This window comes from Lycium barbarum, chromosome 8 (genome assembly GCF_019175385.1).
Source record: "Lycium barbarum isolate Lr01 chromosome 8, ASM1917538v2, whole genome shotgun sequence".
Classification (NCBI taxonomy): domain Eukaryota; kingdom Viridiplantae; phylum Streptophyta; class Magnoliopsida; order Solanales; family Solanaceae; genus Lycium; species Lycium barbarum.
In genome coordinates this window covers 3,964,460-4,036,548 of record NC_083344.1, presented here as the reverse complement: position 1 = coordinate 4,036,548, position 72,089 = coordinate 3,964,460, and the positions used below count along the sequence as shown (strand labels likewise).

General features: G+C 33.7%; 3 protein-coding genes across 6 annotated transcripts; 1 reads left to right on the top strand and 2 right to left on the bottom strand.

The window, feature by feature from the left end:
* Positions 1-21,002: 21,002 nt before the first annotated feature.
* LOC132605752 (UDP-glycosyltransferase 74F2-like) lies at positions 21,003-22,974 on the top strand. The gene is made up of 2 exons (XM_060318979.1): positions 21,003-21,694; positions 22,120-22,974. Exons 1-2 carry the CDS (start codon positions 21,035-21,037, stop codon positions 22,846-22,848), a joined length of 1,389 nt encoding a protein of 462 aa, XP_060174962.1. The 5' UTR covers positions 21,003-21,034; the 3' UTR covers positions 22,849-22,974.
* Positions 22,975-47,038: 24,064 nt separating this feature from the next.
* On the bottom strand, positions 47,039-55,009 carry LOC132605750 (mediator of RNA polymerase II transcription subunit 19a-like). Of its 4 annotated transcripts, none has more exons than XM_060318975.1 (7): positions 54,796-55,009; positions 51,924-51,990; positions 49,847-50,136; positions 49,420-49,647; positions 48,520-48,579; positions 48,234-48,375; positions 47,039-47,652 (listed from the first exon to the last, which is right to left on the bottom strand). In XM_060318975.1, the coding sequence occupies exons 2-6, from the start codon at positions 51,952-51,954 to the stop codon at positions 48,325-48,327; spliced, it is 660 nt and encodes a 219-aa protein (XP_060174958.1). In that variant the 5' UTR covers positions 51,955-51,990; positions 54,796-55,009; the 3' UTR covers positions 47,039-47,652; positions 48,234-48,324. The 4 variants fall into 4 exon arrangements, with proteins under 4 accessions (XP_060174958.1, XP_060174960.1, XP_060174959.1 ...); XM_060318977.1 differs by having other exon boundaries at positions 47,039-47,647; XM_060318976.1 differs by having other exon boundaries at positions 54,810-55,009.
* Positions 55,010-57,796: 2,787 nt separating this feature from the next.
* LOC132605749 (large ribosomal subunit protein uL18-like) lies at positions 57,797-61,545 on the bottom strand. Its single transcript, XM_060318974.1, has 9 exons — positions 61,450-61,545; positions 60,370-60,439; positions 60,184-60,275; positions 59,877-60,003; positions 59,698-59,777; positions 59,498-59,614; positions 58,931-59,065; positions 58,669-58,838; positions 57,797-58,090 (listed from the first exon to the last, which is right to left on the bottom strand). Exons 1-9 carry the CDS (start codon positions 61,528-61,530, stop codon positions 57,982-57,984), a joined length of 981 nt encoding a protein of 326 aa, XP_060174957.1. The 5' UTR covers positions 61,531-61,545; the 3' UTR covers positions 57,797-57,981.
* Positions 61,546-72,089: the final 10,544 nt, after the last annotated feature.

The window sequence follows — 72,089 nt, the reverse complement described above, 5'->3', positions numbered from 1 at the left end:
GATTGAATTAAACTGTATATGCTAATAACGTAAATATTTTTACATTATCACTAAATTTTAACATGTGACTAAATTAATTATCATTTATATAAGATTATTAATTAATGCTCATTACAGAAATTTATATGTAAATGGTCTATAAGTGATATGATTGTATAGACATTTTTTACATTAACGATGTATAGTTTCTTGAATGAATGATGTAACTCACCCACCTAACTTTGACAGGACACCAAATTGAGTTTCATTCAACAAAATGCAATAGCAACAAGAGTTTCTTACCTTTTTCTTGTTTGGTTTCTAACTCGGTGTTTGATACTCATATTGAGATCCAGTTAAATATGGATGCGCGTCGAGAAATTTCATATTGAGGGTAAAACGCTACCCAACCAAGGCGATTTCATACCCAATATGACTCTAATTCAAGACCCTAATTAAGTATGAAGGAATATTTATCACTTCACAAGACCACCACAGCTCTTGTCGTTAGCAACACAAGTGTCATTACTCATTAGTAAGAATACCGTAAGTTGTTCTCTAGATTTTTATTGGTATATCATGGCGTAAAATATACACTTACGATAAACTAATGAAAGAATTAGACTTCCATTAACTACTATGAAAATTTACAAGAAGAATTTTTTTAGTTTAAAAGATATCATGTTCCACTAGGGACCAAAGTTCACTCAATTAAGCTGTTGGTTATAAGTTTAACAATTAAGAATTAAACATTTTCAAAAGAAATAATATTAGTTCCATTTGTAGAATTTACTAATTTCTTATAACTTAGAGCTTCTTATTTTTTCAATTTCTTTTTGTGATTTCAGTGGTTTTTCCAGTAGAGTAATCATATGTCCACTATGTCTTAGCCTAACTAAGCCTTTAATAATGATATGAGTTCTTACAGTATGTTTATAGCATGTTAAACTTATTTATAAATATTATAAATAACCATTGTACTGAGTTGTTATAACCATTGTACTTTTCACATTAAATTTTAATTTTGATACTTTTAGCACTTAAATACATACTGATGTAATAATGACCTTCATGAGCCAGTACTATTAAAATGTGAGGTGTAATTGCTAAGTAAAGCTATCAAAATGGGCTGGTTTACTCTAGCCCAACCAAATCTACTTGGGCTTATACACTTTAACAACTCAACTTATCATTTGAAGGTAAAAGTTGGGTGAACTCGCCACTTTTTGGACTGAGTAGTTATGTGAGGCCCGTGCTAAGCCCGGGCCCCAACTCAAGATATAAAAGTAGATATTTTAACTAAAGAAATATAATTTGTGTTAGTACAAGTGTACAACAACAACAACAACAATTATATACCAATTGTAGTCCCACAAGTGGGTAGTTATATGAAAGCAAAATTTTCATTCCACTCCTTTAATATTTTTAACTTCCATTTTGATGAAATTATTTATTTCAAATCAAATGTGGAGCCAGAATTTGACATTTATAACTTATGTATCCTAATTTTTTGAAGTTATTTAGTTCTAAATAAATAATCTATACATAGTTAATGAACTTTTAAGACAAATACATAATTTAACTTGTGCAGCGGATGGAGCTGCTCCTCTCTTAATGAGGGATTAGGGGTTCGAACATCGATATGGAAAAAATCTTTGGAGGAAGCGCTCCCCCCGAATAGGCGCGGTACAGTGCGAATTATCTGGATTAATTGGGCTCAAATGCGGATATCGAGCACCAACCAGAAAATCAAAGAACATGAAAAATGAGGTAGGAGGTTTGATAGCTTTTGAAAAGTAGACCTTAAAAACAAAAAACAAAAAATTGACTTAAATAAATAAGATTAGGACCTAAAAGTAATTAATTAAAAAGTTTTAAAAAAATTTGGAAATTATTGTGAGAACTACAAAAGTCTCCAGGTTCGATAACTTTTGAAAAGTAGACCTTAAAAACAAAAAGTAAAAAAATTGACTTAAATAAATAAGATTAGGACATAAAAGTAATTAATTAAAAAGTTTTTAAAAAATTGGGAAATTATTGTGAGAACTACAAAAGTCTCCAGGTTCGATAGCTTTTGAAAAGTAGACCTTAAAAGTAAAAAATAAAAAAATTGACTTAAATAAATAAGATTAGAACCTAAAAGTAATTAGTTAAAAAGTTTTTAAAAAATTGAAAAATTATTGTGAGGACTACAAAAGTCCCCACATTTGCTCTTATATAATATAGTAATATTCAAAGTTTAGCTGTGATTTGGAATTTATTTGAAAAAAATTATTTTTAATATAAAAATAAAATTTGGACAAAAGTATTGTAGCTAAAACACGGATAAACTTCAGATATTTTTATTGAAATTTGAACCGCACATTTCAAACTTTATAAAAACTTCTTTCACAGAGTTTTGAACTACCACAATTTAAACTTCATGAAATGGTGTTAAGTTTGACCCATGACAACTCAAAACTCCATGATGAAAAGATGTCGTAGTTTGACAGTGACAGTTCAAAACTCCATGAGAAATTTCTGGAGTTCTTTGGTGTTTTAGCTATGGGTATATTTGTTCAAATTTTATTGCATTTAGTAGGCAAATATTGACTGCAATTGAAATGTCTAATAGATATAAGTCTCAGTGAAGATGTCTAAGTAAAAATTGATTTCTGATTTAATATGTGTTCAACTCTTAAATTTATTGTTTCGCGGTATTATAAAAGGCGTAGCGCGCGCGCTCTCTCTCTATATATATAACCATTCTATAAACGTAAATGAGTTAATAGCATTTTAGATCCATCAATTATTGATAAATTCTTATTTTTAATCTTTGTGATATCTGACTACGCACATTGGACCTTCAATAAACTGAAACGTGCACTTTTGATCATTTTGCTTGTGAAATAATTTATCACAATTAGCAATTGTTCCACCACTTAATTAGCTGTGTCACTACAAAAAAAGAGTAATTTGCGGAGGTTGAAAGTTATAGTTCGCTGAGGTTTTTGCCACCACTAGTTGCTAGAAGAGGCTAAAACCTCTGCGAATTGCAACTTTCAACCTCCGCAAATTACCTTTTTTTTTGTAGTGTGTGTTATGTACGTTTGTATTGTTACTCCATAGTTTGCCGTAATATAGTTTTAAAAATAGTCCAAATATAACATATTTTCCATATAAAGGAACTAAAAACACACATTTTAATTAACTAAAAGTTAAATGTGTTTTGTTAAATATCACAAGGACTAAAAGCAGAAGTTGCCAATATTTAGGACCATGGGAAATGGACCTTGGAATACTAAAAAAACTAGCTCAAAGGAAGAAGCTTGCCCAAGTCATGTTAAAGATCATCCATCTCTTAAAGCACCAATGTGGGACTTTTCACATCTCAACCCTTTCACGCACAGGGATGAACGTGTGGAGAGTCATCAATTTAATATGGGACACAATATCGGAAAATAAGAACTGGGATGGATGGATCCTACTCTGATATCATCTTAACAAAATGAATCTTGAGCCTAACTCAATTACAAAAGCTAACTCAAGATGTGAGAATTGCTCAAGTCATGTTGAAGAGACCACCTACTTCTCAAAATACATTGATATGAGACTCTTCTGAATGAAATAAGAAAAAAAAATAGAAGATGAAGTCTGCTTGAGTACAATGGAGGATAGGTCTTTCTCAATTAGGTTTGGTTACTTATATAGTGGGACTTGTTCATTATTTGTCTTGATTGATTGCTTTTCGCAATTTGGTCTTGACTCATTGTTTTACTTTCTTTGTCTCTTCTGATTTATGTCTTGGATCTTCCAATTTCCTTATATAGTTGCTTCCTTCTAGATCTATTCCACTTTATTGTCGAGTTGATTCCTTCCAGACCTTCAAGCCAGATAATCTAGTTCCTTGATTTGTTTTATTTCATGCTAAAATAACAGTTCGTTAGTTTTGTCATCACTAAAATATAACTCTATTACTTCCTCCTTTTCAATTTATGTGAATGCATTTGACAGAGCACGAGTTAAGAGAAAATATATATATATAAATTTTTCAATAAGTTTAGTCCGATTCAAACGGTAGTAAATTTTTCAATAAGTTCTTTCAATAAGAAAAGTTTAAAGGACAAAGCAGGAAATTAATGTTGTTTTCAAATAAAATTTTAACAATCCTACTCGGTACTTCTTCACTCCTATATTTCTTCTTATTATGTAGTTATATTTCTAATTAATTTTCTATCTATCTCCCAAAATTTTCGTTTTTTTTAATCTGGATTCTGTCCAGTCACGAATCTTGTTATACTGTTCATCTCTTTCTCTTAACCTTTGTTTTTAATAACAGTCTTCTTTAACCACACCCCGGTAATCACGACCAACATTGTCCTTTATCATTTGGACATTAAAACGGCCTCTTTAAAATCTAGGAATTTACAGGTTAATCCATCGAGGTTATTAAGAAATTAAGAGAATAACCATATACTAAGAATAACAAATTCATGATGACAAGGAAATTACTTAAACAAAATATTTATATAATCACAAAATAATTTACATAATAGGGAGATTAGTACATAAAACATAGTAAATAAACTTATATGGTTTGCAGAAGGAGAGAGGTTTTCCTTTCGGGGAACCCCATAAACTATTTCACACTAGGGGGTAGGTATTAAAAACTTAATATTATTATACAATAGTAGTTTATATTACAAAGGTTTTTGACTGGGCAAAGGATTGGAGCATTTGATGAAAGAGAAGGGGAATGTGGAAGTTTTCTAGAGAGAGGTGGTTGGTGCTCTTGTTCGTGATGCCTTTGCTTCTCCACAAATGCTGCTATTTATAGGCGTCTGGCGGACTTTAACTTTGGATTTCAAAATGTTGAAGAATCTTTTGAGTTCAGTCGGGTGCTCTTTGGGCCCCATCGTCACATGAACTTTTTCAAAAGAAAACTTTATTTACTTGTCTGTTAGCTGATCTGTCCATTTACCGTGGTTGCTTTATTAAAGCTACTTTTAATAAAGTTTTCTTTTTCTGCAAATGTCTTCTAGCCGTTGCTTTTGTTCAACGAATCTTTCAGTCTTCTGTCTTATCATAACTATTTCCTCCACTACCTCTGTCTGATTATTTCCTTTACATATATATATATATATATATATATATATATATATATATATATATATATATATATATATATATATATATATATATATATATATATATATATATATATATATGTATTTTTTTTATGTGCCTAAATTATGTAGTGCAGTAGAATCAAAACTCATTCCCGAATCGTCGTCGTTTGGGTCTTGTGAATCTTGAAATGTACTATTCTGGAAATTTACCATATCTCCTTCTTCTGAACTATGGACTGGTGACATCTTTGGACTTGGAGATAATTCTGGACTAGGGTTCTTGATTATATGATTGTCTTGTTCTGCTTTTGTTTGGAAAAATCTTTCCAAAGTCTCTTTAACTATACTTTCTATGTTGTCATTTTTCTTTTTCTTTTTTGCAAGTATGCTTTTCTTGGTAGAAGTAGCTCCTTGCGTCAGTGTCTTTGGTAGTCTTCGTCTTGTCTGGAGAGATGAACATCCCTCGTTTTCACTTTTTGGCAAAGTGACAGCCATCAACGGATTTGATGAGTCTTTACCGGCTACCGTTTGAGCCGGACTAGGTGTATCTTTATCCGATACAGTGAATCTATTTGCATTCATTGGGGAATGCACACCCGTCTCATCCATTTTTGTCTGAGATGGAGAACTCTGGATTGTACTAATTCGAACTTAACTGCTTATAGTCTTTGTTCTAATAGTCTTGCTTGTTCCAAGAGTTTCATTTTTTCTTAGATGAGTGTCTCTTTCTGCTGGTTAAGTCTTCTGACGGTCTCAGTCATAGTAGAGCAGTGATCGCAAAAATCACCTTGTCTGTGTCTTTTTGTATATTGTACTGAGGGGTTCTATCTGGATTTTGTCTGAGAGCTGGAGAAATATAGTAGTTTAGACCCAACACTCCTCTAGCACAGTCTAATGCCTCAATGAAGTCATTAAAGCCTTTAAAAAGAGGTTTTCTTATATCTTTAATAGAATCCAAAACTTCTATCCAGGTCTGGAAAATACCATTAGTTCTACCATGGATTACAACATAAAATTTAATTTTTTTTATCTAGATTTTTGTCTGTAAAATACTGACAAAGTGCATTTAGAGTGGCTACAAAATGACTAGAGTCTTTTTTGTTATGTGATATCCATAAATTGTCTACTAAACATGTTTATTGTTTGTCTATTATATATTCTGGTAATACCTTAAAAGTTAAATTAGATGGCGGAAAAAATACTAAATTATTGGTTCCAAAATGTATTCTTTCTAAGGCGTTTTTGTCTAATGCAGATGTAGGTCTAAAATGAAAATTACCTAGTACCTTTTGTCTGTAAATGTCTTGGGTTGAGGCTATGCCTTTTCCCTTGTCTGCTGTCTGAGAACTTGATGGTCTCATGCTGTTCAAATAAAAAATCAGTTAGATGTGATTTTTAATCTACTTAATTGGTCTGCTAGGTTATTATCTTTTCCTTTTATACGTTCGAATGTTAAATTATAAATTGAAATAGTATCCATAAAGTTTAACCATCTTCGTCTACTGCTACTTTTATCATTAATTTTTTGATAGAATTTGACTATAGCTTCACAGTCTGTTCTTACCAATATCTCTGGTTTATTTAGTATACATAGTCTAAAACTATTTAAGCCATATATTACAGCTAAAATTTCAGCGTCTATACTACTCATATTTCTTTTTTCTCGATACTTACCACTTTGATAAGCATATATCTTTTCTTCACTTTTATTGCTATATTTATTTGATTTTGCCTTTAATATTGCTCCCCATCCTTCGAAGCTTCCATTTGTTTCTATAATTAAATAGTCTGTTTCTAGGGACATATTTAAGTCTGGAATATTTTTTATTTTTTCTTTAATTTTTTGTACTAATCTAATATCTTCTGTATTAAAGTGTTTTTGATCCCGTTTTTGAATACAATGGCCCTGCTATTTTTCCTAAGTCTTTTATAAAAATTCTAGCATAATTTACTATTCCTAAGAATTTTTGTAATTCTTTAACATTATCTAGTTTATCTAGCATTTCTAAAGCCTTTTTAGCTATATGAGGTTGCAATTTTATTCTGCCATCTCCTAGCACTACTCCTAAAAAGTTTATATGGTTTTTTACATAATTTCATCTTTTTCTTGCTAATTATTATTCCATTTTCTACGAATAATCTAAATACTGTTTGTAGGTGTCCTAAATGTTCTTTCATGTCTTTACTAAATACTAATATATCATCTACATGTAGAGAAAATACTCAAAAAACCCCCCAACGTTTGACCAAAATCTCAACAACACACCTAACCTTTGCGGGGGTCCTATTACCCCCCTGGACAAATTTTTTCAGTATCAAAATGTCCCTTTTTTGCTGATGTGGACAAGAGCGTGAATGCACCGCTCAGTGGCGCGTTATAGCCTTCAAAAAACTGCATCTGACGTGTTTTGGAGTGCCAACTAAGCTGCCACGTAGATGCCACATAGATAAACTTAAATTCCCTCCATTTTTAGGCTACTTTATCTTCTTCTTCACTCCATTTAATACCCATCTCCATTTTTTTTTGTCAAAATAATACCTATTATAAATTCATAAATTAAACTCCGTTGCTACTTGTTGCTTGGTTGGAGATTCTTTGAGTTGATTTGGTGAGAAAATTAAACTCCATTGTGGAGAAAGTGTCGCACCCCATTTTAACCGGGTCGATTTAGGGAGTATGACGTATTGGTGATTCCTATTTATTTTGTTTTAAGGAGTCGCCACCTAATTAGTTTAATGGTGAATTAGGACACCTAGAGGTTAACTAAGGCAAAGTTGAAATCTAAACCTCAATTAATAGTCTGCTCAACCAGTATGATTCTAGGTAAGGGCTCTATATTATCCTAAAGGGAAGGGGTTAGACATCCTTTAGAATCCGTTAACTTACGGTTATCCGACCAAACTTAGGTTAATTAATTAATGGTGAAAATTTGTATGAGAGAGGATTTTGAGTGCTTATTTTAAAATAAACTTTATAAATATTGCTAAGGCTTTAAACAAGATGCTATTTAAAAAATAAAATTTGTAAAGGACATTTTTTGCATAAAGGGGGGATTTTAAATAAAGTTCGCAAAATGTTACTAAGGTTCTGAAAGAAAATATAATAATGTTGTATAAAAATAGGCTTGTAAATACATATTAATTGATTCTTCTATGATTTAAGAGTATATTCAAAAGTAGCTAATAGGAATTTCTTTATCCTTTCATCATTTCTCATTAACTATGATAACTATGCTTAGATGAAAATATGCGTGATTGATTTGAATTTGAAAGGGTTATTTATAAAATATCCTTGAATTTATATTTGCGTATTTAGTGGTGTTTTGAAATTAAGATCGCAAGAAATAAAATATGATTCCTCTAATTAAATATAAAGTCATGCTATTTTGAAAATCAATTGTGCTAAATAAAATAAATATTAGACATTATAAATAGTTTTAACATGAAAAGAAAAATGGGACTAATGACGAATTTCCTTTCTTAAATCCTACCCATTATACTAAAGCTAACCCATTAAATTTCACTAAGGTTCATCTAAATTAACAAACAAAACGTTAGTCATACAAGGCGAAATTAAATACAGAAGAAGAAAACAGAGTGAAGGGAGGAATATCCGGAAGGATCAGCCCATGTTATATTTGGGCTGCTGCGCCTGTGCCTGGCTATTGGGCTTTGGCCCAGAACTTTTGTGCTTCTCATTTTAGCTGCGAACAGGGGTGGGACACGAGAGGAATCATGTTTCGTCGGGCCTTTAGTCCGACGCTAAATGCGGGGAGGGACGAGTCCGAGGGACTCGTACGCGATGGTCATGCAAAAAATAAAAGGGAAAAGGATTAGTATATAATCAACAAATGAGGTTAAACATATAAAATATAAACTCAAAACAGATGGGTAGATTACGTATATGCTGTGTACATTTAAGTATATCTCATGTATACACATTCGTAGGGATGTATAGAAGAGGTGAAAAACAGATTTTTAGTAATTCAGGCCGAACAAACTTACGTTTACTATCATACCAGAATGGAAATGAACCAACAAATTCATGCTTGGCATACATGTACAGTAATAGATAAAACCAAGACCTAAACTTATAAAAATGGAAGCTCGGTCGTGCTAAGAGAATAAATGTTAAACCTTCTACACCAATCAATCCAATGGCAGTTAACAGCATTGTTCTATATCTCACATTAAAGTTAAGAACTTTCTATTTGAAATGTTGCGGTTTAGCCATAAAAAAGAAGAAGCAAACTTACTCAAATGGAACATAAAAACATTACTATACTAAACTCAATATATGGATTAAAGGGAAAACGAGAGAATAACTCATACATGCCGAAAATTAGAAGAAAAAGTAAATATCTAAACTCGACCATGCTCAATTAATACCAGATTTTAATAAACAAACAGGACTAGAGATCAAACACAACATACGAACCGAACTAGAAGTAAGCAAATCATCCTACAGTTGGCGCAAAGAGAAACCAGATCATAATTTATGCAGAACCAAAATCAGAGAAAATATAGAGGAAAATTACCCTTTGAGACAGCAAACAACAAATCAGCCAACATAGGTTCCGCAAGGAATGCACTCAGTTTCCCTACTTCAACTAAACATATCTAGATCATTATGAACAACCTTTAATACTAGAGCCTTTTCAAACATATAGCAGGAGCAGATCTATCTTTTTGGTTCCGAAGTTAACCAACACATATAATTAATGAGCAAGTTATCCTATGCCTCAAACACATAGTTATTCTACTGATTTATACTTCTTTGATCAAGTCATATCCAACCATGTTCAAACAGGCTAACAAGCAGCCTAAGCAATCATGAACAAGCTTAAATTAAACCAGACCATGCCAAGAGTGAAATTATTTAAACACGTCAGTTTCATTTCATTTACTTTATTCACCCATTCAACTTCAATATTTCCTTATTCCATCGAAATATCCTAGATTCAAGGATCATAATTCACAATCATGAAGGCGACAGTAATGACTATTCTTTCGATACTTCTTCCAGTATCTCATTTTTCTTCAGCATTCAAAACTCAAATGATTACCCAAAACTAATACCAAAGTAGTAATCTTTTAGCTAATAACGTTTCAACACAAGACAAACATTTTAAACACGACAAGACAGCTTTATACTGATGCTTCAAAGTACTAAACAAGAACACGCACGGCCATAAACTTGTCTAATGGTAAGGGTATACATCAAGTAAAGTAACAGGGCGCTTCAATTTTCAGAGGAACCCTTTTTTAAAACAGAGGAAAACAACGTGGTCCTGGGCTTCAACGTACTCGAATAGCACACACGTATACATACATGCTTGCTTAATTATAAGGGTGTAAATATGATTAAGCAGTGATCATTTTTGGAACTTAAATCACCTAGTCTCTTGATTATGTTCATATAAACATAATGATCCAAAACTAGACATATGATATACTAATTGCTTTACTAAGCCAATACGTAAGCTTGAAACTATACTTTAATCTCTAATCTCGAATTACTTGACATTACACCACTTTAGACTAATCTAGTTCGAACTGAACAAAACAACAAGGAGACTTGACATATGAGAGTAGAATAAATTAATTACTTAACTGTAATAAGATTACAACTAAACATTCCGCACATATTGAGAAATACAGAATTAAAATGATAAACACAATGTTAAGACGAAGAAGAGAATCACACACTACAAATCAGCAACCCAACATTAAATCTAACTAAATTAATCTAGACAAGTAAAATTAAGACGAAAGGGAAGTTACCTTTTTCGAGTGCAGCGAAGTGGGTACGGGGCCTCGATATCCACTCGAACACTCTCGAATCCGAGCTTGCGATGCTCGGATTCAAAGCAATACCAATGCAAACGAAAGCAGAGAAAACTAATTTCGTGTTCTTAACTCGATATTCAGAACTATTATCACTACAGATTCAGAATCCCCTTTTTAGGGGGATTTTTGGCCACTAGAAACTTGTCTTTTTCAGAGAATAAACGGGGTTTTTTAGATCTGCTTCCCAGACTTTTCATTTTTTTCAACAGATTTTTGATCACTCGAAAACTTGTCCTATTCTAGGGATTTCGGGTTCAAGATTCGTCCTTTTGCAAGGGGATTTTTTAGGGGTTTCCAAAAACCTCTCTCTAAACGATTCAACGCGCCACCATTTATAGGGTTTTGGCTCTTTTGAGTTGAAGAAAAAGGAGAGTGGAACGGGGGGACAAGACGAAGGTGGGGAACAGAGGGAAGTGGGAGCGGGGCGAAGGCGGTGGTGGTGGGGAACAGGGACGAGTGGGGGGAGCGGAGAAGAGGGGAGAAGAGAGAGGGAAAGAAGGAGAGAGAAGGGAGCGGGAGAGGGAGGCGGCGGGGGTGTGAAAATGAAGGAAACCCTTATAGGGTTTCCTTTGTTTAATGAAAACGGGTCGGGTCAAATGAGTACTGGGTCGGGTATGGTTTAAACAATGGGCTGGTTATTTTAAAATGTTGGGCTGACTGTTTTAAAATGTTGGGCCGGGGTAAATTAAATTGGGCTGGTAAATTAAAATGATGCTAGGTGAATTAAAAATGTGGACTCGTTTTGTGCATTGGTCCGAAAATAGTATGAGTTGATTGGGCTACTACATTTAAATAAAAGACCTATTTAAATAACTTGTGTTAAAATATTACTTAATATAAAATATGCAATTATTAGTGCTCAGATAAAAAATGGCGTCGTAATAGCCATGCAATAGTATTTCGAAAATCCACAGTAAATAAACACTATTATTTAATTATGCAAAGATAAATGCGATGCGTTTGCGTAAGCTGGCAAAAATGCGCTGAAATGATAAAATGTGAGATATAATGATATTAATAATAAATAATAATAATAATAATAATAATAATAATAATAATAATAATAATAATAATAATAATAATCAGTATTGTAATAGGATAGTGAAACGCCGGCATTGATAAAAGGCTAATAATTATAGTAAAATATAATATATATTTTTTTAATTTTCCAAAAATGTTAGAAGCATAAATAGGTATTTCGGAGGAGAGGCGGGACAAAATTGGGTGTTAACAGAAAGCTATGAAGAACACCAAGTGGGTTTCTTTAAATTCTTGATTGTTTGATCAAATTAATGGATGAACTTTGTTCTATTTGGTGTTAGGAAGCTTCCTTTCACATTTGGGTTTGTTTGGATTATAATCACTGTTTTCCCAAATCAAATTAAAAAAAAAAATCTGAAGAAAAAAAATGAAAAATCTGGAAAAAAAAACAAGGTTGAAAAATCTAATCTTGTTAAAGAAAATCTGATTGGAAGTTGCTTGTTTGGAGTTGCTACTTGTTGCTTGGTTGGAGATTCTTTGAGTTGATTTGGGGAGAAAATTAAACTCCATTGTGGGGAAAGCTATGAAGAACACCAAGTGGGTTTCTTTAAATTCTTGATTGTTTGATCAAATTAATGGATGAACTTTGTTCTACTTGGTGTTGGGAAGCTTCCTTTCACATTTGGGTTTGTTTGGATTATAATCACTGTTTTCCTAAATCAAATTCAAAAAAAAAAACTGAAGAAAAAAAAACGAAAAATCTGGAAAAAAAAAACCAAGGTTGAAAAATCTAATATTGTTAAAGAAAATCTGATTGGAAGTTGCTTGTTTGGAGTTGCTACTTGTTGCTTGGTTGGAGATTCTTTGAGTTGATTTGGTGTGATTTTTTTTTCAACTCCTAATGAAGATGATGATGATGTTGATGAAGATGAAGGAGAACTAGGTATGAATTTTCGGATCCTCATATTGAAAATGGAGTGTGGAAAATTGAGAGATTTTTTTTTTTTGAAGAAGAGTAGATGGATGGAGGAAGGGGGGAAATTAATAAAAAATGGAGGGAAATTAAAGATGTGACACGTGGGCCAGACGCGTGTGGACAAGCGTCTGTTAATAATTGGGAGTTGTCATATTGGACTGCCACATCAGCAAAAAAGGGGCATTTTGATACTGAAAAAATTTGTCGAGGGGGTAATAGGACCCCCGCAAAGGTTAGGTGTGTAGTTGGGATTTTGATCAAACGTTGGGGGGTATTTTGAGTATTTTCTCTCTACATATACTAGGACAAATCTTTTATAGTCTCCAAATATACTATCCATTTTTCTTTGAAAAATTGGTGGAGCTGTCTTTAATCCAAATGGCAGTAATAACCATTCGAAATATCCTTCAGGACAGGTAAATGTGGTCCATTCTATACTTTCTTCATGCATTCGTACCTGCCAATATCCTGATTTACAATCAAATTTACTAAATATTTTCTTTCCTTGTATTCTATTTATTAATTCTGTTTTGTCAGGTAACTTATATCCATCTGTCCTAGTGTTATCACTAAGAGCCCGTTTGGATTGGCTTATAAGTTGCTTATAAGCTGTTTTCAGCTTTTTTGTGTATTTGGCTGACCAGCTTAAAGTCATTTTGTGCCTAAAATAAGCTCAAAAAAATAATTGGGCCCATTTGACTAGCTTATCTAAAGCAGCTTATAAGCTGAAAACAGCTTATAAGCCAAAAAAAATAAGTTAGACTACCCCGACTTATTTTTTTTAGCTTATAAGCTGTTTGCAGCTTATAGGCATAAGTCCATCCAAACAGGCTCTAAGTTTTTTATAGTTTATTACCATTCTCGCTTTTTCTCTTACTATTTCGCTATAATTTCTTACCATAAATGCTGCAGATCTATGTTTAGAAGTGGATCTTCTTACTACTACTAAATTTAATAATTATTTTATTTGTACTTTAAAGTCTTCCACATCTTGGTTAGTTGCTTCTATTGAGGCTGTTTTAATTATATATTCTGGATTTATTATGTCTAATTTACATACAATTTTGTTATTTTTTCAATGTTTTAAAGGTTTTTCTCCTATAATTTCTATCTCATCTAGTATTCTTATTATATTATCTAAATCTTTTTGGTTTTTTATTACTCCTATCCTTTCTATCCCTGTTTTAAAATTATATAATTCTGTTTCTATGTCTATTAAAGTATAATTTTTTCTATTGGATTATCGTCGTCTAGTATTTCTTCTTCTTCTAGAATTAAATTCTTTATTTATCTTTTGCTTTTACTGCATGTATTGTTGTCTTGACAATCCTTACAACAACTCTCTTCTTTCTTTTGCAGGTTTATTTGATCTGGAGTAGAGCTCTTCTTATGTCTGATTCTAATTTCAGTTTTATGAGCTTGTACTGGTGTATGAGTAATATTTTTTAGAAAAATTACTCCATCTCTTGTAATCATGCAACTTCCATTGTTATGTAACATAAAGTCTAATCCGATGACAAAGTCTATATTTATATTCAAGTCTATTACCTATATTTTATCCATTTTATAACTAGGTTTATAAAATTCTGAACAAGTGTTGATAAAGCTAATGTATGCCTTATGAACATAATGTTTATATATATATATATATTATGAGTTTCATCCATTTGCATGGCTGCAACTAGTTTGTCTAGAACTTTTATTAAATTTGATGGAACTATTCGTTTATTTATTATACATTTAGTACATCCCGAATCTACTAATGCTAATGTCTCTATTTCATAGTCATCTATTTTAATTCTTGCAAGTATTTTTATTGTTCCTAATTTTTTATCTTCATTACATACTAGGGCTCCATGGTCTCCTATACTCATTAGTTCAGCTGTTGAATCTTCTGGTATTGTTCTTAGCGGTTGTATATTAGATAAACCTATTTCTTCATTTTCGCTATCTGCTTCTTTTTGTTTTCCTTTTTTTAATTTATATAACCTGGTTTCTAATTCGTTCATTCTAGTTTCTAATGTCATTATGCTTATACTAATTGTAGGGTCTTCTATTTTTTTATGTCTTTCTTCTTTGTGTATATTTGTCTTAAATTCTTTTTCTATACACATGCTACATCCTTCTATAAAATACTTTTTACATTTTGCTCTTTTATCTCTACTAGGAAACCATTTACAAGAGAAACATGCATTACTATCTAAACCTTTATTTCTTTCGAAGTCGTGACTATAGTCTTCTGATATATTTGCTAAATTATCCATTTGAATTGGTTCTAGGTCTAGTTTTTCTAATCCTATCTCATTAATTAATTCTTCTGCTTCTGAGTCTGTTTTAATTTTTTCTTCAGTATCTACACTTACTATGGAGTATATACTTTCCGTATCTGACATATATTCATCTACATTTATTAAGGTTTCTTGAAAGTCTTCAATTAGCTCTGAATTTCGTGTCTTATTATTTCTTCTTTTTGGACATGTATTTGCTAAGTGTTCTATACTTCCGCAAGTAAAACATTCCAGTTTATTTTTATAATTTCTATCTGTTCTGTATTTTCTTATATGTCTATTTCTGTCTAAATAGGGTTTTCTGGCTGATGATTTTCTAAGATAGTATTTCTTTCTATTGTATTGAGGGTAGTTTCTATTATATTGGGTTATGTATTTCTTATACTTTTTCTTTTTATGATTGTCTTTATCGTAACTCTGAGTAGTGTATACCACGCTTTTACAAAAATTCATCTCATTTTGTTTTAATTGTTTTTGTATTTGTATATGCGTGCATTTTTCTTGTAGTATATTCATTATATGTTGTATTCTATGTCCTATTGACCATTTTAAATTAGAATTTTGTACTACTCCGTCTCTTTTATTTCATCTGTCTTCTATTTCTCTTCCTAGAGCTCCTGGTAATTTATTAAATAATTTCTTTCCTAGTTCTTGGTCAAACGCGTTTCCACTAATTGTACAATAATAAAAATAATCATTTAATTTTTTTTTAATATGAAACCAACCACTTATACTTAACTGCTCTAATTTAATTAAAGCATTTCTTTGTAGTATTACTAATCCACTATTTAGATCTTCTCCTGTAATTAAAGTATGTATTTTATTAGTAAAATTGTATGGATTTGCTCACATGGATACTAAGTATTGAAATTCCATCGGAAAATTTTCCTTATATGCTTCCCATAGAGCTTTAGCTGATTCTCCTAAAAATGTCTCTAAGTATTTATACATAGTTTCAGCATTTGTATCATTATAAATTTTTATATAGTCTGCTACTATTATTCCTTTCCAAAGGTCTATTACTGAATTCCATCTTTGTGGATCATAAGCTGCTATATTTAATATTTTTCCTTTATTACCTCATTCTTGGAGAATAATAGGTTCTTCTATAGGCATTCTTTTCCCTAATGATTTTACATTGTCTATAGGTTCTCCTGCTGTTCTAAAAACTCTTCTTCTAGGTACATTTCCTGTGCTCGTGTCTACTGTTGTATTGTTCTCCTGTTGTTCTTTGAAATGGACTAGAACTAGACGCACTAGATTTCATTAATTTTTTTGACTTATTATCGAGTCTATCTTTATTTCTTCATCACTATATTGCATATTTTCTAATATTTTATCGAATTCGTCTGATTTCTTTTGGTATATATGTTCTACTCTATATCCCCAATTATCAGTTCGAGCTTCACATAATTTAAAGTGACTTATGGTTTCTTCTATTGTTAATTCTCCTAACTTACATCCTTTACATCTAAAAAGTATATTTTTGTTATCTTTATGGAGTCTTTTTGCTTCTTCTATAGTTATGTCTACTTCAAACTCTTCTTGTATTAATTCTATGGCCATAAGGGTTGACTCAGTAGTTTCATTTCATCTAAAGTATTTTCTTCTTCTATGTCTCTTTGTGATGTGTATATATATATATATATATATATATATAAGTTGTGGTCTAAAATAGCTCATAAATTATGTGGCTATAAATCATTTTATTAAAGATAAAATCAGAAATTTGAAGTTAAATTATTATTAAATATAACAAATTATTATTTGGTTTTAGATTGATTAAAAATAAAAGTATTCACACAAATTAAAACGGAGAAAGGGGAGTAATATTTTTCAAAATGAAGATAGAGTTAGATTCTACTCCATCTGTCCAAATTTATGTGGCATAACTTAAATTTCAAAAGTCAAACAATTTAATTTTGATCGTGAATTCGGACATAATATCCTCAAGTTTTTGAAATAAAATTTATATATTTGAAAATTACGTAAAACGTATTATAACTCACCACAATTGATAATTCAAAATATTTAAAATATATGAAAATTTGTGATAAAAAAAGAATTATTTGAATATCGAAATTTAAAAGATAGACTGTTGAAGTATAAAAGTTGGATGAAATCATCAATTAAAGTTGGATTTGAGGAAGTGCGCTTTTCAAGAGAAAGATTTTTATAGAACATGTGGTGTATAAAAAAGTATAAAAAATCTTGTGGTGTATAGCAAGCAACTTTGCGTTAGCTGATTTTTCTGGAGATCAATAAATCAATGAAATAAATATGATGGGCCATTATTTATACTTTCTATGCTCGGAACTAATTCAGAATATAGACTTGATGTGCCATTATTTAGATTCTCATCATTAAAGGAGAAGAAAATAATTTCTTGCTCGGATTGCTCTTCACAGAGATTGGTGTTTAATTTTTGCGCCAGCTTCTCATTTAATAAAAATTTGTGAGCTAAAGTATCGTTATTTACTGGTTTATAAAATCAAAGTTTCTGGGTTCGATCCCTAGCAGAGTCGAAAAAAATCACAAGGCAAAATGACATAATAAGTTCAGTAGAAATGAAGTTATCCGACATAAGTTGTTAGTAACTAATTCGCTCGGCATAATTTTATAGATATTTTTTCTTGTCTAGCATAAGTTCTGTAAAAATGAAGTTATGTCGGGTAACTTAATTCCTACAGAAATTATGTCGGACAAGACAAAACTTCTATGTGACTTTGCCCGAAAATTGCGAAATTAGGTCATCGATAAGTGTATGTTAAATTCTTTTATTTTTTTTAATTTTTTGATGTCATGGATATTTTCGAGCACTTTTTGTTACTTTAAGTGCCGTAGGGCAAAAATTAAAGACTATCGATTTGAGGGGCAAAAATTAAAGACAACCCCAAGATAGGGGCATTCGTGTGAATTGCCCAGAAGAAATTGCACGGTTTGCTTATGTTTGGCCAAAAATGCATATGTTTATTCATTATTTGGAAATTGCACGGTTTGCTTATGTTTGGCCAAAAATGCATATGTTTATTCATTATTTGTCTCATATTTTATTATTTTTAATTATCTTTTGAGTATAAATTATAATGAGTACTGCTTAATATTATATTTATATAATGTAGAAATAAAGTGGTATGAAAAGGAAGAAATTTGAAGCAAAATTGAATGAAAAGTGAAAGAAAAAGAAAAGGGGACCACGTAAGATGTGTTTCTTCCCCCAAATTGAGGACAACCAAAAGATGAAAAACGACAATTGAAATTGAGTGATAACAAAGCGGCGGAAAAAGAGTTTTCTGGAAAAATGCTTGTAAGACGCGAGAAAGAACATTCGGAATTTACTAGATCTATTTTATTTTGAACTCAGTAAATTTATTTAATCTTTTTTTTTTTACAATTATAAATAGTTCACAAGATAGGGTTTTTACATAATCTTGAAAAAAATTAAAATTTGGAGTTCATAACTTTGAACTTAGAGAGAGCTTGGAGTAGAGGTCGTAGTTATAGGGTTTTACCTTCTCTCTTTGTGTTACTCGTTTTTACGTTTTTATTCGGATGATTTGTTATTTTTTCTCCATGTCTATGTGGAGATAAACTCTTTAGTTGTAGGGTTTTGGTCCAAACATGAAAGTTGACATTTGATTATCGTTTATATCTATTGATTTTCCATCTTTGGGTTATTTATTTTGATTATTTGATGAAATAGTTAGACGCTATATGTGGCGTGTGAATTGAACTAGGGATACAGAATATGCATGCGTAATAAGAATAAATAGAGCTTGTTCGATTAATCGTTTCGCTAATGAGCTTAGGAATATATCCTTTAGCCTTGTTTAGTTGAATACGAAGAAGTAAATGCGTTCTTATTAACTTTGGTAACAATAGAAATATAGGCGTTATAGTAACATCTACATGTCTGTGAGCAACTCGAAAGATACTCATAAAGTTAACATCAACCCATTAACTAGTAACATTTGAAGACTCAACTGGATTGCTAGTAGTCATAGTCCTAGATCTATCTCTTTTCTGATAAAAATCTGATCTTTCTTGGTTGAAGTTCATCATTTGCTTTCCTTTATTTTTATTTAGTTTATAAATATAAATTTGAATTTTATTTCTCATCTAGGTAATTAACATTAGTTTAATTTAGTTTACGGTTAATCATAAGTCTCTATGGGTACGATATCTGGAGTTTAAATAATATATTACTTGTACGACCGCATATACTTGCGTGTCGTTTTGGAGCAACAATATGGATTGGTCTTTAATTATTGTCCTTCAAAATCGAATTTATGCCTAACGGAACATAAATTCTTTAAGGACGTGGGCATAACTTATGAATTTTATAATGCAAAAATATAAACTTATTCCCACAAAAAAACACTTGAAGGACAGAATCTAAATTATTATATTTTGAGATTTTGGGTTGAAAACTTAGATGTAGTTATTGATATTTAATACTCCGTATATTTCACTTTGTACAAAAAGATTAGATATACTTATTCGTCCCAAAATAAATATCATCTTAGCAAAAATCACATTCATTGAGCAATTAATAAGTACGGTGCGAAGTTTATTAAACTAATTCTATTTATGTGATATTTTTTCAGAATTGAGTAATATTAAAGAGGAATATTTCTTTAATGTTAAGGGTATAATTGAAACTACTTATTACTTTTTGTTTTAAATCCCTAAGATGACACTTATTTTGAGATAATTTTATTTGCTAAGGTAATGGACAGAGGAGTATTAATCTTCCTACTCTAAATATAATCTTTATTATTCTTCACGAACTAGAGGAAATATTACGGTGTAACTATCATTCTTGAGTTATTATTTGTCAGCCATATGCGAGCATTGTCCAATCATTAGCTCATGGTCTTTCTAGCAGGGGAAGATTCAATGTATAAAGTTATGGGTTCATTAAAGTTATGGTTCATTTGAATTAAGTAACTTTTGCTCAAATTCAATATATGTGTTAGAACATATACAATTTTAAATTGAGTAAATTAAATAGATTGTGATTGAACTTAGAACTCGACTCACAAAGTTCAAATTCGTCTTTTACTTCTTAGCCGACGACTAAACATATCTCTAGTCACCTTCTATTGCTTCTGCAATCAAAGATTTAGCTTCAACATATGTATTATATGTGAAGTACAGTACTTTTAAATGCACTTTGTTCGTTCAAAAAATAAGTGTCTTTTTAGCAAAAATAAATTATTCAAAATAATTGTCGCTTTAAGTATTCGAGAAAAAAAATAGTGCGAAGTAATTTTTTCCAACTATACCCTTATATTTTAGAACCACTTCTTCTTAATAGTGCTAAATTCTTAAGAAACATCTAATAGATAGGGCTAACTTAGTTAATTACATATTGCATTTATTGTCTTTCTTGATGGGCGTAATATATAAATTGCTTAAATATTGGAACTTTGACTATTCTACTTTGATTTAAATGTCTTTTTTGTGTAATTGATTTATGAAGGGGATTGTTTGTACTTTCTTTTGAATATTTTTACATGTGTAAGGTGTTTAGTATATAATAATTGAGACGTTTCTTAAGTAGCCGAAGTCATAATTCTCCACGATGAGTATATGTAAATCGAAGTCGGACAAACTATGGTATCGATTTATCGTACCGTAAAATACCGAAACCGAACTTTAAAATACCGAACCATACTGAATTAATTTGATACGGTAATGGTGTAGTATTTTTGGAAATTAAAAATTAAAATTACCATATCGAAGTTTCAAATACCGTACCATGCCTACCGAGAACTACACTGCATCTGCCTTTTATCCTCTACATATAGAGAGAGGACTTTAACATTGACTTGTGCAAATCAAAGAAAATGGATAAGGAAGAGAGGATATTAGCTCACAAAATCCATTGCTTGGTAATACCATTTCCAACACAAGGCCACATCAATCCAATGCTTCAGTTCTCCAAAAGGTTACAAAACAAAGGCATAGAAATCACACTTGCTCCCACCCTTTTCGTCTTCAAGAAAAGCATGCAAGAATTGACAAGTTCCATCACAATTGAGCCAATTTCTGATGGATATGATGAGGAGAGTGGACTTTTTTCTGCTGAGTCTATTGAAACCTACTTGGAGAGTTACCAAAAAGTTGGATCACAAACTCTCTCTCAACTCATTGACAAGTTGAAAAACAAAGGAAACCCTGTAAATTGTGTCATTTATGACTCATTCATGCCTTGGATTATTGATGTGGCCAAAAAGTTTGGACTAGTGAGTGCAGTTTTCTTCACTATGTCATGTGCACTTGAAAACATTTTCTATCATATCCAACAAAAAGAGCTAAAGCTTCCTGTTAAAGGGCCTCAAGTTTTGCTCCCTGGATTGCCTCCCCTATTGCCCTCTGACTTGCCATCTTTTGTTAATGATTTGGGATCCTATCCACCATTCTTGAAGATGCTGGTAGATCAGTTCTCTAATATCCAAGAAGCTGATTGGATCCTTTGCAACACAATATATGAATTGGAGAAACATGTTTGTATTCACATTCTTCTTCTTCTTCTTCTTCTTTTTTTTCCCCTTAACTAATTCGCTACTTGAAAGGGAGCCTAGGCGCAACAGTAAGGAAATATGTAGCTCGGATCCTCCAGAAATGCCGTCGCACTTGTATCGGATCCTTCAAAATTTAACACTTTTGGAGGATCCAACATAACCTACGGCGTTTTCGAAGGATTCGAACAACATAGGTAAGGATTGCAAGATCAGGAGGTCACGGGTTCAAGCAACGGAAACATCCTCTTGCAGAAATGCAAGAGTGTGTACAAAATAGATCAAATGCTATCCGATCCTTTTCCTCACTAGCGCATAGCGGAAGCTTAGTGCACTGAGGTGCCCCTTTATTTTCCTATTTACTACACGAGGTTCATTTATATGTTTTTTTTTTTTTAAATTATGAACAGGAAGTAGATTGGATAGCAGAGAGATTGCCACTGAGGACTATTGGACCAACCATACCATCCATGTATGTGGACAAAAGACTTGAGAATGATAAATCATATGGTCTCACCATGTACAAGCCTAAAACTGATGTTTGCATGAAATGGCTAAGTGAATGTGTTGATGGGTCTGTTGTGTATGTCTCATTTGGAAGTATGGCTGAATTGAAAGAAGAGCAAATGAAGGAGATAGCTTGTGGATTGAAGAAAAGCAATTACAAGTTCTTGTGGGTAGTTAGAGAATCAGAAGAGCCTAAAATTCCAAAAGATTTTTTAGAGAACATCACAAGGGAAAAGGGGCTAGTGGTAACTTGGTGTCCACAACTAGATGTCTTATCACACAAAGCAATTGGTTGTTTTATGACTCATTGTGGGTGGAATTCTACCTTAGAGGCTTTGAGTTTGGGAGTTCCAATGGTGGCAATTCCAATATGGACTGATCAATGTACAAATGCTAAGTATGTGATGGATATTTGGGAGATTGGAATAAAGGCACAATCTAATGAAAAGGGTGTTGTTGCACAAGAAGTTGTGGAACATTGCATAAAAGAGGTTATGGAAGGAGAAAGGGGGAAAGAGATCAAAAGGAATGCAATCAAATTGAGAGAATTAACAAGAAAGGCCATGGATGAAGCTGGGAGTTCTGATAGAAACATTAATGAGTTTGTTGCTAAATTGGTTGGTATCTCTTAAGGCTTTAGTATGTATCCATTAACTAGATGTTCTTCAAGCTAGTATTTGCTATCTAATATGTATGTTGAGATAGTTGAGTGACAATTAGTCACAATTAATAACCGAATTCTCAGGAATTGGGTATAACTCGGTAGCTTACGTATAATTCTTTGCCTAAACATTATCAGTTTACTGTCACAACTTCGATTTGTTAGTTTGAGCTTGAAATTATATTGGTCTTAAGGCTTTGCCTCATATCCTAAATTGATATTTACTTTCTATTATTTTCAAAAGGTGTTCACGTATGTACATATACATATTTTTTGCTCATGGAAATGTAGGAACGATGTGAAAAATAAAGGACTTGTATTATTTGATGATGTATTCCGTGACTTCATTTTATTACCTCATCAATTATCATTTTCCTTTTGCTAATGCGTTCCACACCATTATGCAAAACACGCTTTTAACTGGGGCTGTTCATGAATCGGCTTGGGTCGGTTATTGATTAAAACCATAACCAAACCAATTTAGTCGGTTTTTAAATGTCTAAAACCATAACCAAACCAAAGAAAATAATAACCACGGTTTGGTTATTGTCGGTTTGGTTCGATTTTTCGGTTTATGACTAGCAGCCATGAGACTTATCAGTAAACATTAAAAAGTTGAAAAAGACGTGTCTTTTTTTTGTTCAAACGATAACTTTTATTTATAGTTTAAGGTGGAACATACATCATAGAAATATTTTCACTATTAGTGATACTGTAGTACTCAAGTTACCCAAAATTGCTAAAATATTACATACAGAGCTAAAAACTAACTTAATAGTAGCTGCACCATTTTGTCATCTTAATACACATAACTGGAAATAAAGTAGAGCATAAGAGCTTTTAGTTGTTGTTACAAACATACATATTAATTAAACATAAAGGCTATCTAAAATTAAAATGAAAATCTATGAAATGAAAAAACTTTGTGTAATGATCCCAAACTTTGGGGCTATACTTGCATTTTGCCCTATATTCTCCCATTTTATTAAAAAAACTTTGTGTAATGATCCCAAACTTCAGATGTTTTTCTATTATTATCCCCAAGGCTAGGGCCTCGATTACAAGGAGTTGTCTTTTCTGCTTTTTAGGAGAATTACCCATAAAAAAAAGTATTAGGGCGTTACCATATGCTTGAGTTGCAGCAAATACTGATGTTACTGAAGTATCTTCTATAGGAACCTCCAAATCTACAACATCTGTCCTTTTCATATGAAAAATATTAGAAGTTTAGGACCCATTCAGACAAGAAAAAAGAAAAGTATAAATTCGAAAAAAAAAAAAACCTAAAATCAAATGGCTGACAAAGAAAGGCTAACAATTTAAGTCAAAGACATTAGACTCTAACGTGAGCTTCTATTAGTAGGTTTATACTTAACACTTAAAGAGTTAAATGACTTAAAGACATGGCTTTGGACATATTCTTAAAAATATGGGCCTTAAAAAATCATGTGAAATAAGTAGACCAAAAATCAAATTAATGATTAAAAGGTATAACATATTTATAATTATTTATGAAAAACTAATATTATACATATAAATAATTATAAAATTTAGGTATATAATTTATCGGTTTGGTTCGGTTATTTATTCGGTTATTTTTTAATAGAACCATAACCAAACCAAATATTTTCGGTTTTTAAAATTTAAAACCAAATCAAACCAAACCAAATGTCGGTTTTTTTATTCAGTTTGGTTTTGGTTTTAACCAAAACCGTGAACAGCCCTACTTTTAACTATGTCAAAGATGATTTGCTATCTGAAAGGTACCCTTATGTCACTATCCAACTCTGACACTTAGGCTGCGACAGGACACCTGACGAGCTTCTACCTATGAGGCGAACCCTCTAAGCTAAGCATGTGAATAATGAAAATGTAAAGAAGAATAATACTCAAGGTCTCATAATATAAGTTAAGTGCGGAAGCGAAATACAAATACTGAATCTGCCCATAAACCCCATAAAATGTAAGTCATTAAACTACTACTCTGACTACAAAAATAGAGCCGCAGCTCGGAGTACTACTAAGTCAACTAAAGAAGAAGAGGCTGCCATGATCTAATGGTAGCTCACCTCGACTGAATTGGACTGAAGTAAGCTGAAATAATCAGGTATCGACTACCTGGTCGTCGTAAACCACACCTACACACATACAAACATCAACAAACGTGCGTCTAAAAGACCCAGCAAGATCATCGACACACTCTCAGCTTACCCCTGGGGCAAGTCTTAGAAATCCCTGATAATGAATAAAAGCAATTAAACAGTACAAGTATATTAAATGTATACAAACATTGAAGTTGAAGCTGAAATCATAAAGCATAAACAAGCAACACATGAAATACACTGAATGTGAATCTATGCTCAAGGGACATGGTACGTATTTGTCCATGTCTTACCCCGTCTTCCGGAGTGGGCATTATTTACCCACATCTTACCCGGGTCACTTATAATTCTGGCATCTCCCTCCAACCGAAGCCAATGGGGCCTGTCGGAGTATGGCCCTCTGAAGATATGATAAAGTGGAACAAACATCCAATCAATACTAATTCAAAACTTTACATATATAGCAAGTATTTATTTAAGCGAAATTATGCTAAAGGACTCATACGGTCATTACTTTAGACACTTGAAAATTATCCAATTTAGAACATGCTCGCCCACATACACGAACTAAATGGTTTAAATGCATACATACAATACAATACAAACCATATGTTTTTTATGAAAAACAAGTAAACTAAGAGTTTAAGTCTCATTTGCCGTATAACCGGAGCGCAACCTCCAATAGCCTCAGTCTATTCAAATACCATAAATAAATGGTCCGAGTTATTCTAGGAAAACTAATCCTATAACTTTAGGTTCAGAACTAAATCTCAACATTCTATACCTTGATTTCATAATTCTTTTAAAAAGTGAAAATTGCATCTCAATACCATTACTAAACAAGCATATATATATATATATATATATATATATATATATATATATTCTAATCCCAACATCCCAAAATAATAATATTTATGGAGTACACAGAAAGAAAGGACCAAAGAAAGAAAAGAAACAAAATGAGCGAAGGAACAAAAATGAGCAACTATACAGTTGCACGTTAATTGCAGAAAAAGAATGGCAATTTCACAATTCGAAACCAACTCTCTGCCAGTTCCACAATTCTTCATAATAGACCAAATCTCTTGCAACATGATTACTTAAATACTAAAGTCAACAACATACTCTGTACCTGAATATTCTCATTTTTTAAAAAGTTCACAGTATTAGCAGTTACACAACAAATGTCAACGCTCTCTGTGCGCCCCTCTATCCTTTGGAAATATAACGTGGCCAGCAATTAAATTAGTGGGCCTGGCCCACTTATTCACTTAACTAATTCACCATTTCATATATTATATCATACTCTCTTCGTTCCAAAAAAATTGTCTTAGTTTGACTTGACACAAAGTTTAAGAAACAAAAGAAGACTTTTGAAATGCATGGTCCAAAACAAGCCTTAGATATTTGTGTGACTGTAAATCATCTCATAAAGTTAAATTGTTTCTAAATGTAGAAAGGTGTGAATCTTTTTGGGACAGACTAAAAAGGAAAGGAAGACAATAATTTTGGGACGGAGGGAGTATAAATTATATACAATTAAATATATATGCATACATATTACATGAATATATTTCATAATTATCCGCTTCGATACAAGAGCAGCTAAAATTAAATAAACTATGAATAACGGAGTAATTCTAGACACTTGAAAAAATATAGAATTGTTACATTCTCCCTATAGAGCTTGAACCAAAAGAAATATGATCCGATATAAAGTACACAGAGTCAATGAACATATCAAAAGTCACTCAAGTACAAGTGACTCAATTTCCTCTTAAGTTACCCGATAACCATACCATAAAGTCATAACTGAAGATCTATAGAGCTTGAACCAAAAGAAATCATTCCACTATATTGCTTAACATCCTCAACTGTTGGAGACTAAATAGGACCTCATGAAATACCTCTCCTAGGCTCTTAAGATATTATGTCAAATTCTCGATTAGCCTTGATACAAAAATTTTAGAGTCGTCATATCATCTATGATAAAAGTGTATCATCCTGCACTTCACATGAATTAATTGCCTCGTTGTTGTCCCGACTATTATAGGCTACAAGCAAATCTCTGCTATTGCTAAAAAACTGCTAATTCCGAAACTATTACTCCTGTCACCACTCATAAGATGTTTACAGGACATGGGATATCTGATTCACATGTCTTACCCCGTTTTCAGAGCGTTATCGCATGGCTACCCACCTATCGTGGTCCATAGACTATTCGACTTACCTAACAACGCTCCTAAATATAATATACTACTGAAAAAGAACTACTTACAGGACATGGGATATCTGATCCACATGTCTTACCCTATCTTTCGTGCATTGACCCCTGCCTATCCCACCTTGCGCGCTGCATCGGTAACATGCCTTACTCGGATAATAATAATAAAATGTTGTCAATTAGCATACTAAGTCATCGACTGCTGAACATAAATCTCATATATCATAATTTTTCTGAAAATATTGTAAGGATAGTGTAAGAACATCGTGCATCAACCCGGATCTTTGTTGCTATATCTGAGATGGCCTTTTTTTTAAGGACCTATTGTAAACTATAGGGATCAATATAGAACCCGCAGGACTTCTTAATACAATTAAGTATGTCATAACTATATATACCAAATTGTCGTGATCAATTCCCAAAATCGGGTGTTTTAGTTCTTCACATGCATCTTCATCTATTTAGGCCCGAAGGCAAGAAATATACTGAGACTGTTTTGATTACAGTCTTAAACATCTAAAGTCCAAACTCATCTCCTCATCAAAACTGAACTGTTTTCTAAGTCAAGCAAGGAATAAGTGTTGTGATAGTCAAGTCTGCTACATGACAACTATCATGATCTTGTTAAATACATAAAATGATATACATCCACTACTTGACTTGTCTTAATATCTTTAGAATTCTTCTAGATGTCATATTTAGCTCGACTCGTACTAATCAAATATGGCATTCCGGTAGGATTTTGTTCTCTTAGTACTTGACACATATAGTACTCGCGGTATCTGTAGAAATTGTTATGATATGCTTCATGCTATAGCAGAAGAACCAATGCTGATTTGAACTTTTGGTTCCTTGAACCCAATAAAAACTAACCATAAGTCATCTACGTCAAATATTTTCCCGAAACCCTTAGGGCTCGTTTGGTATGATGGATAAGCAAAAATAGTCCTGGGATAAAAATTATGCCACCTTATCCCATGTTTGGTTGGAAAAAAAACCCGGGTTAACTAATCCCGGGATTATAGTTTGTTTTTATTCCACCTTGAGGGTCGAATAACTAATCCCGGGACAACTTATCCCGGGATAAGTTGTTTCCAACCAAACGAGCCCTTATTGTGATCTTAATACGTCTAGAAAAACTGCTTTGATATATCAAGTATGACTTCTATTACCTTCTTAGGTAAAACATCATATACGTCTCAAAGATATTGTTGGAACTTGAAAATCATGGGACTATCTCAAGAGTCAAAAACTCACTCCAGCGTCCAAGGAACCATCATATATGTTGAATGCACACTTGTTGATCTTTAATGAACTTTTGATAAAAGGAATAACATTGCCCGAATGCAACAACGCATTCACTTCTATATGAGGCTAAGCTCCAAGCTGATGAAAACAAACAATCAATGCTCAACTTGACCTTCGGGTCATCTCAACCACTGTTATTAGGTTCGTTGATCTTTCTCCGACTAGAATTGTAACCTCCCTCTTCCCATAGGCACGGTTTACCATAAGACAATACCCCGATTGGGTTGAAGCTATAACAACTTGTCTTACGACTCAATTTCCTTTTTCTTCCTCATAAAGTATCAACATTTAGGCTATCTTTCTTAAACTCATGCTAGGCGAAGAATAGCGCATATTAGTCAATGGTGGAAAAAAAACATGCTCGATGTCGATCACTTCACTACCTCCAAATGCAGCAAACTTCCTCTATAACTTGACTTATCTTGGTAATGCGGGAAAAAATCCTAAACCCCACATCTTACTAAAATTGAATCGGCAGTCATGCCCTGGTACACTGAGTCTCATGCTCAACGTCTTACTCTATAACCTAAGGTGCTTTCGGCTATAATAAGTCTCGCGCTATACACTCTACTAGTCTTAATAGATAACTAAATGTGGTGGCATAATCGCCCAGTTATACTGAGCCTGACGCCTACACAAATCTATCTGCAGTGGAAAAAAGTGCCTTGCTATGCTTAGTCATCCACTTAATGCAAATCTAATTGTGATGGCAAAAATGCCCTACCATGCTGAGTTAGGCGCTCAAAGCATTAGCGACTTATATGGGAAAGTATACTGATGCTCAGAATATAAGTCAAATCAAGGAACCTAATCAGGTATGATATCACCTAACTGTGGTGTATTCAATACATAAATTTAACAAGATGAAACTCCTCTCTAAGACATCCTTTCGAAGTGCAAACCCTTGAAGTTTTAGAATCTCTGGTGCTGAATAGTCTGAAACTCTCTAGAACCTAAACAATAATATATAGTAGTAGACCAATCTGAATTTCCCAATGTGGAAGTCATGAAGATTGAAATTTCATTGTTGATTCGCCATATATAACATACTTGAACGTAAATGATTTTCTACATTGAGTTGTAGTAGTCGATTTTCATGACAGTGACATAAGACCGTGGTCTTAATTTGTAACTGTGCTAAAATATCATTTTCTCTTATTTTTTACACCTAAGGAAATTCACTTAATTATGCCCATATTCTCTCAAGTGTAACCTGGATGAACCGTAGTTCTCGCTTTGCTCAAAGTCTTGCTGAATGTGCCACTGACTGTGTAGGAACAATTGTCGCTCAGCTTGCTGAACCACTGTTCCCACTTCAAGAAACATAAAGAGATGTTATCTTTAGAACCCAATTCAAATCTTATGAGTCTTTAGATCTGTTTGGTAACTCATGCATACTTCTCATAGCCTTGTAAGGTAATACTTAACTCAAGTCGTCTTCTATATTTTAGCCCATCTTTGACCTTTCCGAACTTCTTTGTAACTCCTAAAGAAACATTCTTAGTCGCTAGCACTTGAATAGTTCAGTGTATTCCCACCTCACATAGGTATGAACATGAAGTGTATCATTTTCCTTACTTTAAGCTTTATAGCACGAGGGAGGAATGAAAGAAGGGAAACTTTCCTGAAATGTCCATGCAGCCCCTCGAAGATAAGTACAGATATCTCCGTACCAATCCACAAGGCTCTACTAGACACCGTTCCATGAATCCAAGGAAGTTGACACCTAATGCTCTAATACTAAGTTTATCACAATCAAAGTCTGACACTTAGGGCACCTGACCAGGTTCTACCCATAAGGCGAACCCTCTAAGCAAAGCATTTGAATAATGACAATATAAAAAAGAAGAATACTCAAGGTCTCATACTATAAGTTAAGTGCGAAAGCGAAATACATATACTGAGTCTGCCCATAAACCCCATAAAATGTCTAAGTTATGAAACTACTACTCTGAATACAAAAGTACAAGACACAACTCGGAATACTACTTAGTCAACTAAAGAAGAAGAGGCTGACATGATCTAATGGTAGCTCACCTCAACTGAATTGGACTGAAGAAAGCTGAAATAATCAGGTATCAACTACCTGGTCGTCATAAACCACACCTGCACACATACAAATATCAACAAGCGTGAATCTAAAAGACCCATCAAGATCATCGACACACTCTCAGCTTACCCCTGGGGAAAGTCTTAGAAATCCCTGATAATGCATAAAAGCAATTAAATAGTACAAGTATATTAAATGTATACAAACACTGCAGTTGAAGCAGAAATCATGAAGCATAAACAAGCAACACATGAAATACACTGAATGTGAATCTATGCTCATGGGACATGGTACGTATTTGTCCATGTCTTACCCCATCTTCCGAAGTGAGCATTATTTACCCACATCTTACCCGGGTCACATATAATTTTGGCATCTACCTCTAACCGAACCCATGGGGCTTGTCGGAGGATGTCCCTCTGAAGATATGATAAAGTGGAACAAACATACAATCAATACCAATTCAAAACTTAACATATATAGCAAGTATCTATTTAAGCGAAATTACGCTAAAGGACTCATACGGACATTACTTTGGACACTTGAAAATTATCCAATTTAAATCATGCTTGCCTACTCACACAAACTAAATGTTTTAAATGCATACATACTGTTACGCCCTATTTTGAACGGGTCCAAGATAGTTTGCAACTTCCCGGTTCTTCTAACTGGTTTAAAAGGATTAGAGTCGACACCTTATTTTTTAGGAAAATCAGAAAACCTATATGTATCTGTGTGTCTACTCCATTTTAGTCCACGAAACCTATGAGATTCTATATAAGAGTTTTATTTACCCCAAGGGGAAGGTATTAAGCATCCCTCAGAGCCTGTCCGAAGACAGTCCTTAAACTAAGTTTAACTGAACACTAGAGGGGGTTATCTATCTGTTTATCATTATTATTACTTGTTTTCACAATGTTATGACTTCGTGAAAAGATACATTAGGTGATAATATACTAAGTATATACAGTGTACAAAAATGTATTTATACCAAGTATCAAGTATTCATAAAGAATGTATAGTAAAAAAGAATATATAAAATAGTATAAAGAGAATGTAACTCGTAAGTATAAAAGTATATCTGTTAGTACAAAGAGTGTATATATATATGTTAGTGTAAAGAATGTATAACTATATTAAGAATATATAAAAAACAATTAAGGCTATGTAAAAATAAATATATCAAGGATATAAAGAATGTGCGTCTATGTATATTAAAAGAATGTATGTATATTAAACATATAAAGAACATATTTCAAGTGTAAAAGAGTGTACGTCAAACCTAAAATGTATAAAGAATTGTATAACTAGGTATATTAGTGCATAAAGAATGTAAAAATAATTTACGAATATTCATTGGTGTAAAGATTTTATATAACGAAAGTGTTTGTTTAATGAATATCCTATAAAAATAATAAGGAACAAAATAATTGTAAAAAGTATTGGTAAAAAATAAGTATAAGGAATTGTGGATAAAAAATGAGTGAAAATGTGTAATGCCTCTAAAGAATAAAATATTTGTAAATAGACGACTTAATATTTGCCTAGCATCAAAATGTGGATTTAACTTAACTAAAATACATATTGGTGTATACGAGACAATATAAAATGTACGTTGTATCAATAATGTATAAAGAATATAAAATAAAGGTTGGACTAGTATGTTTTGCCTAAACGCCAAAAGTGTGTATTTAACAAAGTATTTATACCAAGTGAATTTAATCTATTTATGAAAGTATTGACGGCCTAAGTTTTGCCTAAAGCGAATGACAAATTTTAAGTTAAACAAGAAAGGTGACAAGTAAATGAATATATCAACTCGTCATTCCAAAAATAACATTTCCACTATACTACGAGTTTATGTTTTGTACAGTTATAAAGAATGCGTAAAGTAAATACAAATAGTGATTCGGGTTCCTTCCGAGTATCGTCTTCGAGATGTATTTCCCCGTACATAGGATTTCCCCATGTAAAAATGTTAGTAAGAAAATAAATAACTATCTAATGAATTAAAGAAATAATAAATAAACTTAAAATAAAAACCCGTCTTTTGTACATGGGAGGCCTTAGAAATCGACATAAATTTCTTCATCGGCCATTTGGGTGTAGTATTTACCCAAATCAGTTTAAAATAAAATGATACGAGGGCTGAAGGTGTCAACAATGGTCTCGAGCCTCGCGATGATAGCGAGTTGGATGAGAAAGGTTTAAAGACCGCACTATTAGCCGTCGGAGTAATATTTTCGGGCACAAAACCAACATGATATTAACAAAAACAATATAAAAATAATTCAAAAATGGCACAGTAGCAGCAAAAATAGTGGCCAACCAGCCAACCAAAATTATCAAGAAAAAATGGTGCGAGTCCAGCAACGACAGTAATGAAAGAGGGATAGTCCATGTCACCAGAAAATTTTGCCAAATCTTTGTAGCAACAGTAAATAACATAGGCAAAGCAACTCATAAATAGCAAGAAAAATTAATTTAAAATAGCAAAGAACCCAACGATACAGAGCAACAATTAAAAATGCAAGTTTGTAAGAATGGGTCATCGGAGTTGGGGTCATCTCCATTTCCCCGGATTCCGACTTAAGCCGCTAGCGTGGGGAGCGAGAGAGAGAGAGAGAGAGAGACGAAGGGCTGTAGTGGTGTCGTGGGGATTGTACTTGCGAAAAGTAAAAAATACAAATAAAAATAGAGGGCGAAAGGGGTTTGTGGTGTCGTTTGGCCAGAGTTCGCGGTGGTTCGTGGTGGCGGTTTGGTTGCTGGCTGCTCCGGTTCACCAGAGCATAAAGATCCTCGCCGGATCAGTGAAGAAGACAAAAGGAAGGGGGGCTGTTTGGGGTGTTTAGTTCATGGGGTTGGAGTTCGTGGTGATAGCTCGTCGATTTTTCCGGCGTCGTGGGTTCGCCGGAGCTGGGCAGTGGGGGTGGTGGTCAGCGTTAATGGAGAAAGAGAGGAAGACGAAGTGGGGAGAGCAGTGGCGGGAAAGAGCAAAAGGAAAATGGGGGAAGGGCGGCGTGGTGGTGTTTCTGTTCGTAGGGGTGTGGTGGGAGTTCACCGGAGCTCGGAGCTCCGGCGTGAAGGGGTGGCGGCGGTTTGAGAGAGAAGTGAGGAGAGGGAGAAAATGTTTAGGGTTTTTTTAGGAAGAAGGCAAAAAATCTGAAATTTTGTGTTTTGTGTGTGTATAAATGAAGACAAAAGATGAAAAAATAACATTAAACCCCCCAACTTCTTTTATAAAATAAGGTGACCCATTTTATTGTCCAGAAAATATAAAGCCATACCCCATTGTCCTCTCAATGCTCATTTAAATCTTTGGGTTATTGTCCAATGAAGATTTCACTCTTTTAACCAATGTATAAAAATCTATTAATCAATGGATCAAGAATCCAACTCATCACCTCAAATGTCAATTTTTTAAAAGGTGACGAGACCTTGACTTGATCGATTTTTTACTCTGCGTTTAAAAATTAATTGCTTCAATTTTCTCTGCACTGACAGACTATACTAAAATATCGTTAATTAATACATGTATAAATAATAATGTAAGTATAAAAATAAAAATATTAATGTATAAGATATAAGATATAAAAATGTACTGCTATAAAATAAAGAGACAATTATTAATTGCACAAAATGGTAGTATTATGTTGTACATGTGCAAAAATAATGATTCTTAAAAATGACAATAAATTGATAAAATTCCTAAAATAAGGATAATCGTCAATAAATTGTCAAAAAATGTAAAAATATGTAAAAAGCTATTTCGTGCTCTTTAACGAATCAGGAGCACCCGAAACGTTAATTTCAAGCACGGCGAGCCAAAATTAGGTGTCAACACATACAATACAAACCATATGTTTTTTTCAAAAAGCAAAAACTAAGAGTTTTAAGTCTCACTTGCCGTATAACCGGAACGCAACCTCCAATAGCCTCAATCTATTCAAATACCATAAATAAATGGTCCGACTTAGTCTAGGGAAACTAATCCTATAACTTTAGGTTAATAACTAAATCTCAAGATTCTATACCTTAATTCCATAATTCTTTTAAAAGTGGAAATTGTATCTCAATACCATTAATAAGTAAATATATATATATATATATATATATATATATATATATATATATATATATATATATATATATATATATATATATATATATATAAATAAAATCCCAAAATAATAATATTTATGGAGTACACAGAAAGAAAGGACGAAAGAAAGAAAAGAAACAAAATGAGCAATGGAACAAAAATGAGCAACTATACAGTTGCACGTTAATTGCAGAAAAAGAATGGCAATTTCACAATTTGAAACCAACTCTCTGCCAATCCCACAATTCTTCGAAATAGACCAAATCTCTTGCGACATGATTACTTAAATACTGTCAACAACATACTATGTACCTGAATATTCTCATTTTTAAAAAGGTTCACCGTATTAGCAGTTACACAACAATTGTGGCCAGCAATGCCCACTTATTCACTCAACCAATTTACCATTTCATATATGAGAAAATTACGTGGCTTGTTATCTTTCTAAGAGTTTGAACATAATTAGCACAACTCTTAAAGTTCCACAAAAATAGCAAGTTTTATTACTTTTTAAAAAATATTAGAAAAAAAAACGTACAGCCAATTGAAGATTTAAAAATTGCATCCCACTAAACTAGGGATGTGGTTATATTTTGTTTATCATATTTTCTCTCTCCTCTTTAACCGGTACACTAACTCTTAATCACTATGAAGATAATTCATCTTAATGAGTATATATATTCTATGCATACTAATGTTTTTATATACGTGGTATAATTCAATTATAAGATAATTTTATTGAGGTATAATATAATATACATGGTATAATCCATTTTAGAGGTATACTGATATATTTTATACATAGTATAATTCAACATATACTATAATGGTATTAAGGTATAATATTATACACCTGATATAAATATAATATACGTGGTATAATTCATTTTCTGATGTATATAGATGTATTTTATACATAATATAATTCAATAAATATAATATATAGCAAAATCAAATTACTAAAATGGAAAGGAAGTAGGAACACAATTGTTGGTGTGGAAGATAATTTTTTAGCAAAAAGTAGAAAGATAAACAAGGTTGTTAATGACTCGTCCAACTACATTCCTTTAATATAGAGGAATCCTTAGGATAGGTAACTCCTTTTTTTTTTCTTTTTTTTTTTTAAATAATCCACTCACCTAGGTTATCAACCTATGGTGACGGGGGGTTTGGCCAGACCCCTACCTGTCCATATATTTAACCAAAAGAAGACACTGAGGAGGACATAAACCTTAGCCTCTATGATACAGTGAAGAATGAGATTAGACATCCTGAAAAAGCTAGCAAACAAGTAGAAGATGATATCAAGAAAGGACTGCTTTCCTGAGTTACATATGAAAAAGAAAGTGTTGAAAGCAAAAACTAAGAACCACATATTACAGTAGCTAAGTTTAGTCATTGTCAAAAGTGTAGTGCCCTTTTTTGGTCCTAATTCTGAAATGAGCAAAGCCCCTTTGATCATTCTTCATTAAAGTTTTAACTTCATGTGGTAAAGAAATAGTTTGAGTGAAGAATTTATCCCTTCTGTCAGCAAGTCCCATATTAGCAAGATGATCAGCAACAAAATTGGCTTCTCTAAAGCAGTGTTGAGCAATAATCCTTCCTTGTGACATAATCTGCCTGATCTTCCGGATTTGATCTCTCAACACAATTGGAATATTATATGTCCCATTAATCATGTGAATGACCATTTGAGAATCTGATTCAATCACAAGGTCGTGAAAGCCATGATCATTACACCATTGCAGTCCTTTCAATATAGCCAAACATTCAGCAACATTGTTACTAGTAGTGCCAAAGTAAGAATGAAAGGCCATCACCAGCTGTCCATTGTAGTCTCTGAGGATGCCACCACCTGCTGCCTCTCCCGGGTTGCCTTTACAACAACCATCAGTGTTTAGTTTCATAGTGAGGTGATTAGGCTTGGCCCATCTAACAACCTTGATATCAATAGCTTGTTTAATAGTTTCAACCTGATCCCACAACTCTAGCCAAATTGGCTTGAGATTCAGAGATGGTATATGGCTGTTAATAATGAGATAAGCAAGCCAAGTAACTTGATTAATGATCCTGTTATAGGAGATTGGGATATTCTCATATCTGAAAGCACATCTTGCCTTCCAAATTTCCCAACAGATCAAAATAGGAGTACATTGTAAGAGAAGTTCATGAAGTTTGTTTTTTGGTTTAGTCAACCACCACTGGAGAATCAAGGATCTAGCATTAATCTTTTTGTACGGAATGCCGCAAGTGTTACAGAAATATTCCCAAACCTTGGCAGTCTCACTATGACAAAAAAGGTGTTCAATAGTTTCCAGTTTGAAAATTTTGCAACAACAACATCTAGAAGGTCCATTGACACCAAATTTCACAATTTTCTCATCTGTAGGTAGCCTGGAATGTAACAATCTGAGCATGAAGAAGGAAACTTTAAATGGAAGCTTACAGTGCCATATTTTCGCTGCTGAAAGTGTGTGGTTTCTGCTTGGTCTAAGTAGATCCCAAGCAGATTTACAAGTAAATCTACCACTGGGATCAGGTAGCCAAACTGGATAATCATCCTTGTCTGGTTCAATGCCAATCTTGGCAATATGTTGCCAAATATGATCAGGCAATAGACTGGAAAGAGTAAGAGTGTTCCATTTGCCATCATATATAAATTCAGAGACCCTCACTCTCTTTGCTCTGTATTCAGTAGGTAAAAGGTAAGCAATTGGTCCAAGTCCTGTCCAATTGTCCCACCAAAATGATAGGTTGCCTTGGCCAACTTTCCATAATATATGTTGTTCACATCTAGCCCTGATGTCAGTGAGCCTTTTCCAAACATGGGAATCCCCACTCGCAAATGTTTTGTCAACTGGATGAGATCTTATGCAGTATTTTGCTTCCATGAATTGGTTGAGCAAAGAAGATTTAGTTCTAAAACTCCACCAATTCTTGGCTGCAAAAGCATCACAAAAGGATTGGATGCCTCTAAAGCCAGCTCCTCCTTCACAAGTGGGATAACACAGCTTTTTCCAGGCCATCCAATGGTATTTTTTCTTGCCATCACTATCCCCCCAGAAGAAGTTAGCAATGCACATTTCGATCTGTTTAATACAGGTTTTAGGGGGTTGAATGACAGAAAGAGTGTGAAGAGGAATAGAAGCAAGAACTGATTTGATAAGTACTGCCTTGCCTCCAGTAGAAAGAGTCCTGTTATGCCAACGAGTAATTCTATTGGACACCTTAGCCACCAAATCATTGAAGTAGGTAATTTTCTTCCTACCAGTGTAAATAGGGCAGCCCAAATAATTAAAAGGGAGTTTTTGATGAGCAAAACCAGTGAGATTAATAATATCCTGGATAAAAGAGTCACTGGACTTGGAGTGAACCATGAAGCCAGATTTTCTCTTGTTAACAAGTTGACCAGAGATTTTCTCATATTCACTGAGTTTATCCATCATCATAGTGATGGAATTGCGATCCCCAGAGCTGAAAAGGATAGTGTCATCAGCATAGCACAAATGGGTAATAGAAGGTCCATTACTTTTGCAAGTAAAAGGAACAAAACTGTCATTGGTCAAATGATTCAGCATTCTAGATAACAATTCAGCTCCAATAACAAACAAAGAAGGAGAAAGGGGGTCACCCTGCTTGAGACCTCTAGTGGATTTGAAAAAACCATGCCTTGTACCATTTATATTAATGGAATACCAGTTATTAGAGATAATACGTTGAATCAGATCAACCCAACAGTCAGAGAAGCCCAATTGTTTAAGCACATGGCACATATAGGTCCAAGAGACCCTATCATATGCCTTAGCCATATCTAATTTCATAACTACATTGTCATTGGGCTCAGCTTTGTTCATGTTGTGCACCATCTCTTGAGTAAGAGTAATATTCTCACTAATAGACCTACATTTCATAAAGCCAGATTGATTTTGGGAGATAATCTTATCCATAATACTGGTAAGTCTACCATTAATCAGTTTAGAGAGAATTTTGCAAGAAAAATTACTTAAACTAATTGGTCTAAGATCAGAAAAAGCTTGAGGAGATTTGACTTTGGGGATTAAAATCAGGCAGGAGTGAGAAATAGCCCTATTTATAATCCCACCCTTAAAAATCTCAATAATCATGTTAAGAAGATCAATAGAAATAATATCCCAGCATTTATGATAAAAAATACCCGTCATGCCATCAGGGCCTGGTGCACTTCCAGGATCCATTGAGAAAACAGTGTCTTTGAGTTCTTGCATGGTGGGAATAGAGCATAGCATCTCATTATCCTCCCTTGAGACAATCTTAGAAAGACATGAGAGTTTAGAAAAATCATTGTTGTTGTTGTCTTCTGTGAAAATGTTCTCAAAGTATGAAATAGCTTCTTGAGCAATTCTGTCCCCCTCAATCCAGTTACCTTCCCCATTTTTTATCTTCTTGAGAGACAATCTTTGCCTCCTGGAAGTAATAACAGAATGGAAAAATTTTGTATTTAGATCCCCTTCAGCATGCCACTTAATACCAGCCTTTTGCCTCCAGAAGGCTTCCTCAGTCTTGTAATGCCTGATTAGTAAAGCATTGGCCTCATTAAGGTTAACCATATTAGTAGTAGAGTTGTCTTGAAGGCAAACATCCTCAAGATCAGCCACCCTTTTTTCCATTGTTTTTGTATGCTCGAAAATGTCTCCAATGATGTTCCTAGACCACCAAGATAGTTTCTTACTTGTATTTTTCAGTTTCATGTGGAACCTCCAGACCTGAGAACCCTGTACATCTATCTGCCAAGCTTGCTTCACAATATCCTGAAAATCAGGTTTATCCACCCAAAAGTTCAAGAATTTAAAGTATTTAATATGACTAATGTTACAAGCTTTAGCATGTATAAGCAAAGGGGCATGATCAGACCCAGATCTAACCAAATGTGTGACACTAGTCTCAGGAAAAGTAGTTAACCATTTCTGATTAGACATGGCTCTGTCTAATCTCTTCCATATTCTATTCTCTGGAGCTCTGTAGTTACACCAAGTAAAGGCAGAACCAATAAAGCCCAGGTCATAAAGATCACAGTCTCCAATACATTCAAGAAGAGGTAAACTCTTCTCCATTCTATGTGGATTTCCTCCTATCTTCTCAGTTTGATCAGTAATACAGTTGAAATCTCCTAAAACCATCCATTCAAGATTCTGACTGGAAGCAATAAGGCTGAGATCTTCCCATAGAGATTCCCTGAGAGAAGCTTTACACTTGGCATAAACAGTAGTGATGGAAATAGTATCATCTCCAATCTTGATAAAGCAAGAAAGTTGTTGTTCAGTGTCAGAATAGACTTGGCATTCAACATCTTCATCAGTAAATATCCATATCATGTTGTTGCAGTTAGCATAAGCAAAATTATAACCCAATCGTCTTCTGTATCTGTCAAGTTTTGTGGTTTTGCAGAATGGTTCCTGAATAGCAAGGAACTGAATTTTGTGTTGTCTATTGAGCTGGCATAGCCTTTCAATGGAGCTTTTTATGCCCCTGATATTCCAACTTAAAATGCTAATCATAGTAAACAAACTTGGTTTTTGTGTTGTGTTGTGTTGATGATGAGGGAGCATTTCTGCCGCCCCTACCTCTGTAGTTGCCTCTTCCCCTTCTTGACGCATTAGATCCTCTTGGTGATAGGTTTACCCTATCAGAGATATCCCCAAAAGCTTGGGAAATGGTAGGGTCACTGCTATGTTGTCCATTAAAAGTTTCAACAATCCTTTTTGCAACTTCATTACCATCAAAAGGGCCCTCTTCCAGGCTTTCATAGTCGTCCTCATCCAGTGTATCTGAAGCATCCTCTGATTCCTCTTCTTCGTCTGAGTCATCCCCTATTTCATAATCACTGTCAGGAACCCCAACTTCACTATCAGATGAGCTAGCTTCATGAATGTTGTTAGTAGCATTAATGATGTTTGGTTCTTTATGAATCTGCAAATCAGATTTTTCAATATGTTGTCCATCACTTCCTTTTGATTGCTGATTGGAGTTGGAAACTCTAGAACTTTTTCTAGCGGTATGTTCTGGGACATTTTGTTCATCATGAGTGTTTTGATCCTGTTGTGTTTCACTGCCTTTGAGTTGTTGACTTGTGTTTGTATCTTTTGCACATTCTATAGGTGTATGGTTTGGCCCTTTGTGTTCATCCTGAAGTATCTGATCAATAAGGACTTTTCCTTCTTCAATTTTTTCCTGACTTGGCGCTATCTGTTGTGATTCCTCCTGTTCCATCTTCTTGTTTTTTTTTAAAGTGTCTTGTTCCATTTGGATAGTCTTCTTCCTCTGCCTTTTTTCCCTTCGTTTGTCAATATATTTCCTGTTTGGTAACTGCTTCTCCTTGTCCTGTAAATAATCCTTAGCTTCATGTTGTTTGTTCTTGCCTGAGTTAATTTGAGCATCATGGTATCTGTTCTTGTTTGTGCTAGTCCAAGCTTCATGTCTTTGGGTTCTCTTCTGAGTTTCCATTTTTTTTTTGTTTTGAGAATCTGTATCATCACTGATTTGTGAAAGTGTTTGCTTATCAACAACTTGTTTGCCAGTATCACCTCTGATGTTGCTTCTTTCACCATTATTTATCTTATCCCTTTCACTGTTTTGTGTGAGATTATTGTTGGGTTGTGCCATATTGGTGTCATTTATTCCACTGCTATTACCTGTTTGTCTGCCCTTTCCTTTTACTGTAATGAAACCTTCTTCATCTTCATCACGATTGTTGTCACCAAAGTTGTTATTATGATCATGTGGTTGATTTTTCTTTTCTTGTTCCTGTTGTTCCCTCTGATTCTTTGCCCTTTCATAAGCAGCCTTAGTTCTACATTCAAAAACATTATGTCCCTGGAATTTACAATAGGTACAGTAACCAGGTACATTCTCATATTCAATGTCAAGCCAAACCCCATCTTCTGCACCATCTAGCCTATTGAAACCCAACCAAAGTTGATCAATTCTAGGCTTAAGAAGATCAATTTCAACCTTGACTTTAGCCACATTTCCCCTAGATTTGGAGAAAGTGGCTTGATCAGGAGCAATAGCTAGCCCAACATCCTCTACCAATCTGGAAAGGATGTGCCATCTAAAGAGATGCCAAGGTAATTTGTGAACAAGAATCCAAACAGGGACTATGGTAGTTTCTGCTTCTGGTTTAAAATCAGGAGTCCATTTAAGGACCTTCATGGGGCAATCACCAAAATATATGAACGGTTTGAAATAGATGTGTCTAAAATCAGTGTCATTTGTGAAATCAATGTAAACATGTGTCGAGTCTACATAAGCGATGTTGACTGTCCCTTTGAGGTGGAATTGACTATAAAACTGGTTCCTAAGATCCTCCATATTTGGCCTTCCTTTGTAGAATTTCCCAACAACAGTCATTTTACAATCCTGTGCAAGATTTATGAAGTAGTCATTGGCACTGAAAAAAACTGCTCGCTTACCAAGATGTGTGCCTCTTCTAATCTCCACCGGAGCGGAGTTTTCCGGAGGTGTAAGGCTCGCTTGAACCGCTGCAGAGAAACTTGGTTTCGAAATTCCTTGATTGTTGGCCCTAGAGTTGATACTACCTTTCTGCCCACTGATTTTCGGCTTCAAAATGCCCTGATTAGTATTGATAGAGCTTGGAAAATTTTGTCTCTCCCCTACTCCATCCGCAGAGGTAAAAGGTTCTTTCCTCTTATTCTGGGCGATTTCAGCATCTTTAGTCGGTTTGGGAAGGTTTGTTTTGTCAAAATTTGAGGAAATTTTTGGGAAATTGTTATTGGGTGGAACTATGCTTGGATTAGTGTTATCATTAGGTGGAGAAGATGTCTGAGGAGGAGGGCTTTCTTTAATTTTGCTATTTTCCGATGGGTTAGGTAGAGAAAGAGGTGGAGGAGCAACCAAACATGGTTGAGCTGGCGTGGTTTCATTGGTTTGGGTGGGTTGGGATTCAGAATTTTCCTTTGTTGTTACCGTTGGAAGGTTGGGGTCAGGGGGTGGTCGGGGGAGGGGGTTGTGGTAAGTTGAGTCCACTGATAGCATTTTCCTAGGGAGAGAATTTTTTGGTTAGTGGAGTTCTCTTTTCGATTCTAGGCGTTTAAAATAAGATAATTGCCATTCAATGTTAATTAGATAATTCTAATTAGGGTTTGTAAATATTTTTATATAATTGTACAATTATGTTTTTTCCCCTATATAAACAACAGAAAAAGCCTCCTTTAAGTGAATTATTTACACGGCATGCCCCTGCATAAACGATTTACGGCAAATGCCCATACGGTACAAACTAATTACCCGACATGCCTGTGTGTACAAAGCAGTGCTTTGTGTTCCCCGTGATCTCCACCACGTCTTTCGACTTTCCCAACGTGCTTTTGTGTGTGTGTGTGTGTTTTTTTTTTCAATGTCTATGTTGTCTTTTTTTTTTTTTTGTTCTTTTGTCTTTTTGTTTTATTTTACAAATAAAAATAAAATATAAAGACAAAAGTATCAGTTAATTACTTTTCGACTAATAAATAATAGTATAAAAAAAAAAAAATTAGACTACAAAATAAGTAATTAAAAAAACACTAAAGTCACTAGCTTATTTGTAAAAATCTAAATGAATAGAAAATATATTTTTATCTCTTTTGGAAGTGAAAACAAAATTTACATAAAAATATGACTCTAATTTCTTATAAAAATTAACTTGATAAAATGATATAAAGATTAAAATAGACGATTAAGCTCTTTTATGAAGAATGATATATCATGTGTGGGTGTCATTCATGATACCCTCTTGGTATATGAGGTTACGTGGGTATCATAGAGAATTGAGTTGTGTTTTTCTTGAAGGAATAAACCAAACCTCTATTCAAAAAGAGTCCTCCATGATACCATCATGGTATATAAATCTACGCAGATGGTATCAAGAAGTATTGAGAAATGTCATTGAAGGAATGAAGTTGTCTCCATGATACCATCTGCGTAGATTTATATACCATGATGGTATCATGAAGGACTCTCTTTGAAAGATTGAAGCAGTCCTTCGTGATACCATCTATGTATAAGATATACCAATGCAAGACTGTTGACACATGTGAAGGACTCAAGAAGTCCTCCGTGATACCATCTCAGTGTATTTTTATACCATGATGATATCATGGAGGATTGGGGACTGTTGCATTCAAGGACTTCAACAATCCTTCATGATACCATCTAAGTATATGGTATATATCATGATGGTATCACGTAAGGTTGTTGAAGAGTGTCTCATTGAAGGAATATACTGCGATGGCATCATGTAGTAGTATATATCAGGATGATATCATAGAGGACTGAGTGTTTTTCTTGAAGGAATGAACTGCCAATCCTCTATGATACCTGTCAATATATGATATACCATGTAGGTATCATAGAGGATTGAGTAGTATTTTTTGAAGGAATGAATCAACCTTCTATGATACCCTGTCAGTATATGATATATACTTTTTGGACAAAATCTGTCACTCTTTGGGCGGTTGTGGACATCACTGCAGCAGTCCTCCATGATACCATCTCAGTATATTTTTATACCATTGTAGTATCATATAGGACCGGGGATTGTTTTATTCAAGGACTTTAGCAGTCCTTCATGATACCATCATGGTAATACAATCTTATTATATGCTAGAATAATTATTTTTTGAGATATAGAAAAAATAGAATAAATTAAAAAATATGATATATCAGTTATTCTTTTTATTGATATTAAAAAAACGAAAGAAAAGGAGCCAAAAGGTGTGTAGAATTAGATTATGAAAAAGAACAGGAAATAAAGGGAAAAAAATTAAAAAAGGAGAAAAAGGTAAATGAAAATCACAAGAAATTAAAAAAGAATAATAAATAAAATAGCAAAAAAGGTGAATGAAATTAGATTATGAAAATAAAAAAAATAAAAAAATAAAAAAGAATAAATGAAATTAAAAAAGAACAAGAAATAAAGAAATAAAAAAATAGAAAAAGCGAAAAGAAAGGAGCTAGAATTAAATATGGAATCATATTATGATGAAAAGAAAAATAAAAAATAGTATGATTTGGGAAAAAATAAATGAACAAGAAATAAAAATAATAGGAAAAAAAACGAAAAGAAAGGAGATAGAATTAAATATGGAATCATATTATGGTGAAAAAGAAAATAAAAAATAGTATGATTTGGGGGGGGGGGGGGGGGGGGGGGGAGAGAACTAAAAAGGAGAAAGAAGAATAAAAAACCAGAAATTAAAAGAAAAGAAGAAAAATAAAGAGGAATAAAGAAATAAAAAAGAAAAGAAGAAAAAGAGACAATTACCTATAAAAGCTACAATGGGTAGAAAGGGTAAATAATTTTGGGGGTATGATAGTAAAAGGGGCATGAAAAGGTAATTATTTTGTGTAAGGGACATTAGTATTCTTTCCCCTATATACTATATGATATAAATTATATACAATTAAATATATATGCATACATATTATATGAATATATTTCATAATTATCCGCTTCGATATAAGAGCCGCTAAAACTAAATAAACTATGAATAAGGGAGTAATTCTAGACACCTGAAAATAATATTGGGTTGTTACACCTTCCTTTCAGATATCTAGGGGTGCCACTATCCACAAAGAAACAACAATCAAACCTTTCTATAACAGCATCGTTGGATTAAAAAAAAATTGGCCCTTATAGAGAATGACTGTTATACACCTATAACAGTTTTGAAATTTAAATAATATTTCGCTGTTATAGGCAAAAAAGATGCGTAAAATTTAATTTTCATTTTTAATTGTCAAATTCTAAACTTAATCACACTTTGTATAACGAAAGAAAAATCTCTTAATGATGAACTTAAGATGAAAATATATAGATTCATATAATATTCTGTCCTAAATAGTGTATTAAAGGATCAATATTTGGTCAAAATCTCTACATTTATTATTGGTAAGTAGCAAATATTCTATTTTTATAAATGGTTAATTATTGTATTACCAAAAAAAGAACATAGCTATTGTATGGGGGTAATTTTACAAAGAACATACTGTTATAAAATTAATTGTTGCTATTATAGGTGAAATGCGAGTAGTAAAATATAACATAAAAAATTGGTTCCGAAAAGACTTGGCTATTATAGAAAGCTGTTGTTATATGCGGATGCTGTTATAGGGAGGTCCGACTTAACTTAGGTAAGTTAATATCTTTCTCTGGTAAAAAAGATCACTTCTAGAATTAGTTGCTGGTCATCAAGAATGCTCTTATGCTCGGAGACTTCAGCTCATCAAAGAAGCAGTCTGCAGATCTTTCTTATGGACAAGAGTGGGACAAATAAGCAAAGGCACTGGTTTCTTGGGAGAAAATTTGTCACCATCTGCTGCAGATGGACTAAATGTTATCAACTTTTAAGTTATGGAATAAAGCTGCTGTGATGAAACAACTGTGGGCTATCTCTCAGAAGAAGGATTCTCTATGTATCAAATGGGTTCACTATCACTATATAAAAAGCAGAGATTTGGAAACAATGCAAACTCCCAAGACTGCAGCTTGGGTAGTGACGAAATTTATTGACTGTAGGACAACAATCCTACAATTGCACACTCTACACGGTGATCTTAGTAGAGCTTATAGCCTGCTGATCCCTTAACTGCCTAGAGTCCCTTGGAAGAGCATGCTACTACAGAACATTCTGGCTGGCTGTTCAACAAAGACTCTCCACTATTGATAGATTACTAAAGTTTGGTATTCATGTGTCCATGGAGTGTATCTTTTATGACAGGGGTGTAGAAACTTTTCAGCACTTGTTTTTTGAATGTTCATTCAATAAAAACCTTTGGAGTAGAATGCAACAATGGCTAGGTCACTACAGAACTGTGGGAACTTGGCAAAAGGAGGTGCACTGGATATGCAGAATAGCTAAAAGCAAATCTGGTGTTGCTTCATCACTAGCTATGTTTTTGGCATGGTGGATTTATTGTCTTTGGCAGGAAAGGAACTCCATGGGGTTCCAAAGGGATCACTTCAATGCTGCTGGGTATGTAGAGAGATTGTTCTTCATCAGCATATCACTGGGAGAAAGATAGCTCAATGGATATGCCTGCTGTCCTTTACTTTGATTGTAATGTTGTTTAGCCTGAAGTAGTGTACCGTCTGTCTTTGTTCTAGTTTAAGTAGATCCTACTTTAAGCTTAGTAATGATTTTATTTGGAAGCTGGGGGTCTGCCCTGGCTTGGCTTTGTAACTTTCACTTTTTGATTAATGAAAATGGTATGTTAATATATAATAATTTAAAAAAAAAAAGAAAAAAAAAGGTTGATTTGTTATACGATATCAATATGGTTGCAGAGGAATCATATAGTTGTTAGGAACTATGCCTTAAATAGATAACCTCATCAATATTAACTCAAAATCATTTGCAGTGAACTGCAGCTTCCAAAATATTAGAACAAGTGCCAAAATTTTACATGTTCATCACTAGTGATACATTAAGAATTATTAGCTGAACAAAGTTCTGGAGCACACAAAAATCTCGAGCATTACCGAGTCTGAAAGAATATATTGATTTCATTTTATCCTAGAATATACAACAAAAACTTCAATCCTAGCAACTACAATTCCTCATACAATACATATTCCTACATCCTTAAAAACCTAGTCTTGCCCCGCTTTCTCCCTCTTTCGATGTTTAAATGCTGATGAGTCGCACTAAAGCTTGATAAATGACACGAGATCCGACCAACGATCATCTTAAGCCAATGCCGCAACTGGTTAAGACTAAGAATCGACATGAGAGCCCCTGAAAGATGGGGAACGGAAGAACGAATAATTAATCATTGTAAGGTAAGACAACCAAAAGAGGGGATCAAGGTTTTCAATGTCATTGCTAACTAAAGAAGCCCCTTTAATATGATACAATGGGGTTGGTCTTTCAGCAGTTTGTACGTTTGACTAAAATCTACTTCAACAGGTGAATTCATCCTCTTGGCATTCTCTAGTTAGTCCAGAGGCTATTCTGCACACAAAAGAGAAACCGAAATATTATGCACGTAACAAATAGTATGATGAGGTGCCCTGCTCTTGGTAAAAAAAACCAAAAGTAGATACAAAAAGCAGAATGCAATGCCAAATAACTCATGTATTAAAAAAAAAAAAAGGTAACTCTTCATTTTTATCTTTTTCATAAGCCTCGGCAACCCTTCCATTCTGCAACACAATGTATACCAACAGACACTAAGAACCTTTTCTCCTTTTTTAGATAAGCGCAAGGGAGTAGGGACACTAAAAGCCATTAGGAAACTGCTTTTTATCCAACAAATGCAAATCGTTCAATATCCACAAACTGATATACTTTAAAGCATGTCTTATTTAGTCGTAAATGTGAACCTCATGAGCACCTAATGACTACAAAACAGGATGCCCAAACAGCTTTTGACATCGATAACTAGTCAATCCTTTTTCCGCAAAAGTGAAAATTTGGAAAGCAGATGCAAGAAGGATATAGACATTGTATAATAGATGGCACAGATGGGAACACTTGGGCATGCCATAAAGTTCTTCACTTGGTGGGATATAGCAGAACAAGAACTTCCCTACCTTGGATATTTCAAAATAGTAAGATAAGGATCCCTCCAAATTCTTCACTGCAACACCTGAGGACTATAAATTATAGTAGTACATGCAACATTCAGCCTGCAACCTTTATTGCACCAATTTCATCAATCTTCGAGCTCTTGTGCTGCAACATTTCAGCATGTAAGAATATCACCATTAGTATAAGGTGAAGGTACGGTCTCGATATAGTGTAAAGACTGCCCATATAATGAGCTCAGAAACGAACTTAACATCCGCAAATATCATATTGAATACAATATTATCTTACCTTGTTTCTCTTGTGTTTGTGAACATCATCAAGATCCTCCTCGCCAGCATGCTTCCTTTTCTGATATCATCAGAAAGATCAAATCAGTGAGGTCATACAAAAGCATTTAATAGAGTAAAGTGACATTATAGCTATTTGCTAAAGTCCTAAAAGTGTCGCAAATCTGGGATGAATTGTTCACAGCAAGAGTGATCCCAACAAGTCAGCTCAATAGCTAAGCTCCACTAGGCCAAGACCTCAAATCAAACATGAAAAATTACCCACAATTGTCACATAGAGAAAGCACACAACATTAACTTCTCATTAAATCAGTACATAGCATACAGTACGATGAGAAATATTACACAGTCAACTTCTCATAAATTCAGTATATAGCATCCAGTAAGATGAGAGAAATCAAACAAACTCGAACTTGAAGCTACTGTTCCAAGAAAAAGACTAGTCAAAGCAATGACGATGAAACGGATATCTGATTAAACTAAATCAAATGGCTAACTTTTGCCACAGTAACTAAAAAATGAAAGTCAAGCAACAATTGATTCAACAAACTCTGAGCCAGATATTCCCCAAGAACTCAAGAAGATAAACCTATTGCCCTGAACTCTATTCTACTTGAATCCTATAAATGCAACTTATAAGCTACATGACAAACGATGTAGTAAAAGTTCACAAAAGCTAGAGAAACAGACAACAAGATTCCAGTGGCACCTATTAAAAAAGTATTTCTGTCATTAGTAACGCATTTCCAGTAAAGACACCATTGAGGCCAATTATTAAGTGGCTTTTACTGTGAACCAGTCTTCTAAACTTCTTGCATATGAAACAACCACATGATATTCACAGTATACCACATGCCAGGAGAATCATCATATTAACTCTTAAATTTTGCTAGTAGCAGACCTTTTCATGATGTTTCTTTGAATGGTCAGCACCAGAATCATGATGGCCAGTTTTATCTTTCTTTTTCTCTTTATCCTTGTCTTTACTTCGATCTTTATGACGGCGTTTGTGCTTCGTATGTTCTCTGTCCTTCTCCTTGTCTTTATCCTTGTGCTTCTTATGCTTCTTCTCCTTGTCTTTCGACTCACTTTTAGACTTTCCAGCTACAGTGGAGATTCCTTTCTCAGACTATGAAACACCAAAAAGACCTATTGATCAGCAATTACTGAAAACAGGGAAACTGGCATTACAGAAAAGCGCGGGATTTGAGAAAAAATTCCAGTTCTGAGCCTCCAGCTTCAGAGATTGCAGAGGAATAAAAGGGTTACTTAAAGATGTTGAATCAAATGTACTTATATAACTCAAGCTTCACAAATAGATTTCTTACAGGAGGCAGATCAATTGGAGCTGTTTCACGTAGTTGAAAAGCTTCTCTAAGAGCATCTAAGTCGAATGGTTCGATGTGTGACTTTGTCTCTTTTGAAGACGAAGCATCCTGAATAAGCTGATCCAACTGCATCCCTTCCCCTTTCCTAATTTCTGTGTCTCCCACCACATTGTGAAGGTAGTGTGTGTCTGAAATTGACAATGGAAGAGGCTTCTTGCAGAAGAACTCGTGATGGGGCAACAGCTTGAAGTGAGTAATAAGATCCACAGCGCCTGTAAGTTCTCTTGGCCCTAATAATGTATTTGGACCAATCAACCACAGTAAGCCTCTTGATTAAAATGAACAGACTTTAAGGAGAAGAAGATCAGAGCGCCAATTGCTTTATCTTTGAATTCTTCATCAGTTTTTTTTTATAAAGGCAAGTAAAACTCTTTATCAGAATTCTGAGAGATGGGTTAAATAGATTTTTAGGGATAAATATATTTCAAAACAAGCACATGCGACGTACGACAAAGGACTCACAACTATTAAAGGTCAGATCTCAAATTTATTGCTAAATGGTAAGTCGGCTACAAGACTCACAATCCCATACTTTAATTCCTTTGCGTTCTATATTAGTTTCATTTATCACCTCCAATATCAAAACTCGGTTGATGTTGAGAGCTTGAATGCTCTCTTTTTGATGGTCTGCCAAAAAGAGCTCATCATGCAATATTGTTAATCTAAGTTGCGCGGACTCTCCGTTTTTGGTACCGATCCCGTCTCAACATGGGTCGGGAGCGGGAGCTGGATACGTCCGGGATACGGTCAACCAACTTCAGATACTTTGACCGGAGTGGCGGAGTCCATCAACAAATTTGGGGGCAAATTGAGATTTTGATTTCTCAAAATTAAAGATAAAACAAATTTAAGACAAGGGAAATCAGAAATGACATACCTTCAATATTATACTCCCTCCGTTTCAATTTATATGAACCCATTTGACTGGGCACGACATTTAAGAAAGAGGGAAGACTTTTGAAACTTGTGGTTCAAAATAAGCCTTGAAAATTTGTGTGGCTGTAAATCATTCATAAAGTGAATTTGTTTCCAAATTAGGAAAGAGGTCATTCATTTTGGCACGGACTAAAAAGGAAATAGGTTCAAACAAATTGAAACAGAGGGAGTAGAACTTTTGTCTCATGTAAGTTTTTTCATAGAATACCTCTCAAAATTTATAGCTCTACATTTTATAATTTTGAATATTCTTAGATGAATCCCCGCACCCGGATCCGCACCCCCGAATCATAAAATTTAGATTTTGCCGAATCCGAAACTCGGATCCGTACTTGTATCGGATACCCGCACCCGAGTCCGAGCAACTTAGCTGTTAATATCTCTCCTCTGCTTTTCTGTATTATCTTCAATTGTCAACTCCAATATCAGAACTCAACTAAATGCTAAGTACTACAATCCTTTTTATTTTTGGTTTGGTTCTGCAACAAACTAAGCACAATATTCTTTTGGCAATCACAACCTTTACAGCACCTTAACTGTGTGCAAACTGTAAACCCCTTTGGCAAGACTTCAAATCATTTTTTAGTTATTTGTTAGATCTTGTTACCAAATTCGTAACCCTAACAGCATAACACTAACAGCCAACATCATCCAAATGCTGCAAGAAGAAGCTGGATGTAACACATTGCTTTGCAAGGACATATTTTGCAAAACATCATTCAAAAAGCTTTAGAACTCTCATCACTAATCTTCTTTTATTTCCCAAATAAGATGATATTGGCTCCATACTAGGAATGCAAAAGAAATAGGCAATTTAAGTCGGAAGTAAATCAATCACTTCTACTACCTGAAAGTGAAAACAATAACACCACAAAAGAAAAGCAAAAAGGGAAACAGAAAAGAGAAATTCAACACCAAATAGATTGCGCAGGAACTTCACATAAAGTACTGATCGCAATGCTTTTCACGTTAAATCAAAACCTAGGCATGCAGCAAGGACCCAAGTAGAGTCGAATGTCTTCGTTAGTCATTTTACTTAACATGCAAAGAGACTGTTCGGAGATCACAGTAAGAATCATACCTCTTCCAAACGTCTTGTTGTCCGGATCCATCAATTAGCGCCCAGCACATGAATAGACCATTATTTCCTGGAAAGTATTGGTAGGTAAGCCAATGTCCACAACAATCTAGCTAAGCAATGGTCCACTTACTTATAGGATCAGAATGCAAACAAAATGGCAATGGCCATATACAAATTATTGAATGTAAGCTGATTTAATAACCACCATGGTGAACCAATAAATAGCATCAATCTCAATATTTTTACGAAGTAAAAACCACTTAGCTGCCTGGGGTTTGGCATGGATGAGTTTAGTCAAACCAAAATTGTATAAAACATCTATATGCCAAACTAATGAGACAAGTTAAAACGTGGGTTCACGAAGAGATCAACTCATCTGAAGCCCCACATCCAGAGGGATGTGAAAGTTTCTCACTGACCATGCAATGAAATTGAAGGGCAAAAAAAAGGACTTAGATAAGAAGTTACACAATGTCCAGCAGTATGCATTTTCTTTCACAAGAAGTACAAGACTCCAAAGCACGGAACGATGGAAGCCCACAGCTCTGTGTGTGTGTGTGGTGGGGTTGATTGTAAGATGCTGGAAAAGGCTAGACAATTGCAATGGATACAGGGATTTTAGTGTGGGCACAAACACAGGAAGCACAGTGACTATCTCACATTTACTTTATCAGCCTAAAGTTTAGTTCTACAACACTTCACATAACCAACTAAATTTTCCAATAGCGAACACAAGACTGAAAAACGACCAGTACTCAATTGACAAGCGACCAAAAAAATTAATCCTAACATAAAATAGTACTGGCTCATTAAGAAATAAGTAGACTTTCAAACTCTTAAACCATTTTTAGTGGCAAAAATCCAAATTTCGACATACTAAAGATGCCAGTATACTTCAAATTCACTCAAAAGGCCAAATGCTCTTATAATAAGGTTCAGTATTTGTTCCAAATTCTCATCAATTGACACATTTCAGTATTAATCCAACATCTTCATCTCAGAGTTTAAATATAAAACACAACTATAATAATACAACAAATAGGAATTCAAACTTCCAATTATACTCCCTTTATTTCAATTTGTTTGTCTTACTTTCCTTTTTACTCCGTTTAAACTCTTTCCCTTTTTAGCAACTCCTTAATTTCAACTTTCCAAATGGCATGTTTTAGATCACAAGATCATAAGGGTATTTGAGTACATTCTACATATCTCTAATTTAAGACCATAAGATTCAAAAGTCTCCTTTATTTTCTTAAACTCAATGCCAAGTCAAAACAAGACAAACAAATTGAAACGGAGGGAGAATAACTCAACATAGAGGACTTCAAAATTACCAAATTACAACATAGAGGACTTCAAAATTACCAAATTAAAACGTACAGGAATTCAAATTCCGAAGTAGGAAGAAAAGCATACTCAATCCAAACAAACTTCCAAAATTCCAAAATTTCGACATACTAAAAATGCCAGTATATTTCAAGTTCACTCAAATTTTCGAATACCAGACACATTTCAGTATTTACCAAACATCTTCATCTCAGGGTTTAAATATAAAAGACAACTACTCCCTCCTTTCCAATTTGAGTGTCTTAGTTTGAGTGGTCAAAAAAGTTTAAGGAATAAAAAGAAACTTTTGAATTTTGTGGTCCTAAATTAAAAATGTGTAACGTACTAAAATGTCCTATGAATCTTGTGGTTTTAAACTTGCATGTATTTTATGTTAGAATTGTCAACTTACTAGATATAAAAAAAGACTCTCCTTTTGGTACAGACCAAAAAGGAAATTAAGACACTTAAATTAGGATAGAAAGAGTATAATACAACAAAGAGGAATTCAAATTTTCAATCATACAACAAAGGGGACTTCAAATTTACCAAATTACAACAAAAAGTAATTTCAAATTTCAAAGTAGAAAGAAAGCATACTCAAATTAGGGTTCCGACGAAGCACGAATATCCTTTTTTTTTTCTCCAATTGAAAATGCTATTGAAGCACGAAATCGAGTATATTGAAGAATATCAGGATTTGGGGTTTAGCAATTTAGAATGAATTTGGAGTTGAGATACTATTGGCTAATTGGCTCAGGAAAGAGGGAAAATTGGACCTCTTTTCAAATTTCAAACTCTTAGACCACATTTAGCAGCACCAAAATTTGACATACTAAAAATGCCAGTATATTTCAAATTCACTAAAAAAAGCCAAATACCGTTACAAACATAGAGCCCGTTTGGATTGACTTATAAGTTGCTTATAAGTAACTTATAAGCTATTTTCAGCTTTTTTGAGTGTTTGGCTGGCCAGCTTAAAGTCATTTTGTGCTTAAAATAAGCTCAAAAAAATAATTGAGCCCATTGAGTTAGCTTTTCTAAAGCAGCTTATAAGCTGAAAACAACTTATAAGCCAAAAAAAATAAGTTAGACTACCCCAACTTATTTTTTTAGCTTATAAGCTGTTTGCAGCTTATAGGCATAAGCCCATCCAAACAGGGTCATAGTTCAGTAATCGTTCAAATTTCTCATCATTTTGACACACAGACAACTACTTACTCCGTCTCAATTTATGTGGCATCATTTGACTCAGCACAAAGTTTAAGAAACAAAACGGAAACTTTTAAAATTTGTAGTCTAAAATAAAACTTAAACATTTGTGTGGCGGGGTAAAATGGGCATTTTAAAGTTGATTTGTTTTTCTAATTACACAAAGGTGACATTATTTTGGGACATACTAAAAAGAAAATTATGTCACATAAATTGGGACAGAGGTAGTAAAATACAACAAATATGAATTTAAACTTTCAAATATTATAACATAGGGGACTTCAAAATTACAACATAGAGTAATTTCAAATTTCAAAGTAGAAAGAAAACATACTCAAATTAGGGTACCAGCGAAAGACGAATCTCGTATTTTTCTCCAATTGAAGATGTTATTGAAGCTAGAAATTGAGTATATTGAAGAATATCAGGATTTAGGGTTTAGCAATTTAGCATGAATTTGGATCTTATTGAATTGAAATTAAAAACCCTAATTCCTCTTTCGCGGACTTGATATGCTATTGGCGAGAAAAGGACCAAAATCATCCATAATGTTTGAGTTTGGATCAAAATCATACATATTCTTTCACATGGAGCACTAATAGTACATTATGTTTGCATAAGTGGTGCACTTTTAGTCAAACTCCCAAATAATTTAACGGAAAAGAACAAAAATACCCCTGAACTTTTAGAAAAGGTATAAAAATACCCTTTATTCATCTATTTTGCTAAAACTACCCCTCAATTCAACTTTTTGGCTCATTTATTCCCCTTGACTAACGGACAACACTAATTTTTTTTAAAAAAATAAAAATAAATTGCACATGACATTTTATTACTGAAAAATTGATTTATTCTTTTAAAAAGAAATCTGAAACCTTGGAATTTTTTTAAATTTGATTTTTTTTTTAAATTTGAAAAACTTTTTTTTAACGAGTAAAACCTTGACTAACGGACAACACTAATTTTTTTTCTTTTCAAAATGTGAAAAATTGGATTTTTATAAAAACCTGAAAAAATTAATTTTTTTATGGAAAAACTATGTTTAAAAAAAAACCAGAAAATTGTCTTTTTTTAAAATCTAGAAGAAAATTATGGAGTATTAGTTTTGCACATTTTACTTAAAAAAACAATCAGTTTTTCAGATTTAAAAATTGAATTTTCTAAAAAAAAAAAATGGGGTTTCCACCCATTAAAAAAAGTTTTCCAAACTTAAAAAAATTCCACATGTTTTAATGAAAATCCAATTCTGTTATATATATATATATATATAAAAGGCTTACTACATTTGTTTTTTAAAGAAACGGATGTTGAAAAATTATTTTTTCTTATTCTACAAATAACAATTTTTCAGATTTCTTTGTAAAAGAATAAATCAATTTTTCAGTAATAAAATGTCATGTGCAATTTTTTATTTTAAAAAAAAATTAGTGTTGTCCGTTAGTCAAGGGGAATAAATGAGCCAAAAATTTGAATTGAGGGGTAGTTTTAGCAAAATAGATGAATAAAGGGTATTTTTATACTTTTTCTAAAAGTTCAGGGGCATTTTTGTTCTTTTCCGTTAAATTTATTTGGGAGTTTGACTAAAAGTGCACCACTTATGCAAACATAATGTACTATTAGTGCTCCATGTGAAAGAATATGTATGATTTTGATCCAAACCCAAACATTATGGATGATTTTGGTCCTTTTCTCGCTATTGGCTAATGGCTCAGGAAAGATTGGGGAAATGGACCTCTATTTTTAATTATATTGTAAAGTGTCAACCTATTATTATTATTATTATTATTATTATTATTGTTGTTGTTGTTGATGTTGTTATATGGTACTACCTCGCAATAAAAAAGTGTGTCTACTTAGTTATTTGCATGTTCTTTAAAAAAATATTAATTCCTGTAAAAAAATACTGGTAATTTGACTAAACTGTCTCTAATTAAATAGATATTGGGATTTAATTACATAGCACTTAATAAGGACAAATTTGAAAAAAAAAAATTAATTCTTTCATGATTTAATAAGTGGACACTCTTTTTTACTTAAGAAAAAAAGGCTAAGTGAGCGCTTTTTTTGATCCGGAGAGAGTAATATTTATGTTTTTCTTACGTGAATTGTCCCTGATTATGCACGGGTTAATATGGAGCTTTGCGTCATTTAGGAAAGTATGTTTTTTTTTGTTTTGTTGTTGTTGAATTGGTATCTATGCAATTTAATAGTGGTCGAGTCGAGGGTTTATCAAAACAACCTCTCTATCCTACAAGGGAAAAGGTAAGGTACGCCTTATGAGATTATATTGGGTATGTTGTTGTTGTTGTAATAGTGGTCAAGAAGTCATTTAGGACGTTTATATTTAATAGAAATCCAATTGAGTAACAAAGGCAATAGAGTTGTTGATGTTTAACTCATTGATATCACTGTTTAAATTGTAACCTCTCGATCATTGCATTGTTTTGAAGTTTATTTATAAAGTCCCCTAACTCAATGATTGAGATATAAGAATAATGTTTTAATCATATAAATTTTGAGAATTTGATTAATGATTGTGAGTTCGTAACTCAAAGCGAGAACGTTGAAGTAGAATTGTGATCTCTTGACTGTTGATAAGACTACCATTTTGATCATATAAAATTACAAGAGCCGATAATGGGTTCATCCAAACTCAATATTTGAAACGAGAGATATAAATTTATATATGAAAATTCACAAAATTTTCAATAAATAATATTATATTTGAATTCATAATTCTAAAGTACACTAAATTCAGTGCTATGAATGTTTTAAAGCAAGCTAATTAAGTTAATCCGAAATTTGCACACATCATTCTGAACATGAGCTCTTTACTACCAGATTGTAATTTTACATTCATGAACAATATAATCACAATTCTAGCTTTCGTTAGTTATGCATGGAATATTTTCTTGTTATGTAATAAACAAATCATTGCATCATCTTTTGTGCTAGATTAATCAAAATTAGAAAGATTCTGAACAAAGATTTGTCATAAGCTATGTGATATTTCTAATCGATTTCAGATCTTCCAATTTGAAAGATTTTACAACTAAATAAACGAGACAACCATGTCATACAAAAAATGGTTTCCCTTAAAAAAAAAAATTCTTGTTTACTGTAGTTTTATCCAGAAAAGTTAAGCAAATGAGATAACAAGTACACACATTTCACTTGAAACGAAATCGAATTTTTATGAACGCAAAAAATAAATCATTGAACTACTAATCAAGACCACTTTTTCAAACTTGAAACACAGAAACCAAAAGATCATTCCAATTTATAAACAAAAAACTATTTTTAGAATAATTTTGAAAAAGAGAAAATACTTCATATATCCGGATGACAACTTAAACTCAATGGAATAAATGCGCGAAGCAAATATAATCCCATACATTGTCAAACTCTCAAGTCTCATTCTACTAAGCATGCAAAACTGAGGTTTCTACCTAGTAGCAAAAAAAACAATATTACTCGAAAACCGGCAACAAGAACTCAAAATTCTTATTCTGCAAGTTCACTAATCATCATCTTCAGAATCATCATTTCCACCAGCTGCGTTTAAAGCATTGAGTCTCTCGATCAACCTAGCTTTCCTCTCCTCGTAAGTCAGCTTCTTCAGGTTGTACCTGCAGAACAGCACCAAAATGAATAAAGTGAGAAAAGGAGAAGAAAGAATTTCATGGTTACGAAAAGGCAACGGATTTCAGCCACTAGGGGATCTAAACATCACGTAGTTCAGACAGTAACATAGCACGATAATCAGTAGAAAAGATGATCCTCCGGAAAAGTCAATCTAGTCCCATGTTCAAGCAAATGAAGCGACCGAAGACCCTATATGGACGCAGGACACTACACTTAATGTACCTATGAATGTCAACTCGTCCTAATGCTTTTCACTATATAATATTTTTTGCAGAAATGAATAAGGAACAAGGCTAATAATGCACTCCCTCCATCCCAAACTATCCGGTACCATGTGACTAGGCACAAAGTTTAAGAAAGGAACAGTCTTGAAGTTTGTGGTCTAAAACAAACCTTAAGACATTCGTGTGGGCTATAAATCATTTCATCAAGGGTGACCGGAAATTTTAAAGTTAAGTTGTTCCTAATTATAAAAAGGTAACATTATTTTTGGAACGGAGGGAGTATCACTTTCCATAAAGCTAAAGATTGATCAATTGGAATAAAGACAAAAATTGCAGACCTCTTGTGCTGCTTAGGAGGTTGCTTCCCAGACTTCTTTGGGCTTGGATCTGCACGGATGGCAGCATGAACCTTCTTGTACATCTCCTCAAGTTTTTCCGCCTCAAGACCAGTCTTGATGTACAAGCTAAACTGTGACTGATATTTCTCAGGTTCATCTTCCGTCAATGTCTGCAAACAAATATCGGGCATATCAGAGATTGGGAGTAACAAAGAAGCCAGAACGAACATTGAAGAGATCAATCTAAGCAATTCTATCTCACAGTCATATATGCAGCAACATGGCCACCATAGATATATTTGCGGTGAACCTCAGCATCAAGTTGCTTAGAATCCTTGCTGAATCCAGCAAACCTCTTCTCGCTATGAGGGATGTCAATCCCACCATCCAATGCACCCTAAAATCCAAGAATCAATAATGAAGAACGCAGATGACATGATTAATGCATAATATCCCACCGTGGCACCGTCCAATGCAAACTGAACCCAAGTAATATTGCAGATAGACAAAGTTTATGAATAATACAACCTTAAACCTTATAATGAAGGAAAACATGATCCTTCAGATAGAAGAATTATTACATGACCTACCTAACATCCCCAACAATATTTAAGAGAGACAAACAAACCACAAGTTTTTTTTTTAATTTCATGACAGATGGAAATGGTTGCTAATGTTCTATACTTGAAAAACCATTCAATCGACAATTCACAGAAAGAATAAAAGCTGCTGTTTCACGAATAATATTTTCAACTAAAGCAAATATTTGCGATCTGGTGCAATGTTATATAGACTTTAAACAGGAGAAAAGGATCCGGAAGCCAAATACCTTGAGAGCACCAAAAACACGGTTCCCTGTGGTAGTTCTTAGAAGGCCAACATCCAAGAGAGCGCGGAAAGGCCTCCTGCTTTCAGCAGGTTCAACAGAGTAATCCTCCCCGTTGACCTGTAACAACGTGTAATTGAAGTTAGAAATAAAAGAAAGTACTCAAACAGGACGAAAAAGAAGCATCCCGAAATCTAGCTTACATCGAGATTTCCCTGATACTCTTCGTCCATTTCAAGCTTCTTTAGAACTCGTCTTGCCAAGAGAAGTCCGGTACAGTATGCTATATTGAGCAATAAACCACTTATTATTACTTTACTGATAAATAGACAAAGGAATTTCATGCGGGACAACAAACAAATTGAATAGCTTGTGTAAGTACCAGCAGCATAGTTTGTCAGTCCAACTTTAAGTCCAAAATGAGGCAACTCGCTTGCATAGGCAGAAGCAAGAACCATGTCACCAGCAATGCTAGCAGACACAATTTGTGCAATTATGTCCTTGTTAGTCTAAAAAAAATGTCAAGATAAAACAAGGAAGAAAAGATCACCTTCCAACATCACAGATAAATGATTATCATAATTTCCACATTAATCAAGTGAAAAGTAATAAGGAAATGTTTTGTGGACAAAATGTAATTAAGCAGATTCTTTGCAAGCTAATAGGGGCAGAAAACTGCAAAAGGATACAAATCGGACAACGAAACGGTATTTCGGAGTGTTGTACTTATTTTTGTCCTGATTGATGAGCCTGTTCCTGGCTCTATAATCAGTCTTTCCCTCTACACAGTAGCAAAACATTGAAATTATTGATACTTAAATTGCAAGCAAATTTGAGAACAGACCAAAAATGATGAAGGGAAATAAACTCTTCACCTCTCCTTCTCTTGAATTTAACCTGGAAACGCTTAAAGTAAGGCCTCGTCTTCTGGACTTTGATAAAGGCCTGCATCATAGTTCAACAAAGGGGTCAAACACTCAAACAGAATATCAACCATTCAGTCATAAACTCATGCAGCTTGCACCAACCATTCATTTGTAATTCACAGTCAGTGTACTTTTTTTTTTCGAGGGTCTTTCGGAAACAGGTTTCCTACCTTCTAAGGTAGGGGTAAGTAAGGTATGCGTACACTTTACCCTCCCCAGACCCCGCATTGTGGGATTTCACTGGGTTTTTTGTTGTTGTTGTAGTCAATGTATTTTTCAAAAAGAGAAGAGTGTTTCTATTGAAAGGTCACGGAACATAAGTTTCCAACTTCAGATCGAAAATAGTACCGAGACGTCGTTTAGTCCCTAGTACCCCAATACTAAAAATAGAAACTCAAAAATGCAACATATACACTGAAAACTCGAAAAAGTAAAAGAATTTTTACCCATTTTTGTTACTCGATTAGCCTCCGCTGAGTTACCATTTTCTTGAAAATTTTAAACAAACATGTTTTTCTAAGTAAAATAACATCTTCCAAATAATTCAAAAAAGTTTCTACGAATAATCTAACATGTTTTTACTTCTTTTTAGTATAAAAAAAAAGGAAAAAAAACTGCAACATGTAATTACTGAAAACTCAAAAAAGTTACAGAAATTTACCATTCAAGTTCCCAATGTAACAAAAGAAATCTATTTTTTTTATTTTCTCATAACCCCAAAAAATGAGCAAAAGATCTGGCAAACCAAACTAAGCATATATCTCAATAAGATAAAACAAAATAAAAAGTATGACCAATAATATTATTATTATTATTATCATAAACAAGAAAACACTATAGCAACAAATTTGCTAGTCCTCTTAACACCAAATACTGTCATATAGTACTTGAGAAAAAGGTTTTTACAAATATAATGTAGCATGTTTTTACTTCTTTTTAGTAATATAATGCATTGAGAAGTAAAATATAAAATCAAAAAATGCAATATGTATTCACTGAAAACTCAAAAAAGTTAAAAGAGAATTTTACCATTTTTTTCCGCCGGCTATAGGAGGCAAAAGGAAGAGCAGGTGCGGTGAAAAGAACTACTTGAAGCTCAAATAAAGACATGAAAACCCTAATTAAACACTACCCATATTTGGGCCTTTTGGCCCATATTTCTTCGGCCCATTGGGCATCAAGCCAGAATTTTTAATGGAATTCGCAGAATTGTCCTTGGTCTTTAACTTTTGTCTCCTCATATTTGTGGTCTTTAAATTTTGTCCTTCGGCTAAAATTCATGGGTTCCAGGTTCAAACTCTAACTCAGTCAAAATTTTAAAAAAATTCACAAGGAAGAGTTTGAATTTCGCTATGCCTCCTCCGGCAGACTTTGCCTTGAGGCATTTATTTTTATTTTTTTACTTTTCAAGGTAAACTTTTAGTTATGTCTTAATTAAAAGTGTGTCCCATAAGACATAACTAAAAGTATGTCTCATAAGGCGGAACTTTTCCTTAAAGCATAACTAAAAGTTTGTCTTATAAGGCAAAGTCTATGCCTTAAGGAAAAGTTCTTGCCTTATGGGGCATACTTTTGGTTATGCCTTACCTAAAAGTATGCCCCATAAGGCATAACTAAACTATGCCTTAAGGAAAATTTCTGTCTTATGGGGCAAACTTTTAGTTATGCCGAATTCGACATAACTTTAGTTTTTCTATAAGGATTGTATGTCGGATCCGGCATACACACTCCAGTCCTGCCTTGCGAAAATATTTTTTTATTTATGCCTGAGCGGGGGTCGAACCCAGAACCTTAGATATTCGCCCACCTTTTCAAGCGAAGGGCAAAGCTTAAAGACCACAAATATGAGGGGCAAAATTTAAAGACCACCCAAAAGAAGGGCAATCCGCGCAAAAATAATGATTTTTAATCGGGTCATTTGCACTTTTGATCCTATTTTGTGCTGGTCTTTAATTTTTGGCCTTCAAATGGGATGGTGTTTAATTTTTTGATATACACAAGTTATGCGTGCGTTCTTAAAGAACTTACCCCTATAGTCATGAACCAACCCATTTGAAGAGCAAAAATTAAAGACCAGCCCATTTGAAGGACAAAAATTAAAGACCCATCCATTTGAAGTACAAACAATGCAATTATTTGTTTTTAATCTTAAGACATTTACTTGTTCTTAATCTTAAAACATTTACTTTATTTTAGTAGGAATTTTTACCATTTTTGTTACTCAATTAGCCTACGCCGCCAGCGATAGGAGATAGAGGGGAAAGAAAGAGCAGGTGCTGTGAAAAATAGCAACTTGAAGCTCAAATACAGACATGAAAAGCCTAATTAAACACTCCTCATACTTGGGCCTTTCGGCCCATTAGCCTGATACCCGAACTTTTAAGCTTAAGTTAACATTTTATTTTTTTCCAAGAAATAAAAAGGACAAGATGTGAATATATTGTTTATTCATGCTTTGTTAAAAATGGAAAAAACATACAATGCCAGTGCTTGAAAGTTATCGTCTCTGAAGTTCTTTTTTAAATGTCATTTTAATCGAGGGGAAATAACACTCTATGTTTATTTGGAGAAAATATTTATCCGAAATGGCCCATATTTTTAATATTAGACGATATTATAAATTATTATACAATTTTATACACGGTTTGCACTAGGGGTGTACAAAGCAAACCAATAAATCGCACCACACGATAAATCAAGTCAAACCGAGAAAAAAACCCGAATAGTGGTTTGGTTTGATTTGATTTTGTGTTTAAAAAAAAAAAAAAAAACCGACCATAATTGGTTTGGTTTGGTTTTAGCTAAAAAAAGTCAAACTGAACCAAACCGAACCGATATACATGCATTCGATTTTTAAAATATTTTATACATAAAAATATTTATTTGTAATGTAATTTGTAAATATTTCTTTAAATTTTTCATAGTTTTTTGTCTTTTATAATATTATTTTAAGTTTGAATTTGGAATTTTGAATGTCAATAAGTTTTATATCCCATAGATGTTGGTAACTCACATAAAGTCCAAATCAAAACCAACTCAACACTAATGCTAACAAAAGAAATTCAATTCTAACACTAAGAATGACAGTAATGTTGAATATCTATTCTTTAGTTTTGCATAATTGGTTTAGAGCGTAAAAATACATAGCTTAATTTTTTCTTTGTCATGTAATTAATACTTAGTAGTCATACTTATTTGAGCGTAATGTAGAGCCTGTTTGGATGGGCTTATGCCTATAAGTTGTTTGCAGCTTATAAGCTAAAAAAAAATAAGTTGGGTAGTCTAACTTTTTTTTTTGGCTTATAAGCTGCTTTAGATAAGCTAAGTCAAATGAGCCCAATTATTTTTTTGAGCTTATTTTAAGCACAAAATGACTTTAAGCTGGTCAGCCAAACACTCAAAAAAGCTGAAAACAGCTTATAAGCAACTTATAAGCCAATCCAAACGAGCACGTAGTATTTAGATTAAAGTCATTTTCTTTATGGCTTATAAATTAGAAATACTTATTTTAATGGATTTTATTATCTTTTTTGTTGAATATTTTAATACGATGTCATCACCCATCTCATATTTTGTGCTATTTTCTTAAGAAACACCTTATTTATGTAGTTGTATCTTACTAGGACTAAAACAATAGTTGAAGTAAAAGACATATGTTTTGTATGAAGACTTTTTCGGCGAAAAACCCGAAAAAATCGAATAATCCGAGAGAATGCGAATTTGAAAAACCCGAATTTTATTGATTTGGTTTGATTTATAAATTTAAAAATCCGACGCAATTGATTTGGTTTAGTATTTGAAAAATCTGAACCAACCCAATCCATATACACCTCTAGTTTATACATTGTAGTACGATTTATTGTGTCTTTTGAAGGGGCGTAGTATGTACTATTTTTTTTTATATAATTGGTATGTACTTTTATCATTTATAATATATTGTCGACAAACTGGATAAACAATTTTGTAGAGGGGATCTCAAATCAACCACACTACTGTTTGAGTGCTTCTCTAAGTTCTCTAGTGTCTCTGGACTAAAAGCAAATACAAGCAAAAACTCTATTTACTTTGGAGGGGTCAGTCAGGTGGTGCAACAACAGATTCTGCAAGCCCTGGGGTTTGTTAAAGGCGACATGCCATTTAGGTAGCTTAGGGTGCCTTTAAGTACTAAAAGAGTCTCAATTATGCAGTGTCAACCACTGGTGGAGCGGATGCTGCAAAGGATTACTACTTGGTCAACTAGGTACCTCTCATATGCAGGGAGAACCCAACTCATCAAGAGTGTTCTCTTTGCTATACAAACATTCTGGGCTCAGGTGTTTGTCCTGCCTAAAAAGGTAATAGAGATACTAGAAGCCATTTGAAGGAGATATTTGTGGACAGGTACTGTTGAAGTATCTAAGAAGGCTCTAATAGATTGGGAGCACCTTTGCAAACCTAAATCAGTAGGTGGGGTTAATTTTACTGACCTGGTACTTTGGAATAAGGATGCTATTGTAAAACTGCTGTGGAATTTGTGTAAGAAGAAGGACAAACTGTGAACAAAATGGGAGCATACTTATTATAGTAAATGCAAAAATATTTGGGAATTCCACCCTAAACAGGGATCATGGATGATGCAAAAAGTGTTCAAGGCCGAGAAGTATTTCATGGAAGCAGGATATGCAGAGTGTGATATTCCAAACATTGAACAGTTCTCCATTAAACTTATGTACTAGAAGTTATTAGGGGAATTTCAGAAAGTATCCTATAGAAGACTACTGTGTGTAACAACTTTGGAGAAAAAAAGTGGTTGTTTGTCCTTAGACTTGCTATAGTAGGTAGGCTATATACCAAGGACAGATTATTGAAATGGAGTATATCAGTTGATCTGCTTGTATACTATGTCAAGCCTCACCAGATATAAGAAATCATTTGTTCTTCCAATGCACCTTCTCAGGCTGTGATTGGAGAAAACTTCTAAGTTGACAGAAGGTGGCTAGGTAACCTAATGACTAGAGAGAGGATGTGGAGTGGATTTTGGCAAATTACAAAGGCAAAGCTGCTAGCTCTCACATTTTTAGAATGACTTTTACAGGTTGTGAATATCAGATCTAGCAGGAGAGGAATAGGAGGTTGGTTCAACATGTAATTAGATCTGCTGATGATATAGTTAGGAAAGTGATACAATAAGTAAGTTACATGGCTAGCAATGAGCCTAGGTTGTGTGCTAAGTTGAAGGAGTTGAACTATTACCCTGCATAGAAATTATGTATAGGCAGGTTAGTTGTTGGTTTGAGGCTGCTGGAACTATGTGATCAGTTTTGGTTATGGTTTGTGTTAGTGTCAAGTTTTTATGATGACAATTTTATTTGTGCAGGTATAGTAATTAAATCCCATAAGGAATATATGTGAGCCCACAAAACAGCCCAAACAAATTGGAAGCCCACAGAACAGCCCCAACAAGCTGGGCTCACTCGACAAATGGCTTCCTAGCCCAAACATGGTTAGGGCAACCAGCTTTAATCTTCAGCCGCATATCTTTCAAGAAAAGGAAAACACATCTGCAAAATAAAGAGGAAATATTTCAGCAGCATCAAATCGTTTCAAGAAGGAAATAATATCAAAGGCATATCTCATGAGGTGTAAGAAATCTGCTGCTGCCTCAACGCACAAGGAAAGCAGCAACAGCTCAGTCTTATTCTTGGAAATAGGATCTCTGATTCCATTTCCAAGGATCAAATCCCTTGGGTTGAACTCTCTGCGTGAAAAGCCTAAAACAATATAAAAGGGACTGCTTCACAAACGCAAGTATTATGCAATTGTCTCATTACCTCCATTGCTCTGCTTTACTTTCAAACAAACATTGTTAGTCTGTGTGATTCATAGTGTAATAAGAGAGAAAGGAGAGTTATAGTTTGTGAGGCTTTGTATCAAAAGATTAAGAGTGTTTTGAGTGTAGACGTAGGAACTTCATTCAAAATCTTCATTGTACCAAATCTTATAAAAGAGCTGCAGAGATCACCCTTGCAACCCAAGGGGATTGGACTAGGATTCACATTGAATCTAAACCAGTATAAAATACGTGTGTCATTTAGTTTCTGCACTTACCTTAATATTCACTGAGTAGGTAGTCGACTACTGGCTTGACCTAGTCGACTAACAGAGCGAAATTTTTTAACAATTCACCCCCCCCCCCCCCCCCCTTGCACTTTCAGTTTTGTAATGCTCAGTTTGGTAAATAAAATATTTAGTTACCAAATAAAAAAATTGTCGACAAGTTAAAGAAATATATATTTTTCAATGAACATTTTGCATGAATAGTTAGTTAAACATTGCTCGTCAATTCCTTGTTTGGTCATTCTTCTGGGAAGACGAAAGTGTTTATTTTAGAGAGTTGAGTTTCTTCGTCAAGCTTTTAGTGAAGAAATAAGTGTTTTTGAGTAGTAACTGAAACTGTTTTTCAGAAGGTAAAAAATTAGTGTTTCCTCAAATGCACTTTTGGAATCTTTATCAAGCACAATTACTTCTCTAGTATACCAAAAGTGTTTTTCAAATTGGTTAGTCAAACACATATTGTTATTCTCCCTACTTTTCAAAATATGCATAATATTTAAAAGCTTGGCCAAACAAGCTATTATGTAATAAGGGGGGAAAGTTTAAATTGATCATTGTATTTAGAGTTGTTCAAATTTATATCATCCATTGCACTTTTGGTTCATTCATACCCTTGTTGTTAGAAAATTGTCTTGTGTTTTACTTGGTTCATAACAAAACACCAACACGAAACAAGTGAACTCCACATGTCCACATTCTTCGAGAATTCAACATCTTTACTTCCGGTGAATTTGGCACATTTGGATTTTACAAATTATAATCTCTGTAACTTTGATCATAATCAATGAAAATGTACCTCCCACTTTTGTTATCAAGTTTATACCTCTTTTCATCACGTGTATGTGCATAGAACTCATGAATAAGCAATTTTATTTTGAAACCATTCCAAGCCTTTGACATGATTTTATCGTTAAAATGCTTCTTGTCATGTTAAGAATAGTTTGGTTCTTTCTTTCTACGTGACCATTTTGTTTAGGCGATCTAAGAACAGTAAAAGAATGAGAAATTTTATTCTTTTCATTAAAAGCCTATACATTTGAAGTGAATTCTCTATCTCTATTGGACCAAAATGATTTAAGTTGGTAGTCAATTTATTTCTTCACCATACTCTTGAAATTATTGAAATTTCCGCACACCTCCGATTTGTTTTTCAAAAAAGCAATTCAGCTTTTTTGAGAAAAATCATCAATTAAAAAAAAATACTAAATAATGATGGTTTGATAGGTCTGCAAACATCCATGTGAATTAACTCCAACAGGCAGTCGTGCGCTTTTCAATGATTTTTTAGAAAGGTTTTTTTCTTGCTTGCTTTATAAAGTGACATCCTTCACAAAGTTGATTTGGATGATTTTTTTTTTTAATTAAACCATCATAATGATGGGAATTTATTAAAATAAATAAACTGTACAGAAGAACTACTCCAAAATAGGAGAGTTTGAAAACAAAAAAGAAACTAAGAAAACAAAGGAAGCAAAAGAAAAGCTAAACTAACTAAGAAACTAAGCTAAAAATAGCAATGAAAAAGCTCTTGAAAATACTAATTCTGGTGCCTTGATCTTCCTCCATTTATCACACCTCCAAGCTCTTACCAGGTGGTATGGAACGAGATCTAGATGAATATAATTCAGGCCTCCAAAATAGTTTCCAACTCACATGTCCTGCAGTTTTCAGCTTAATCAAATTAGCAAGTAATCCTTGTGTCATATGTCCTATTCCTGTTGTGTTTTGAAAGTAAAATAGTTGCAAACTCTCTGCATGAGAATGAGCATATGATCACACTAATACCACCCCTACAGATAGCTCCCAACTGTGTTACCTCAATTCAGCAATAGTATGTCATGAATGACAGTATAAAAGAGTTGCTATAGCACATATCAGATGCTGCAACTCTTTTCCTCTTCAAGTTTGAAGTTGTATAGAATATGTGGCATATCTGATTCTCAAATATGGTATTTGAGATTTATCTGAGTTAAGAATTCTTCTTGCCATAATTGGTAACTCCTGGAAAGTAGTGAATTGTTGTGTACCTGCAAAACCAAAAACAAAGTTAGCCAAAAAATCTACTAGTCCATTGCCTTCTCTGAAAATGTGCTCCACCTTCACTATCTTTCCCTTCATTAATCTTTGAATCTCCTTTACTATCATCAAAATACTCCAAGTGGTATCCCATTCACCCATAATGAACTTCTGCATAGCTAGAGAGTCAGTCTCAATTATCAAAGGAACCAGATTATTTCCATCAGGAATTTGTTGTCCTGCAGCATACAACAAATATCCTTTTTCATTTCTAACACAAAAGGCAATGGCACTTGGACCAGGATTTTCTTTTGCTGCACCATCATAGTTACATTTCACCTATCCTCTTGTTGGCAATTTCCATAAGACAATCTTGCAACTGATTTTTGGCTTAAACCTCTCAAAGAAATCAATGAGATCAGGCCATTTCTTTGGCATGTCCTGAATGAGAGGAAATCTGGTTCTACAGAATAAGCAAATGCTCAAGTTGATCTCATGCAGTACCTTGAATACAGACATAGAGCCTCCATGCAAAGTTTTATTCCTCCACTTCCACAAATGCCACAATATTATGGCTGGCACTACTTTGTAAACAGGTCTCAACTTGTAATGACATGGGGCATGCCACCATTTTATTACTACTTGCTTCACATCTGTACCAGTAATAGTAAGGCCAACAACATTGTTGAACACACTTCAGATAGAAGTTGCAAAGCTGCTATTTAAAAACAGGTGATCAATGGTATCTTGTTGGTGAATCCTGCAACATACACATCTAGATACCACATTGATTCCTATTGAGGCTAGAACTTCATCAACGGGGATTTTAAACTTCCACAATCTCCATAAGAAGAAAGAGATTTTGAAAGGCAAGCCTTTGATCCACATGTTCTTATAAATCTCAGAAGATTGAGATTTTTGCCTTAACAGATCCCAGGCCCTTGCCACAGAAAAGTCTCCAGTACTAGTCATCATCCACCAAGGCTTATCCCATTCTTGAGAATTTCCTTTAATTTCTAGTTCAGCCGTTATGTGATCAACAATCTCTTCAGGGAAACATTGTTGTAGCTTGACAACATCCCAACTTCCTCCATTCATAAGCTCTTTCACATCCTCCACTCTTTCATCAATAGGAAACTGATGGGGAAGTACATAATATAACGCTCCTAATCTTGTCCAATTATCAAACCAGACATTTGCAGTGCCACTTCTAGTTTCCCACCAAATCTCCCGCTCTATATTGTCTCTAGCTTCAAGCATCATCTTCCACACTTGAGATCCACCCTTCTATTGAACATTCTGAGGATACTGCTTTTTGCAATACTTCATCCACATAAAGTTTGACCATAGAGAGTGCACAGTTCTAAACCTCCACCACAGTTTAGCACATAGAACTTTTGATACATCAAAAAATGGACCTAAATCCTAATCCCCCTTCATGCTTTGGATAGCACATATTCAACCATGATGACCAATGTCTCTTTTTAACATCTTCATTACTACTCCAAAAGAATCTTGCAAAGATCTTGTGAATATCCTTGATTACATATTTTTGGAAGTTTAATAGCAGATAGCAAGTGGATAGGAATGCTTTGCAATACACTAGTAATTAACACTGCTTTTCCTCCTGGAGATAACAACTTTCCATTCCATGCAAGCAGCTTGTCCCTTATCTTCTTGAGGAGATCATTATAATCAGCCTTCCTTTTCCTAGCATGAGTAATAGGACAACCTAGATATACAAAAGGAAAAGTTCCTTTTGAAAATCTAGTGATGGTTCTCACCTGCTGAACCAGGTTGTTTGTAATCTTGGAATACATATAAAAAGAACTCTTTCCTTTGTTGATTAGTTGTCTTGAAATCTCCTCATACTCTGCAGAGTGTTCATAATTAAGTTCAAAGAATAGTTGTCTGCAGATGTGAAAATGATTGTGTCATCTGCATAAGTAAGATGATTTAACTCAGGACTCCATTTTGGCATACCAAATCCTTTAAACTTGTGATCCTCAAATAATGCATTTAATGCCCTTGTAAGTACTTCAGCAGATAAGATGAATAGAGCAGATGACAAGGGATCACCTTGTTTAACTCCCCTGGTAGAATGAAAAAAGCCATGAGACTGACCATTTATGAGCACATAATATCAATTATTAGCTATCAACCTCCAAATCTTGTTAATGAAAGTCTCAGAAAATCCCATTCTTCTAAGGACCCTAGTTAAAAACAACCATGACACCCTATCATAGGCTTTGGTCATGTCAAGCTTAATGACCACATTTGCTGATTTGGATGATTGGCAATCCTTTCACCATACTTTCCTTGTTTATCAATTTTAGACAGTCAAATTTAAATGACATGATCTCACATGCAAAGTCAAGATGAACATTTAGTACATAAAAGCAAGCACCTAGCTAGGTACATCACTTTGAAGGTTCAAGACAAACATTTTATTTTTAGCCATAGAGACATTTTAACAATCTATCATTCTTCTTTCATCGTTCACTTTTGATCTTTTAACTGAATTAAAATTATATTTTGGCCTTTGACTTGAACTTACGAAGGTCATTATATCATTGATTTCTTTCAATACTTTCGTTCCTTTGCATGCAAGAAGTAAATTGTCATCTTCATCTTCATTTTATTTACAAATTTATTTTTCTCCTCCACATTATTTATATTTTCAAGAATAATGACCAAATTCATTACAAGTATAATATTTAACATTTGATCTGTCACGCCTTCCTTGGTTCTGTCTTCTCTGTCAACTCTTTCACGGCCTCCTTCTTTATTAATGTTTTAAATTTTATTTTTTATTGATTGGAGGTTGGCTGCCATCTCTTCACTCGTTTACCGCAATCTTTTTAATTCACGGTCATGATCTCTTTGTTTCTAGTCACACCTTTCATCTTTCTTCTATTTAGAGAAATATTTACTTGCAAAGTTTATTTAACCGATTCTTGTTTCGATTTCTTAAAAGAAAAATATGTGTCTGCAAAGAACTTGATGAGTTCTTCCACAGTCATGGTGTCTAATTTTTGCAACAGTAGCATATGTAAATTATGAAAAGGATACTATTTTTGTCACAACTCTATCATTATTCAAGTCTTCACTAGATCTCTTCATTTGATTGACAATCGCCATAACTTTTGAAATATAATATGAAACTGAATGAGATTTATTCATTTGCAGCAATTCAAACTCTCCTCTTAAGTTTTATAGACCAATCTCTTTCACCTGGTCCAAATTTTTAAAGAAAATTTGAAGTATATCTCATGCTCCTTGGAGGTGGTTATACTTGCAACCTTCTTTAACATATTTTCATCCAAACTTTGATGGATGAGAATTGAGGGCCTTTTATCCTTTTTCTTTGTAGCAGCGATAACTTTTCCCTTCATTAATTCCGCTCTCTATAGGTTTCCAAGCATCACAAGCTTCAAAACAAATTAACGCCTCCGATTAGATGCACCAAGTCTTATCATTCTCTTTAGTGAGCATATGAATTTGGATTGAATTTCCACTAGTATTAATCATCTTTTCCTTAAGTTTAGTTATCTTACCAA

Bases quoted from the DNA above. Each gene is read 5' to 3' on its own strand.
- LOC132605749 (XM_060318974.1), bottom strand. From the start codon at position 61,530: ATGTCTTTATTTGAGCTTCAAGTAGTTCTTTTCACCGCACCTGCTCTT. The intron at 59,615-59,697 runs GTAAGCTAGATT...ACGTTGTTACAG, and splicing joins AGTATCAGGGAAATCTCGAT to GTCAACGGGGAGGATTACTC. The intron at 59,066-59,497 runs GTATTTGGCTTC...CTTGGATTTTAG, and splicing joins GTGTTTTTGGTGCTCTCAAG to GGTGCATTGGATGGTGGGAT.
- LOC132605752 (XM_060318979.1), top strand. From the start codon at position 21,035: ATGGATAAGGAAGAGAGGATATTAGCTCACAAAATCCATTGCTTGGTA. The intron at 21,695-22,119 runs GTTTGTATTCAC...AATTATGAACAG, and splicing joins TATATGAATTGGAGAAACAT to GAAGTAGATTGGATAGCAGA.
- LOC132605750 (XM_060318975.1), bottom strand. From the start codon at position 51,954: ATGGATCCGGACAACAAGACGTTTGGAAGAG. The intron at 49,648-49,846 runs GTAAGAAATCTA...GGTGTTTCATAG, and splicing joins CTCCAATTGATCTGCCTCCT to TCTGAGAAAGGAATCTCCAC. The intron at 48,580-49,419 runs GTCTGCTACTAG...TGATGATATCAG, and splicing joins CAAAGAAACATCATGAAAAG to AAAAGGAAGCATGCTGGCGA.